Source organism: Trachypithecus francoisi, unplaced genomic scaffold (assembly GCF_009764315.1).
Source record: "Trachypithecus francoisi isolate TF-2019V2 unplaced genomic scaffold, Tfra_2.0 Lachesis_group12, whole genome shotgun sequence".
Taxonomy (NCBI): domain Eukaryota; kingdom Metazoa; phylum Chordata; class Mammalia; order Primates; family Cercopithecidae; genus Trachypithecus; species Trachypithecus francoisi.
In genome coordinates this window covers 1932175-1995323 of record NW_022681457.1, presented here as the reverse complement: position 1 = coordinate 1995323, position 63149 = coordinate 1932175, and the positions used below count along the sequence as shown (strand labels likewise).

Sequence of the window (63149 nt, the reverse complement as noted above, 5' to 3'; positions counted from 1 at the left end):
ACACGGGTGACTGTGACAGCCCTGCTTCTTGCCCTCTGTTTTCCAATTCACATACTACTGGCCTGCAGGACATATATAGCTTTGCAGATATATATAGATACATATATGGAGAGAGAGAGAGAGAGAGAGAGAGAGAGACAGAGGGACAGAGTCTCGCACTGTCACCCAGGCTGGAGTGCAGTGGCGCCATCTCGGTTCACTGCAACCTCTGCCTCCCAGGTTCAAGCAATTCTCCTGCCTCAGCCTCCCAAGTAGCTGGGATTACAGGCATGCACCACCACGCCCAGCGAATTTTTGTATTTTTAGTAGAGGTGGGGTTTCACCATGTTGGCCAGGCTGGTCTTGAACTCCTGACCTCAAGTGATCCGTTCGCCTCGGCCTCCCAAAGTGCTGGGATTACAAACACGAGACACCTGCCCAGCCACAGTTAAATTTTTCTGGCTTTACATGATGTTTAAAGATGTTCTTGACTTGGCTGCCAAATTGAAAAACAGATATTTGACATCAAAGTCCATATTTCTCTGGAATTGCAAAGTCTTCTCTGAAATTGTAAGGTCTGGTGACTCACAGGCTGTAAGACAGGGCCTGGGCTTTCCAGCTCACCCAAATCCCCACCATGCCCTATTGTCTCCTGGTCTAGGAAGCTGGGGACCAGTTGCCATTTAACCTGAAGCCTGTGTCGGGGGCTTCTTACAGAGGAATGAGAAATAAAATGGCTGGGCACGGCGGCTCGTGCCTGTAATCCCAGCACTTTGAGAGGCTGAGGTGGGCAAATCACTTGAGGTCAGGAGTTCAAGACTAGCCTGGCCAACATGGTGAAACCCCATCTCTACTAAGAAGACAAAACTTAGCTGGGCATGGTGGCACGAACCTGTAATCCCAGCTACTCGGGTGGCTGAGGCAGGAGAATTGCTTGAACCTGGGAGGTGGAGGTTGCAGTGAGCCAAGATCACACCACTGCACTCCAGCCTGGGCAACAGAGCAAGACTCCATTTCAAAAAGAAAAAAAGAAAAGAAAAGAAATATGAAACGTTCTGTGTTTCCATTGAAAATGGGGAGGGCCTGGCGCGGTGGCTCATGCCTGTAATCCCAGCACTTTGGGAGGCCGAGGCGGGCGGATCACGAGGTCAGGAGATCGAGACCATCCTGGCTAACACAGTGAAACACTGCCTCTACTAAAAATACAAAAAAAAATTAGCCAGACGTGGTGGTGGGCGCCTGTAGTCCCAGCTACTCAGGAGGCTGAGGCAGGAGAATGGCATGAACCTGCGAGGCGGAGCTTGCAGTGAGCCGAGATCACGCCACTGCACTCCAGCCTGGGCGACACAACAAGACTCCGTCTCAAAAAAAAAAAAAAAGAAAGAAAATGGGGAGAACGCAGGCTAGGGAAGCTGTGGGTTTGGCCAATTATTTTATCTGGCTGGCCCAAGGGCCTGAGGATCACTCCCTCTCCTCTCCCTCATCTCCTCTTATCTTGTCTAATACTCAGGCTCCCCAGCTTAGGGCTGGTGGAGGCTGGACCCTGGGTCTGGCGGGAGGTGGCTTGCTGGGCCTCCCCTCCACAGGGGGAATGTGCACAAGTCTGCTCCATTATTCACATTGGATTAGGGTCCCCCGGGTGCCTAGTCTGAGTCTCCTGTAGGATCCAGGCAGGAGCGTCTGTAATTACATCTCCCTCCTGCTTCCCACCGCTGAGCCTGCTTGGCTCGGGCCTGGTTGCATCATGTCTGTGGGAGCCCCGGGGGAGACGGGGGACAGAGAGTGAGCCAGAGATGAGCTAGGGTGTGGAGGAGGAGCGGGGAGAGAAGCTGGGCAAGAAGGAGCTAGAAGGATTCCAGAATTCACGGATCCTGCATCCTTACAGCTCAGAACCTGAAATGCAAAGGAATCTAGGATCCCAGGACCTCTGAGGACTGGAATTCCAGCATCTTTCAAGGGACCAAAATCCTGGGGTCCTGCGCCCTAGGATTCCAGAGCCCGGCATATCAGGAGAAGTGTAAGGAGTTCCTGAGCCTAGGCTCTTGGGAGCTAGATCCTTCGAGCCCTGGAATCTCGGAGCTGCGTAGTGCAAACCCTTCCTCCTTCACGTCCCTGGTCTTGGGGGACAGAAACTATGGAGATGGAAGCGATTGAATGGGACCTGGGTTGGGGGAAGGGAGGGCTGGCGGGAGTGGGGCACAGAGGGGACCAGCAGGAGGTGTCTTTCTGGAGGAGGAGGAGGATGGGGAACTGGGGCTGGGGGAAAGGAGAAGCCAGGAGTCACAATCCAGAAGGGACAGGGCAGGCCCCCGTGTGCCCAGCCTCCACGAGAACAGATCCAATTAATCTTATTAGATTTACCGCCTCGTAGCAGCACCAGCTTCTGGTCACCAGCTGCTGCTTCCTGCCACCCCTAGAGGTGAAGTCAGCTCTGGGGCCAGGCCCAGGCTGGGGTCAGAGACAGGCCAAGAGGTAGAGGTGGCTGCAGGGCGAGGTGCTTATTCCTCCAGACCCCAAGGGCTCTCAGCTGCCCTATTCCAGGCTGTCTTCCCTCTGCACCCCCATCGCAAACTGCACCTCAACCCAGGCGCTCAGAGTAGCACATGGCCTGGCTGAAGGGGTAGGGCAGGGGAGGGAAAGCTCAGAGCCAGCAGGAGCTGCAGTCTTGGCCATCACTTCCTAGGGGAACGGTTCAACAGTCCCATCTTGCTCAATGCTCACAATAGCCCTCAAGGTGACTCTGTTTATCCCCATTTTACAGACACAGAAAACAGGCCTGGGGCCTGGCGCAGTGGCTCATGCCTGTAATCCCAGCACTTAGGAAGGCCAAGGCAGGCAGATCATTTGAGGTCAGGAGTTCAAGACCAGCCTGGCCAACATGATGAAACCCTGTCTCTACTAAAAATACAAAAATTAGCTGGGCATGGTGGCACGCACCTGTAATCCCAGCTACTCGGGACAGTGAGGCCCGAGAATCGTTTGAACCCAGGAGGCAGAGGTTGCAGTGAGCCGAGATTGTGCCAGTGCACTCCATCCTGAGGACAGAGCAAGACTTCATCTCGAAAAGAAAGAAAGAAAAATAGGCATGGAGAGGTAACCAGCTGGGGTTTGAGACTGGAATGGGAGGATTGGATGGACCACTACTCTGGAGAGGCTCAGGGGTGACAAGGAGGCCTTGAAGACTGGGAAATGAGGGGATCCCCAGGTGAGGGGCATGGCCCATTCAGAGGCAGGAGACTGGGTTATGCCCCCTGGAGCAAGGTGAGATGCAGCCACAAGAAGGTAGGCCAGGGCCTGTTTTCGGTGGAGGGCAATGAGTGGTTAGAGAAAGGAGGCCTCTGGCTCTGGATGCTGGAACAAGTCAAGGCGAGACAGATCTGGGACACGCAGCAGTTTCTCAAAGCAGTGAGAGGGCACAGCAGGCCGATGGCAGGCCTGGCAGGCATGAGCAGCTGGTGGTGAGTGTGTGCAGAACATGAGATAAGGCCCGCCTCCTCCCAGGGCCAGTGCTAGGAAGACGGAAACCAGGGAGTCCGGAGAGGGTCAGGCCCAGGGCAAGCCAGGATCTTAAGTCTGTGGCACTTCCAGATGCAGGCCTGGGCTGGGTGTGGTGGGTCAAGCTTGTAATCCCAGCACTTTGTGAGGCTAAGGTGGGGGGATCACTTGAGGTCATGAGTTCGAGACCAGCATGGTCAACATGGCGAAACCCTGCCTCTACTAAAAATACAAAAATTAGTCAGGCATGGTGGCGGGCACCTGAAGTCTCAGCTACTCAGGAGGCTGAGGCAGGAGCACCGTTTGCGCCTGGGAGGTGGAGGCTGCAGCAAGCTGAGATCTCGCCACTGCACTCCAGCCTGGGTGACAGAGTAAAACCCTGTCTCAAAAAAATTAGGTCACACACAGTGGCTCATGCCTCTAATCCCAGAACTTTGGGAGGCTGAGGCAGGCAGATCACCTGAGATCAGAAGTTCGAGACCAGCCTGGCCAACATGGTGAAATCCCATCTCCACTAAAATGCAAAAATTAGCTGGGCATGGTGGCGAGTACCTGCAATCCCAGCTACTTGGGAGGCTGAGGCAGAAGAATCACTTGAACCCGGGAGGTGGAGGTTGTGGTGAGCCGAGATCACACCACTGCACTCCAGCCTGGGGAACAGAGTGAGACTCCGTCTCAGAAACAAAACAAAACTACAACATAGCTGTGTGCCCATGTGCACGCAGAGTCCCACGAGCTCACAATACACACATACACACAATACACACACAAACACAATCACAATGCTGAGAAAAATGCTCACTTAGGTCACGTGGGCCACACTAACCCTACACAGAGTCACAATTCGGTTACACACCCACAGTCCCCAGCACATTCGCCTCGATCTCTCTCCCCTCCCGGGTGCTGTGTGTCACTTGGTCCATCCCTAATCTCAGTGGTCTCTGAGCTGTCCTTCCTCTTTTTCCCTGCTGCCTCGGGGTCCTCCCCAGGGAGGCCTGGTTCTTTTCCTGGCCATGGGTGAAGAGAGGGCGAGGGGAGGGCTGCTGACTCCTTCCATAGCTCCGCCCACCCTGGAAGCCGCCCCTCGCACAGCGCAATGTGGATGATTCCTCACCCCAAGGCACCTGGCCGGGGAGCAGAACCCCCTTGTGGACACTGCTGTGGGCTTGGCCCGGCTAGCTGGGGCCATAGCCAAGCAGGAGGCTGGGTTTCAGGGGAAGGTGGCTGAGGCATGTCTGACGCCAGTAAGGACTCTGGGGAACTCAGTCCCCACATTAGGAGGGAGGCACAGTCACTGCCACCCCTACCTGCTCCTGATGCAGGAACACAGAACCGATGCTGGGGTTGCCGGGGCTCCTGGCTCCTAGTGGCATCAGTGGGGAAACTGAGGCCTGAGGCCAGGCGTGGTGGCCTATAATCCCAGCACTTTGGGAAGCCGAGGTAGGGAGATCACTTGAGTCCTGGAGTTTGAGACCAGCCTGGGTGACATAGTGAAACCCTGTCTTTACAAAAATACAAAAATTAGCTGGGCGTGGCAGTGGGTGCCTGTAGTCCCAGCTACTCAGGAGGCTGAGGTGGGAGGATTGCTTGAACCCCGGAGGTAGAGGTTGCAGTGAACTGAGATTGCAGCACTACACTCCAGCCTGGGTGACAGAGCAAGACCCCGTCTCAAAAACAAACAGCCAGGCGTGGTGGTTCACGCCTATAATCCCAGCACTATGGGAGGCCAAGGCAGGCCGATCACTTAAGGTCAGGAGTTCAAGACCAGCCTGGCCAACATGGTGAAACCCCGCCTCTACTAAAAATATAAAACTTGAGCGCAGAGGCACGTGCCTGTAATCTCAGCTACTCGGGAGGCTGAGGCACGAGAATCGCTTGAACCCGGGAGGTGGAGGTTGCAGTGAGCTGAGATCATGCCACTGTACTCCAGCCTAGGTGACAGAGCAAGACTCCATCTCAAATCAAAAACAAACAAACAAGCAAAAAGAAAAACAACAACAAAAAGAAACTGAGGCCTGGAAGGGACCGGGGGTTTGACCGCAGTCCCACTGGGCATGGGAGCAGAGGGGACTTCCCGAATGTTAACCGTCCTTGTAACAGGAAGCGAGAGAGAGGGAGGCTCCGAGAACCAGAGGCCACCCGGTTGACAAAGGCGCACGCCTGCCAGGCATCACCCTTCATTAATACGATATAACTTCCTGAGTTCCCTCTGGTCTGCCTGGGGACCAGACAGCCTGAGGCGGGACCACGTGGCAGGACCTGGAGCCCACATGCACAGGCACCCCCAGAGCAGGGCTGTGGGGTCCCTTAGGGAGCCACGGTAGGGCTGGAACTTGGGCGTTCATCCTGCTGGAAGCTGTGGGTGCCAGCTGGGCATGGGTGATAGGGAGATGGGGGGAAGGGGCAAAGGGGTTGTGGTCACACGCCAGGGTACAGAGAAGGCAAGACTGCAGCTGCCCGCAGTCCAGTCCTTGGGTTGAACACATCCCTCCTGGCCTTGGACATGAGACATCTGCACAGGCTCTCTCCTTGTTACAAAGACCGATCTGGGATGTGCTGCAGGCTGAGGGCAGCCACCAGGCCCTTGAGGCCCGTGTTACCTCACGCACAGAGGAGGAGGCTGAAGTCTACCAGCTCCCTCTCCTCACCTGGGTCCATCACGCAGCAAGGAAAAAGGTGGTCAGATGGAAAGAGGAAGTCAAGTCAAATGGATTTGAGACTGCCCCCCGGATAAACAGTGGGGCTCACAGAGGGCCTCCGAGGTTTTATCTGGCCCTTTTGGGCTGGGAGGCTGCCTGGGAAGCCACGGACTCCGTGGGAAGGGAGACTTGTGAACGCTGTGAGGGCAGTGGGAGCACGTGGGTCTGTCACACTGGCCCGAGGCTGCAGCGGCGGTGGCTTGGCTGTGTTTGGGGAGGGTGGGGGACACATGGCAGCAATGTTGGAGTTGTGGACAGCTTCCTGTGATCAAAATATGATTCCTGAAGGTCAAGGTCACCAGGGGCCTAGGGGTGCTGTGCGAGAAGTCAGAGGGTGGCCCAGTGCTACCCTTCCGTGATGGGCCGTGGAAGTCGCCCAGGCCTGTTCCTGACGACTGGACACCAAATATGCCCCTTCATGCTTCCTTCTCAGGTCTCTGCAGGGTGAGCTGGGTGCCCAAGGACAGGCTCCAGGGACTGGCATGTCTTTCTCTGGCCAAGCCTCCTTCCTCAGCTTTCTGGAAGGAGTGAATTTTGTCCAGGGACTAGAACTCTCAGTGGTGTCTGGAAAACACTACATCAGAGAGGAATTTCCTGGTCATTTCTCAATCCCTGGGCAATGTCCTAAGCCCCAGGGCCTGGAGCCCAGAATAGATCCCAGAGGCCACCCTGAGACAGCCCAGGCCAAGGCCACCCCATTGAAGCCCGGTCAACAGTGCCCTTCAGGTCCCTCCTAGAGGCCCCCTACTACCCCAGGAGGCTCCAAGCCTAAGTGATGGTGACTCAGGAATTTCCCACCCAGGCCAGAGAGGGAGACACTGGGGGAGGGAGGAGTCCTGTGTGTGGGGAGGTGGCAGGTGGCTCAGTGATGGGAACCAAGAGAGGATGTGGGGAGGAGAGTGGAGGCAGCGATGGGAGATGGATGTCCTGGGTTGGGCGGGTGGATGGGGAATGGGGAGTGTGCCAGGGGGGCCTCTGGAGAACAGTGAGGGAGGGCGGGGCAGAGAGAGGAAATGAAAAAGCTGGGGTGAGCAGGCAAGCTGAGGAGGGTGGGAGGGAGGGAGGGAAGGAGGGAGGAGGGAAGGAGAAGCTGACACACAGACCGACACAGGCAGCGAGAGACACACGGAGCAGAGCAAGTGGAGGGACAGACGCGCGGGACAGGAGAGCCTGGGCAAGACTGGAGAGGTGCGGTGAGGGGCTGGGGAAGCAGCAACACAGAGCAGGAGCGGGTAGAGGGTGTGGGGTTAGAGGGAGAAAGGTACGGGAAGGACAAGGACAAGGGAGGGGACGGAGACTGGGAGATAACAGCAAGAGACCGAGAGACAGAGAAGGAAAGAACTGGCGATGCCCGGATGTTCTCTGTCTCTTTAATGGCAGAAACAGAGCTAGAGAAGGAAAGAAATAGAAGGTGGGGGGGTGCCAGCCATGGTGGTTCACGCCTGTAATCTCAACACTTTGGGAAGCTGAGGTGGATAGATCACCTGAGGTCAGGAGTTCGAGACCAGCCTGATCAACATGGTGGAAGCCCATCTTTACTAAAAATACAAAAATTAGCTGGGCGTGGTAGTGGGTGCCTGTAATCTCATCTACTCCAGAGGCTGGGGCAGGAGAATCGCTTGAACTCAGGAGGTGGAGGTTGCAGTGAGCCAAGATCATGCCATTGCACTCCATCCTAGACAACAGAGTGAGACTCACTCTCAAAAGAAAAGAAAGAAAGAGAAATAGGAGGGCGGGGAGAGACAGAGAGAGAGAGAGAGAGATACTGGAGAAGCCAGAGGCGAGAGGACTACATACACATACACAGGAGAACTAGGGGTTGACTGGGAGGCCCCAGCTGCCAAAAGGACTGGCCAGTAGGGACATAAGAGTGGGCTGGGTGGTGGGGGAGCCTTGGCTCCCTCTGACCCCCCACCTTCCACCTTGGGAACCCTCCAGCCCAGACCTGGGATGGCGGATTCGTGCAGGAACCTCACCTACGTGCGGGGCTCGGTGGGGCCGGCCACCAGCACCTTGATGTTCGTGGCCGGCGTGGTGGGCAACGGGCTGGCCCTGGGCATCCTGAACGCGCGGCGACCGGCGCGGCCCTCGGCCTTCGCGGTGCTGGTCACCGGGCTGGCGGCCACCGACCTGCTGGGCACCAGCTTCCTGAGCCCGGCCGTGTTCGTGGCCTATGCGCGCAACAGCTCCCTGCTGGGCCTGGCCCGGGGCGGCCCGGCGCTGTGCGATGCCTTTGCCTTCGCCATGACCTTCTTCGGCCTGGCGTCCATGCTCATCCTCTTCGCCATGGCGGTGGAGCGCTGCCTGGCGCTGAGCCACCCCTACCTCTACGCGCAACTGGACGGGCCCCGCTGCGCCCGCCTGGCGCTGCCAGCCATCTACGCCTTCTGCGTCCTCTTCTGCGCACTGCCCCTGCTGGGCCTGGGCCAACACCAGCAGTACTGCCCCGGTAGCTGGTGCTTCCTCCGCATGCGCTGGGCCCACCCGGGCGGCGCCGCCTTCTCGCTGGCCTACGCCGGCCTGGTGGCCCTGCTGGTGGCTGCCATCTTCCTGTGCAACGGCTCGGTCACCCTCAGCCTCTGCCGCATGTACCGCCAGCAGAAGCGCCACCAAGGCTCGGTGGGTCCACGCCCGCGCACCGGAGAGGACGAGGTGGACCACCTGATCCTGCTGGCCCTCATGACGGGGGTCATGGCCGTGTGCTCCCTGCCTCTCACGGTGAGTCCCCTCCGGAGCTGGGGGGGAGTGGGGAGAGGAGGAGGGCAGCTCTGTGGGTTGTGCCCATGTCACAGATGGGGAGACTGAGGCTCAAAAGAAGTCAGACATCGTGGGCATGGTGGCTCACGCCTGTAATCCCAGCATTTAGAAAGGCCGAGGCAGGACCGGATGCGGTGGCTCACGCCTGTAATCCCAGCACTTTGGGAGGCCGAGTCGGGAGAATAACTTGAGATCAGGAGTTCGAGACCAGTCTGGCCAAAATGATGAAACCCTGTCTCTACTAAAAATACAACAAATACATAAATAAAAAGTAGCCGGGTGTAGTGGCACGTGCCTGAAGTCCCAGCTACTCGGGAGGCTGAGGCAGGAGAATCGCTTGAACCCAGGAGGCGGAGGTTGCAAGGAGCTGAGATCGTGCCACTGCACTCCAGCCTGGGTGACAGAGTGAGACTCCATCTCAAAAATAAATAAATAAATAAGAAAAAAAAAAAAAGAAAAAGAAAGGTGAGGCAGGAGGATCACTTGAGCTTAGAGGTTTGAGAACAGCCCGGGCAACATGGTGAAACCCCATCTCTATGAAATATTTAAAAATTAGCCTGGCATGATGGCCTGTGCCTATGGTCTCAGCTACTTGGGAGGCTGAGGTGGGAGGATTGCTCCAGCCTGGGAGGTCGAGGCTGCAGTGAGCTGTGATTACACCACTACATCCCAGCCTAGCTGACAGAGCAAGACCAAAACAAAAACAAAGAAAGCAAAAACAAATCAGACAGAGGCTTGGTCCCCAGTCAGACAGATCCTGGCTTTCTGGAGAAGTCTTTCTGCATCTGACTTCTGATACCTTATCTCCCAGCTTAGGCATCCTGAACCCCCCATAATAAGATGCATCCCCCATCCTTCCCTTACCCCTGTAATGAAAGCCCACCACTCATTGAGCGCTTCTCTATGCCTGCCTTGTACTTAGTGGCTTACAAATACTTCCTAAGATAATTTTCAAAATGGTCACAGCCACCCATTCCACAGCATTTGGCAGGAAACCAAGAGAACGTTCTCTCTCATCCCCGTTTTTACAGATGAGGGGCAGTGTCTCTCGCCCACAGTCACACAGAGCCTGGTCTCGGTCCTGGGTCCTTCGACTATAGAGCCTGATCTCCCACTCACCTGGCTCCCCTCTGCCTCAGAGCAGGCCCCACCCTTGCCTCCGCACCTCGGTTTTCTGCGGGGACTCCCGTCCTGCCCCTCCCCAATGGGAGTGGCACAGACCCCGGTACCTACTCAGTGTCTGTGACACCTGGTCGTGCCACCTTTCTTCTGAGCCTCAGTTTCTGTTTCTGTAAAATGCAAGAGGCCAGGCTGGATTGGGGGTCCTTTTTTTTTTTTTTTTTGAGGTGGAGTCTCGCTCTGTCGCCCGGACTGGAGTGCAGTGGCCAGATCTCAGCTCACTGCAAGCTCCGCCTCCCGGGTTTTCGCCATTCTCCTGCCTCAGCCTCCGGAGTAGCTGGGACTACAGGCGCCCGCCACCTCGCCCGGCTAGTTTTTGTATTTTTAGTAGAGACGGGGTTTCACCGTGTTAGCCAGGATGGTCTTGATCTCCTGACCTCGTGATCCGCCCGTCTCGGCCTCCCAAAGCGCTGGGATTACAGGCTTGAGCCACCGCGCCCGGCCTTGGGGGTCCTTAAATCTTTTTTGGGGGTTACCCTGACTCAAAGACTCAGATGCTGTGGACAGATACACACAGGCACCACCACAGCTCTGCAGCTGTTTCAGGGGGCCCAGCTGGGCAGCGTCGCCTTCTTGCAGGGATGTTATACTCAAAAATCTGTGGAGCCTGGGGGTCCTCCCAGCTTCTAAGGTTGGGGGGACCCATATACCTGGCCCCCATTCCTCTCTCCTTAGGCATCTCTGGCAATTTCCTGGGACTTTCTCTCCCTGTGTTCCCCAGATGCATTTGTTACTTAGTTTTTATCTTCTCTCCTTCCCCTCTAACATGCCACCCTTACCTCATCCCTGGTAAGCGAGTGGGAGGAGGGAGCCAGGCTGGGGAGGCTGGGGAGGCTGAGGACTCCTGGGTGCTTCTTGACGCCCTCACCCTGCCCTCAGATCCGCTGCTTCACCCAGGCCGTCGCCCCTGACAGCAGCAGTGAGATGGGGGACCTCCTTGCCTTCCGCTTCTACGCCTTCAACCCCATCCTGGACCCCTGGGTCTTCATCCTTTTCCGCAAGGCTGTTTTCCAGCGACTCAAGCTCTGGGTCTGCTGCCTGTGCCTCGGGCCTGCCCACGGCGACTCGCAGACACCCCTTTCCCACCTCACCTCAGGGAGGAGGGACCCAAGGGCCCCCTCTGCTCCTGTGGGAAAGGAGGGGAGCTGGGTGCCTTTGTCGGCTTGGGGCGAGGGGCAGGTGGCGCCCTTGCCTCTCACACAGCAGTCCGGCGGCAGCACGGTGGGAGCGTTGTCCAAAGCAGAAGCCAATGTTGCCTGTTCCCTCTGCTGACATTTGGAGCTGACCCTGTGATCCCTGTCTTCGAGGGACAGGAACCAGAAAATGAGGGACATGGCTGATGGCTGTGGATGCTGGAACCTCGGCCCCCAAATTCTGGGGCCGATTGGCTGCTGTTTCTCCTGCGCAGGGTAGTCGCTGCTGGCTCTGGGAAGAGAGTGCGGGACAGAGGAAACATTTATCCTGGAGCGCAGAAAGAATGGTACTCTCAAAATAGCCAGTGGCCTGGCCGACCTGCTCTGGCCCTGGATTCCCCATCCATCTCACTGTCTAAATATTTATCAGGCGGAGAAGTTCCCAGCAGCTTCTGTACACTCAGGTCTGCCCTGGTCTGGGTGCTGGCTCCAATCTGCGTCCACTCAGGGGGACCAGCTGCCCACCCCAAGTCCTCAGGGGACGGCCCTCCCCTCTACCAAGCCACTCCAAGAGCCAGCTCCTCTCTGCTCCACAAAAATCAGGGTTCTTGGAAAAGCTCCCTGCCTTCCCTTGCCGCTGGTCCCCCATCAGGCTTGGGAGCCCTGGCATCCCAAAGGGGTAACGGGAGGAAGGGGAGGCTGCTGCATCGTGGGTGACAACGCAGGACATGTGCTTGGTACCAAAAGGGCCTGAGACCTTCCACCTAGCTTGATGGGCTGTGAGATGAGAACTGTGAGGGTGCAGGTGGCGGGGAGACAGATGGAGAAGCTGGCAGATGAAGAGTAGGGGCTGGGGATCCCGGGGACTGCCCCAGAACAAAAACCTAAGTCCTGTGCCTGTCTCCAGGGTCCTGAATAAATAAATGCCTCCTTACAGAGCCTGACCTCATGTTATGTGTCCTTGGAGCCCTCACAAAGATTTCATTCATTCATTCATTCATTCATTCATTCAACGCATACTTGACTGGGCACCATAGCACATGCCTGTAATCCCAGCATTTTGGGAGGTTCAGGTGGAGGATCACTTGAGCCCAGGAGTTTGAGACCAGCCTGGGCAATATATAGAGAACTTGTCTTTACAAAAAAATTTTAAAAATTAGCTGGATGTGGTGGTGCACACCTGTAGTCCCAGCTCCCAGGGAGGTTGAGACAAGAGGATCACTTGAGCGTGGGAGGTTGAGGCTGCAGTGAGCTGAGATCGTGCCACTGGGTGACAGAGTGACACTCTGTCTCAAAAACAAAAACCAAAAAACCCTCAACCTCCCCCTGAAATTCAGCAGTGCTGATTGCCTGGTGTGAAGGACACGGACAAGCCTCTGCTCCACCCTGGGCCCTGCCGGGGTGATCTCCAGCCTGCCACCCCACTCGCTTCTCATAACCACTCCCTGCCCTCAGAGAGGCCCAGGATGGAGAGTGCTCAGGGGTGAGCTGACTAGCATGGAAGGAAGTGAGTAGGCGTTTAGGGTGGGGGAGGGTGAGTGGGAACTCCCCCCACCCAGCCCCACTGCACTGCCGGTCCCAGTTCCCCTTTCCCACTCTCCCTCTGTGTTAAAACAAAAAATCCACACTTGGAGAGGGGCACGGTAGGTGAGGCCTGAGCCTCCCATGAGGACAACAGCAGCCAACTCCTCCAGGGGTGAGCGGTGCTTCCTCTCACTCCATCCACAGGGCAACCTATTATAAATCCCTTCTTTCCTTTCTTCCTTCCTCCCTCCCTCCCTCCCTCCCTTCCTTTCTTCCTTCCTTCCTTCCCTCTTTCTCTTTCTTCACCTCCTCTCCCCTCCCCTCCCCTCCTCTCCTTTTTTGAGACGGAGTCTCACTCTGTCGCCCGAGCTGGAGTGCAGTGGCCAGATATCAGCTCACCGCAAGCTCCGCCTCCCTGGTTTACGCCATTCTCCTGCCTCAGCCTCCCAAGTAGCTGAGACTACAGGCGCCCGCCACCTCACCCAGCTAGTTTTTTGTACTTTTTAGTAGGAACGGGGTTTCACCGTGTTAGCCAGGATGGTCTTGATCTCCTGACCTCGTGATCCACCCGTCTCGGCCTCCCAAGTGCTGGGATTACAGGCTTGAGCCACCGCGCCCTTCCTCCCTCCCTCCCTCCCTCCTCCCTTCCTTTCTTCCTTCCTTCCTTCCCTCTTTCTCTTTCTTCACCTCCTCTCCCCTCCCCTCCCCTCCTCTCCTTTTTTGAGACGGAGTCTCACTCTGTCGCCCGAGCTGGAGTGCAGTGGCCAGATATCAGCTCACCGCAAGCTCCGCCTCCCTGGTTTACGCCATTCTCCTGCCTCAGCCTCCCAAGTAGCTGAGACTACAGGCCCCGCCACCTCACCCAGCTAGTTTTTTGTACTTTTTAGTAGGAACGGGGTTTCACCGTGTTAGCCAGGATGGTCTTGATCTCCTGACCTCGTGATCCACCCGTCTCGGCCTCCCAAAGTGCTGGGATTACAGGCTTGAGCCACCGCGCCCTTCCTCCCTCCCTCCCTCCCTCCCTCTCTCTCTCTTTCTTTTTTTCTTTCTTTCTTTCTCTCCTCTCTCTCTCTCTTTCTTTCCTTCTTTCTTTCTTTCTTCTTTCTTCTTTCTTTCTCTTTCTTTCTCTTTCTTTCTCTTTCTTTCTCTCTCTCTTTCTCCTTTCCTCTCCTTCCTCTCCTTTCCTCTCCTTTCCTCTCCTTTCCTTTCCTTTCCTTTCCTTTCCTTTCATTTTTTGAGATGGAATCTCACTCTGTTGCCCAGGCTGGAGTGCAATGGCACCATATTGGCCCACTGCAAACTCCGCCTCCTGAGTTCAAGCGATTCCCCTGCCCCAGCCTCCCGAGTAGCTGGGATTACAGGTGTGCACCACCACCCCTGGCTAATTTTTTTTTGTATTTTTAGTAGAGATGGGATTTTGCCACGTTGGCCAGGCTGGTCTCGAACTCCTGACCTCAAGTGATCCTCCCACCTTGGCCTCCCAAAATGCTTGGATTACAGGCGGGAGCCTCTGCGCCTGGCAATAAGTCCTTTCTACGGAGGTTGGAGTCCAGGTCCAGAGATGATAATCCACCTGTCCTGGCTCACACAGCGAGTGGGCGTGGGCGTGGAGCAGGCCCGTCTGTCCACTCGGGGACACCTTGGTTTCCTTTTGGTCATAATCTAGCAGTTAGTTTACACGGCGGCTTTGGGGATTAAGCAATTCCCTCCGAAAAGCAAGTTAGCTCAGGGCTTGGAATAAAGCCCATAAGAAATGTCACTATGATTGCCATTGCTGTAGCTGTTGCTATTGTTATTTGGGCAGATACAATTTAAAAACAGACCAGGCGCGGTGGCTCAAGCCTGTAATCGGGCGTATCACAAGGTCAGGAGATCGAGACCATCCTGGCTAACCCGGTGAAACCCCATCTCTACTAAAAAATACAAAAAACTAGCCAGGGGAGGTGGCGGGCGCCTGTGGTCCCAGCTACTCGGGAGGCTGAGGCAGGAGAATGGCGGGAACCCGGGAGGTGGAGCTTGCAGTGAACCGAGATCGAGCCACTGCACTCCAGCCTTGGGGACAGAGCGAGACTCCGTCTCAAAAAAAATAAATAAATAAAAGAAAATGTCCTGGAATTGGATAGTAGTGAGGGTTGCTCAACAGTGTGAATGCACTAAATGCCACTGAATTGTAACTTTGAATGGTTAAAATAGCAACTTTTATGTTATGTGTATCTTACTGCAAGTAAAAAAATTAAATAAGTAGGCAGGGCAAGGTGGTTCCCACCTGTAATCCCAGCATGTTGGGAGGCTGAGGCGGGAGGATCCCGTGAGTCCAGGAGTTCAAGACCAGCCTGGGCAACGTATCAAGACCCCGTTTCGACAAATAATAACAAACAAAATTAGCCAGGTGGTGGCCGGTCATGGTGGCTCACACCTGTAATCCCAACACTTTGGGAGGCCAAGGCAGGAGAATCACCTGAGGTCAGGAGTTTGAGACCAGCCTGGCCAACATGGTGAAACCTCATCTCTACTAAAAATACAAAAATTAGCCAGGCATGGTAGCGGGCACCAGTAATCCCAGCTATTTGGGAGGCTGAGCCATGAGAATTGCTTGAACCCAGGAGGTGGAGGTTGCAGTGAGCTGACAGCACCATTGAGCTCCAGCCTGGGTGACAGAACGAGACTGTCTCAAAGAAAAAACTAAATGTGGTACTGAAAAAAAAAAAAACAACAGTGAAGTATTTAGAACCTTTTATAGCAGTCTTTTTTTTTTTTTTAATTTTTTAATTTTTTGAGATGGAGTCTCGCTCTGTAGCCCAGGCTGTAGTGCAGTGGCCCGATCTTGGCTCACTGCAAGCTCTGCCTCCTGAATTCACACCATTCTCCTGCCTCAGCCTCCAGAGTAGCTGGGACTACAGGCGCCCGCCACCATGCCTGGCTAATTTTTTGTATTTTTAGTAGAGACAGGGTTTCACCGTGTTAGCCAGGATGATCTCAATCTCCTAACCTCGTGATCCACCCGCCTCAGCCTCCCAAAGTGCTGGGATTACAGGGGTGAGCCACCGCGCCCGGCCCCTATAGCAGCCTTGCAGAGTAATTATTATATTGGTTGAATTTAATAATAAAAAATGTTGGCCAGGCACGGTGGCTCATGCCTGTAATCCCCACACTTTGGGAGGTCAAGGTGGGTGGATCACCTGAGGTTAGGCATTCGAGACCAGCTGGGACAACATGGTGAAGCCTCATCTCTACTAAAAATACAAAAATTAACTGGGTGTGGTGGCACATGCGTGTAGTCCCAGCTACTCAGGAGGCTGAGACACAAGACTTTCTTGAACCTGGGAGGCGGAGGTTACAGTGAGCCGAGATGGTCACTCCAGTCTGGGCCACAGAGCAAGACTCTGTCTCAAAAAAAAAAAAAAAATCCACTTGTTAAAAACAAAACACAACAGGTTGACAAACATGATTGGGACCTGACTTTGTCACCAAGACTGGCCAAACCTTGGCCAATCCTCCTACCCCCAACAGAGGCTGGTGAGGAAGGGGTGGGGGGTTCTGGAGAAGGGCATTGAGGAGTGCTCACCTCCTCTCTCTGTGTCACCCCCAGAGGTGGGTCAGTTCCACCCATCTGACCTCTGAGGTCTCACTATATACCCGGCAGAGCTGAGCGTTGGAACCACAGCATCCTTGCCTGTGGTGGGCGCTGCTCTCATTTCCATTTTTCAGATGAGGATTAAAGGAAGGTAAGGATGCAATGTAGAGGCTGGGGTTCTGCAGGCTCTTACCCCCCACCAAGGCCTGACATATCATCACTGTTTACTGCAGACCCCTTCCCCTCACCCCACCTCTGACCTGGATGTCTACACTAACAGGCCAGAGGTTTTCAGACAATGCCCCCCATGGACCCTTTGCCCCTCGGGGGTGATTTGGAAACTCCTCCTAGCTGGGATCCTGGCCCCTGACTGCCCAAGTTCATCCGCTCTGCCAGCTGCCCGGGTCCTGTCCGTAGAGCTCTATATGGCAGTCACTGCCAGCTTTTGAAAGCTCCCAGGGCTCAGGCACCACCTGGAGGCTCCAGGCCAGCCCCCGCACTCCCACTCCCCTGCAGGCCTTGACTGAGGCCACATCAGATGACTGTGGTTTCCCTCAAGAGGCCATGACATTTTGGGTCCCCGCATCTTTGCTTATTGAGCTCACTCTTCCTGTAACTGTCTTTTTCCCTTTTCCATCCATCAAAGACACCCTTGCTCTTCAAATTCTTTCTTACATTTTTCTTCCTTAAAGACGCAACCAATCTCCCTCGAAGGCCCTCAGCACTTTTTCGGCTGCACGATGGCACTGGCCGCAGCCTGCCATGGCAAGGACATGTGTCTGCTCACCTGCTCCGCAGGGTCTTGTTGAAGGACTATTGTATGTCAGGGCTTGTCCCTGTGATGCTGGTGACATGGCAGTGACAGAGATAGACCTAGCCCTGCCCTACCGAAGCTCAGAGTTCGGTGGGGGAGACAACCCTGTCCTCAGAGTGGGCATGAAGCAGGATGGAGGGGTGTCTAGGCAGGAGGGTGTGGTGGCTTACACCTGTAATCCCAGAGCTTTGGGAGGCCAAGGCAGGTGGATCACCTGAGGTCAGGAGGAGGAGATGGCTGATCGGGGAACTGAGGTTTAGAAGAAAGTGAACCAAGTTAAATGTTTCTGGCCAGGCGCAGTGGCTCACGCCTGTAATCCCAGCACTTTGGGAGGCCAGTGCAGGCGAATCACAAAGTCAGGAGTTCAAGACCAACCTGGCCAATATGGTGAAATCCCATCTCTACTAAAAATACAAAAATTAGCTAGGTGTGGTGGCAGGTACCTGCATTCCCAGCTACTTGGGAGGCTGAGGCAGGAGAATCTCTTGAACCCGGGAGGCAGAGCTTGCAGTGAGCTGAGATCACGCCACTGCACTCCAGCCTGGGCGACAGAGCAAGACTCCGTCTCAAAAAAATAAAAAAAAAGCGTTTCTGTCGTGCTTACACCTCCAACTGGGGCATCTAATGCCTCCCTTCTTCAGCCTCCTGTGTATTCATTAACTCAACATACATTCCCTTAAGTTACTCTGGTCTGGACCCGAGGCTGCCTTGTGCCCACTGGGAATATAGTGCTGACTGACATAGCCTTGACCCTACCTCATTCATGATCCGCTTGGGTGACCGAATAATCACATAAAAATGTGTTACAAAGGTCGGGTGCAGTGGCTCATGCCTGTAATCCCAGCATTTTGGGAGGCTGAGGCAGGTGGATCTCTTGAGCTCAGGAGTTCAAGAGCAGGCTAGGCAATATGGTGAAACCTCTTCGCTACAGAAAATACAAAAATTAGCTAGGTGGGTGTGGTGGTGCGCGCTTATAGTCCCAGCGACTTGGGAGGTTGAGGTGGGAGGATTGCTTGGGTCCGGGAAGTCGATTCTACAGTGAGCTATGATCATGTCACTGTATTCCAGCCTGGGTGACAGAGCAAGACTCTGTTCTAAAAAACAAAATGTTTTATAATAAGCAGCTAAGATACAAAATTACGAGCTGTACTAAGGCGGCGCAGTGCAAGGATCTGTGGAAATATAGACAGTCGTCCCTCATTATCCTTGGGGGATTGGCTCCAGGACTTTCCTGGGATACCAAAATCTGCAGATGCTCAAGTTCCTTATATACAACGGTGTCATATTTGCATATAACTTACATACGTCCTTCTTTATACCTTAACTCATCTCTAGATTACCTATAACACCTAATTCAGTGCAAATGCTACGTAAATAATTGTACTGTATTGTTTTAAAATTTGTATATTTTATTGTGTTTTTTGTTTTGTTTTGTTTTGTTTTTTGAGACAGAGTCTTGCTGTGTCACCCAGGCATGCAGCGGCGCGATCTCAGCTCACTGCAACCTCCACCTCCCAGGTTCAAGCAATTCTTGGGCCTCAGCCTCTTGATTGGCTGGGATTACAGGAGCCCAGCACCACACCTGGCTAACTTTTTTTTGTGGCGGGGGTGGGGCGGACAGGGTCTCATTCTGCTGCCTAGACTGGAGTGCAGTGGCTCCATCTCAGCTTGCTGCAACCTCTGCCCTTCCGGGTTCAAGCGATTCTCCTGCCTTGGCCTCCTGAGTAGCTGGGACTACAGGTGCGCACCACTACCGCCCGGCTAATTTTTGTATTTTTAGTAGAGACGGGGTTTCATTATGTTGGCCAGGCTGGTCTCAAATTCCTGACCTCAGGTGATCCACCTACCTCAGCCTCCCAAAGTGCTGGGATTATAGGAGTGAGCCCCCGCACCCTGTATGTTTTGAACATTTTTTTTCTGCAGTTGGCTCAAACCAGCAGACACAGAGGGTGACTGGTCTAGGCGCCTGCCCTGGTCTGGAGTGGGGCTCAGGAAGTGATGTGTTGGGAACGGGGGACTCAAAGGGACTTGATTCATTTTACGATTTATTTCTTTTTATTCATTCCCTTCTTCCTAGCACCCGACCTGACCCACAAATGGGACTTAAACACGCACACACACACGCCGTGGGCTGGGCCTAGGAGTTGTAGCTCTTAAGGGTCTTCCGTGGTCATTGCCCCACCTGCTGGTCACACTGGGAGTGACACTCAGGAGTGGCCCCAGAGCCACTCTCTGGGAAGTGAGGGGATCCTTGGGAGCCCTCAGGCGGCCCTGGTTGGGTATGTCCCCTTGTCTGGTCACTTTCTCAGGACAGGTTTTGAACTGGTCTAGTAGACCTGCGAGGCTGAACTGGAAATGACTCCCGGTCCAGGCATTTCTCTGCTTTGGGCTGCAGCCGAGCCTCTCAGTGCTTGCCCAGGGGCCATTAGAAGCTGAGTGCGGTCTATGGGTCTTTGATTAATAAAAAATGGGAAGGGAAGTCATGATTATTTAATAATGTAGCCTGTCTGGGAGTAAAAGTCTTTCAAAACATAGGGCCCTAGGGGGAAACTACTGATAGGCAGCTGAGAAGCATGGGTACCGGGATGCGGTGGGAGAATACAAAAGAAATTAGTGGGGCGTGGTGACACGCGCCTGCGATCCCAGCTACTCAGGAGGCCGAGGCAGGAGAATTGCTTGAACCCCGGAGGCAGAGGTTGCAGTGAGCCGAGATGACGCCACTGCACTCCAGCCTGCGGGGGGAGGGGGGCGGTGCGGAAGAGAGAGAGAGTTTGGCATCCCAGCACTTTAGGAGGTTGAGGCAGACTGAGGTCATCTGAGGTCAGGAATTGGAGACCAGCCTGGCCAACATGGTGAAACCCTGTCTCTACCAAAAATACAAAAATTAGCTGAGTGTGGTAGCAGGCACCTGTAATCCCAGCTACTCGGGAGGCTGAGGCAGGAGAATCGCTTGAACCTGGGAGGTGGAGGTTGTAGTAAGCTGAGATTGCACCACTGATCTACAGCCTGGGCAACAAGAGCAAAACTCCATCTCAAAAAAAAAAAAAAAAAAAAATGCAGGCTGGGCATGGTGGCTCACACCTACAATCTCAGCACTTTGGGAGGCTGAGGCGGGCAGATGACGAGGTCAGGAGTTCGAGACCAGCCTGGCCAACATAGTGAAACCCAGTCTCTACTAAAAATACAAAAAATTAGCCAGGTGTGGTGGTGTGTGCCTGTAATCCCAGCTACTCAGGTGGCTGAAGCAGGAAAATCGTTTGAACCTGGGAGGCGGAGGTTGCAGTGAGCCGAGATCGCACCACTGCACTCCAGCCTGGACAACAGTATGAGACTCCGTCTCAATAAATAAACAAATAAATAAAATTAGAAATACAAAAAATAGGCCGGGCGCGGTGGCTCAAGCCTGTAATCCCAGCACTTTGGGAGGCCGAGGCGGGCGGATCACGAGGTCAGGAGATCGAGACCATCCTGGCAAACACGGTGAAACTCCATTTCTACCGAAAAATACAAAAAATTAGCTGGGCAAGGTGGTGGGCGCCTGTAGTCCCAGCTACTCGGGAGGCTGAGGCAGGAGAATGGCGTAAGTCCGGGAGGTGGAGCTTGCAGTGAGCTGAGATCCGGCCACTGCACTCCAGCCTGGGCGACAGAGCGAGACGCCGTCTCAAAAAAATAAATAAATAAAAATACAAAAATTAGCCAGGCATGGTGGTGGGCACCTGTTATCCCAGCTACTGGGTAGGCCGAGGCAGGAGAATCATTTGAACCTGGGAGGTGGAGGTTGCAGTGAGCTGAGATCCACTGCACTCCAGCCTGGGTGACAGAGTAAGACTCCGTCTCAAAAAAAAAAAAAAAAAAAAAAAAAGCCAGGCGTGGGGGCTTACACCTGTAATCCCAGAGCTTTGGGAGGCCAAGGCGGGTGGATCACTTGAGATCAGGAGTTTGAGACCAGCCTGGCCAACATGGTGAAACCCTGTCTCTACAAAAATTAGCCAGGCGTGGTGGTAGACACCTGTAATCCCACCTACTCAAGAGGCTGAGGCAAGAGAATCACTTGAACCTGGGAGGTGGAGGCTGCAGTGAGCCAAGATCACACCACTGCACTCCAGCCTGGGAGACAAGAGTGGGACTCCATCTCAAAAAAAAAAAAAATTAGCCAGGCGTGGTGGTGCATGCCTGTAATCCCAACCACTGGGGAGGTCAAGGCAGGAAGGCAAGAGAATAGCTTGAACCTGGGAGGCAGAGGTTGCAGTGAGCTGAGATCACGCTATTGCACTGCGGCCTGGGCAACAGAGTGAGACTCTGTCTTAAAAAAAAAAAAAGTTTGACACAACCCAAGCTGGTGGATATTTGTATCATCTTCCCTTACAGATTATCATTTGCCATTTTGCAGACTTGTAAATGCAGGCTGAGGGAAGTGAAATCGCTGCTCCAAGGTTATTGAAGTGGCAGTGGTGGCCCCTTGGGACTTAGTGAGCACAAAGGTTCATTCTTGTGAGTGAGTCTCAACCTGGAATTTGAGCCCAGTCCTGTGGGAAACCACAGCCCATCTTTGACTCAACTACTAGACCAGAATTTTCCCCGGGTACCCTGACTGCTAAAGGGGCAGCTCCCATTTCAGACCCCACCACTGGGACACCAGCCTCAGCCTGGCCTCTCCACTGGCTCTGGCTCTGGCCTGCCTGAAGGCTGTCTGTTTTTAAACTATCATTTACCCTAAGGCCCAGCTGTTGGGTGCTTGGACTCCTCAGGGTTAGATCTGGTTCAGATTCTGGTTCTGTTCCTACTTTATAACCTTGCAGTAGTGACTTCACTCCTCTGGGCCTCAGTTTCCTGGTCAGCAAAATGGGAATGAATGGCATCCAGCCCAAGTGGTTGCTTTAAGGCTCTGATGAGCTCATGGATGCAGAGATTCAAAGGCAGTCCGCGAAGCAGGAAGCACCCAGCCAATGGTGGCAGGTGCTCACCGAACACTTCCTGAGCACCGCACGCCCTCCTCCTTCCTGTAGGCTCACCCAATCCTCAGCTCAGCTCAGGAGGCCGGTACCATTATACCCCCATTTTGTGGACAGGGTCACTGAGGTCCAGAAACTCTAAGGCATCTCCCCAAGGCCTCAAGGCAGGTAAGTGCTGCAACTGGAAGGCTAAGGCGGGTGCTTGTGTCCAGACCCCAAGTTGTTATCCACTACACTCTACTGTCTTTACTGCACCACCAACTACCAAGCCACAACCACGTGGCAGGAAAAGGGGGCCCAGAAGCTGGAGCTCTGGAAAATGGCTTGCCACTCCCAACGTCTCCACCCATGCCGCTGGCTCTGGTGACTGGGATGCACCAGGAAAACCCAGCCAGGGACTGATCTCTCTGCCACAAGGAAGGCTGTGGGGTTGGGCCAGGCTTCCCCTGCCTTCTGAGGCCAAGTGCAGATGAGTGGAAGGACCTCTTTTCATTCCACTGACTTCTATCTCTGCTCCACCCTTGCCCAGCTTCTGTGGTTGTGTGAGAAGCTCAGAAGTTAAAGACAAGGCTTATTAACCTGTCATTCTCCATGCCCCCAAGGGATAATGAGAAAAGCCCCTGAGGATTCTGACCCATCCCTCCACTATAGCCCCACTGGACTGGGAGGGTCTTGCTATGTTGCCCAGGCTGGTCTTGAACTCTTGGGATCAAGTAATCCTCCTGCCTCAGCCTCCCAAAGGAGGAGGCTTACAGGCATGTGCCACCAGGTGCTGTTAAGGCAGCTTCTTCCTCACATCCCCACTTGCCATGAGGAAGTTGAGCTTCCTGTGGTTTGTAATTTGGCTGTGACCACATAGTGGTTTGTACTGTGCCTTGTGTGGTTTGCAATTGTTTTGGGCTTTTTGTTTCAAATCTTCAAACCAACACCAAGTCCCATGCCCTCCCTGTGAGCTCAGGAACATGCCTTTCTCACCATTGCAGATCCAAACTTGCAATGTTTTGGCTGCCTGTGAGGCTACAGCAGTGAATGCCATCCCTCTCCCCAAAGCATCAAGAGGCTCACCCACTGCAGGGCCCACCCTTGCCTTCCTCTCTTCGCCCAGCTGGGCTCCAAGCTGCTCGGGGATCTCACCCAGCCTCGTTGGATTTCCTTCAGTTCCTAGGTGTCCAGGCTCCTCTTGCCTCAGGACTTCTATACATGTTGTCCCCCTCAACTGGAACGCCCTTCCTTCCCCTACCCAGCTAGGGGACTGCCCATCTTTCAGGTAGGTCTCAGCACAGTCCTGCCACTGGACTGGGCTGACCCCTTCTCTGTGTGCATGATGGGGCTGCCTCAGACAGCCTTCTCTGTACTCCCCTTTCAGTCCATTTGCGCGACTATCTCCAGGACAGGACCCTGCCCTTGACCCTGTGGTCTAGCTGGGATCAGAACTGTGGTTCAGAGGCGTCCACTGGGCTGCACTGACCGGACACAGCTTCAGAGCCAGCTTGGAGGAGAGGCTCTTTCACATCTGGGCCAAAGGAATCAGCGTGGGGGTTGGCGGGGCGGGGGGGCGGGCCAGAAACTGAGACACGAGGGGAGGAACCAAGTCAGGTAGTCACTGTATTTTATTGGAAAACATTGATATATATTTTTCTTCACAGCTTGAACTGAACACAATATTGCCCGGTTTAAAAAAAAACAAAACCAAAACATTCCGAAAATGTCCACAGCCTCACGCCTACCTGCCCTTACCCTCAGCTCTTGGCTGGGTCTCCCACTATGCCCCGTCCCTCCTTCCCTCAGAGGCTGGGTGCCAGAGGGTGGATGAGAAGAGATTCTCAAAGCTGGGCAGGTCCCAGGAAAAGCCACTTGATCGACCTGGGCAGTGAGGGGAAGCAGGGGGCGGGGAGGGGTGGGGGTAGCCAGATGAAATGAACAGAAAGGGGAAAAAACCCAGACGACTGAACTGCCCACATTGACTTACTTGTCCCAGAGGCGAAAGTCAGAAGCAAGGGCACGGATCATGCTCTCCGCTGGGGTAGTATGGGGGCAGGCAGGTGGGCAAGGGGAGGCAGGGAAGAGGGCACGGAGCACAGATGTGAGGAAGCGGCACCAAGTCACCACAGAGAAGCGGGAGGTGCTGGCGGACCAGGACGCAGAGGCTGCCGTAGCTGCTGTCCCCTGGGCAGCTGGCCGACAAGACTGTTTTATTGCAGGTGCGTTCTCTTGAGAGCGTGGCGGGGCCCATCTTCCCTCTCCCCACCCTTTAGCTAGCCCAGCATGGTTCTGAACAAAATGAAAGTTTTAAGGGCCATAGAGGGGAAAGAAAAAAAAAAAGAGAACCAGCACATTACAAAGCGACCATCCCCACATCCATTCCTAGGACGGGCCCTCAGGGCGGTGGGTGCTTCGTGAGGAGGGAGCGGCATGGGATGTTAGCACCAGGTATTTACAGAACAGCTCGAGAGCGCTTCAGGAACGCGGGCAAGTCCAATTTGCAGAGTGGCCAAAATGAGCAGTCCCCACCCAGCCAAACCTCAGAAAGCCAATCGGATGGTTGCAGAACAGCAGCCAGTGGGATGCGAGTGTTGCCCACTGTCAGTCCCCTTCTGTGCGTCGGCCCCCTTGACCCCCTCCTGGGCCACATCCAGTCAACGCCGCAATTCCTCAATGCCCCTCAGTCCTTCTGGAATGCCTCTCTTGGCACCCCTGCCCCAACAGGCTGCTGGGATCTGCACATGGAATCACAGGGCTGGTTGCATGCAACGGCAAAGGGCATGCTCTTCTGCCTGGGGGGGGCCTCTTGTCCCTCCCAGCAGGTCCCGGGACAGGGCTGGCAGCCACCCCAGCACCCAAAATAAGATGACAAACAAGAGGAAACAAACCAAAATGGAGGAGAGCCACCCGGGCTGGAGGAGGGCAGAGGCTCCCCAAGGGGATGTGGGGAGGGCTTCATCTTATGAATGCATCAGGCCTTGGAAGACATGGATGGAAGAGGCGAGGGCAAAAGGAAGAGATGGGGGCATGGAGAGAGACTCAGGGAAGAAGGAGAAAGAGCAATCATGCAGCTTGGGACAAATCTTTTGTTGCTTTATCAGATTCTCAGTCAATCAATTGGTGTTTGCTAGAACCGGGGTACGCAGGGGAGTGTTGAAGAGAGAGTGCGCGCGCGAGAAGAGAGAGATCAAGAGAACGGGCATCGCCAGCTGCCCGGGGGGCCTTCACTTTGCAGTCATCATCTGTACAAACTCTGTGGAGTGAAGCAGAGAGAGAGGAGGTCAGGCGGGCAGGCTGAGTGGTGAGCGGCCCTCCCCAACATGAGGGATCTGGGGGCTTGTACCTGAAGCTGCGATTCTCTTCTTGTTCGGGAGATCAAGCCTGGCCTGGACTCACCTTCATAATTGACCTGGCCATCTCCATCGATGTCAGCCTCTCTGATCATCTCATCCACCTCCTCATCGGTCAGCTTCTCCCCCAGGTTCGTCATTACGTGACGCAGCTCTGCGGCGCTGATGTAGCCGTTCCCATCCTGGGGGTTGGGGATAAAGGCTTTCACTGGGCACTTCTCCCGGCGGGGAGAGAGGCAGTGAGAGGGGTGGCTGTCATCACCATTCCTCGGCAGTGAGCACAGTGAGGGAGGCTGCCTGAGGTGGCAGAGCAGGTTGGCAGTGAGGCTGGCACCGGGACCTGGGCCTCCTGGAAGTGGTAGCTCCGCAGATCCAGTTCTGTCTGTCTGCCTGAAGGCTGGGGTCAGTCTCAGAGCCGCCCCGGAGGGTTGCTTACCTTGTCAAAGACACGGAATGCCTCTCGGATCTCCTCCTCACTGTCTGTGTCCTTCATCTTTCTGGCCATCATGGTCAGGAACTCTGGGAAGTCAATGGTCCCATTCCCTGGAAGGTAGGGAAAGGATGGAGAATGCTCTCAGCTTGGGCCCTGGAAGATGACCCTGGGCCCTGATAGATACGGGCTCATCTATCACCCTGAGGGAGGCTCCCTGCAGTCACTCGGGGTGACCAGGAGCGGGGTTGCCCACACGCTCTGTGGGGCTCACCATCTGCATCCACCTCATTGATCATATCCTGCAGCTCTGCTTCAGTGGGGTTCTGTCCCAGGGATCTCATCACTGTCCCCAACTCCTTGGTGGTGATAGTGCCATCTCCATCCTTGTCAAAGAGGGAGAAGGCCTCCTTGAACTCTGGGGGAAGAAGGGGAAGGAGTCAGAAGTCACAAGGCCCACAGGAGAATCCTTACCTCTGGATGTTGGACGCCTTCCCTGGAGGAAGGCCAAGGGTGTCAGTCCCAACTAAAGAAACTGAGACAGACTTCAAGTCCCACGCAATCAGTTCGCTGTCCTCAGTGCTCAGGGCAAAGCCCTTCCAACCTTCATTCAACAGTTATTGAACGTCAACACTGTGCTAGGTAAAGCTGTTTTTCTGGCCAGCCAGTGAAGCCAGTGGGGAAGAACGGTCTGACAGCTGTCCTTAGATGATTCTACATGTCTGTTTGGTCCCTGGCTTTGGCTTCTCCCTCAAATGGTGAAATGGACCAAAGTCATGGAGTGAATGAGAGCCGAAAGGATTCTTCATCTGAGTGTATTAGCCAGGGCTGGTTGGCTGGGACGAGGAGGGGAGGCTGCAGAATGCCTCTGGCCAGCCTGAAGAGGAAACGCAGACATCCACTCCCTTCTGACTGCCAGCCCTGTTCCCTGCCGTGGGTGCTACCAGCTTCCAGAGGAGCTGAGCCACTGTGTGTGGTGAGCGTGGGGGTGGTCGGCAGCAGAACATGGCTGACGGACGGTGCGTGGGGTGAGTGGGGGGATGGAAAGTGAGGGGACCGCTGCCAAGCCAGGAGGATGAGGAGCTAGCGGTGCTGAGTGGGAAGGCCACAGCTGGGGCCGCATCAGGAGCAGGGAGAGAAGCACATGGCTCTTGCCCTCCTACTGGGCCCATTTTGGCACCTGGCGCTCCTCTACCCCCAAGCCCTCAAAGAACAGATGCCTGGCAGCCTATTCCCAGAGGGTGTGGGCTGGGGTGAGGCGGTGGACACTTTGTTAATGGGGACAGAATGAAAAGCAGACTGTTTATGTTGCACAAGGCCAGAGTTGGGAGATGGGTGGCAGGTACATTGGGAGGGACATGCACAGCTGGACAGCTGTGGTCCTGAGCCTCTGGCCCTGGGGACATGGCAAGAGTCTCCTTGGGGAGGCTGGCACCTCTCTGTGCTGAGGCCTTGTTGTTCTTGGGGAGGGCAGGGAGTGGGTCATGGGGGCACCCCGAGCTCATGATCACTAAACTGGGCCATCCTCTGGCTTTCCTCAGGGGTCTCCATTTTGACCTGGGACCAAAATTTTGAAGCTGCAAAGGTGATTCTGTGGTGGGGGTTGGGGGGAGAAAGGAGAGAAGGCAAGTCCATTCCTGTCTTCTCCCACTGCAGAAGCTGGGCCTTCAGTACTTGTCACACAGCTGGCTGAACCTGACAGCAGAGCTGGGGGCTGGGTAGCTGGTGGGGAGCAGACGCCCATTCTCTGGATCGCTCCTCTGGTCTACTGTGTGCTGGCCCCTGGCTATGGAGATAAACCAAGAGTTGTTCTTTGTCTGCGGGCAGCTCAGTATGGGCGGGTAGGCAGGCACGGATCCATAATTACACAATAGTTCCTGTAGCTGACCCTTCTGGGGTTTTGGAGGGGTTAGAAAAATGAATTAGATGGGATCCAGGGATTTCTTCCAGCTTGCTGAGAGAGAGATGATTGTTTAGCCAGCAAAAGTCTGCAGAGGACCTACTATGTTCTAGGCAGGCACTGAGGCTATAGCAGAGACCAACAAAACCAAGTCCCAAACTCAATGGAACTCACATCTAGTAACAGGACATACAGCAGGTGAAGACAAAAGAAAATAATTTCAGACAGCGAGAAAGGTTACAAAGAAAATAAAGTGATGTGAAGGACAGTAAAGGAAGGCTGTGTACTTGAGGTGGAGGTCAGGGAAGGCCTCCCCGAGGGGACATCTGAACTAAGGGATGGGAAGGAGCTGTCCACGCCAAGCGCTGGGGAGGCACTTCCGCCAGCAGAACAGGCAGGCGCAGGCACATGCGAAAGGAAGTGCAAAGCGCAGGCAAGTGCAGAGGTGGGAGTGACGAGCCAGCTCCTGGGTGGCTCCTAAAGTGGGACAGGAGCTCTGCAGGCCCCACATGGAGGCAGGGAGCTCACCTTCTAAGCCAACCTGGCTGAAGCTGGGAGAGAGAGTTGGGTTCGTCCTACAGCCACTGATTATCAAGCCCCTAGATGACCCAGGCTCAGGAGAAGAACACAGCCTTTGGTGTCTGGTAAAGGCCTGTCTCAGGGCCATGGGGCTTGGTGTCATGGGGACACTGGTGTGCTCTTACACACATTTATCAGCATTCTAGGCACAAGGCATAGTGTTAGGTGACACAAGGGATACAGAGGTTCACCCATCAGATGTCACTTCTCGGTGGCTAAGATTTGGCTGGGGATGTGGAGGCTTTCCTGAGCTAAGATGAGGGGGATAGCAGACTCACCTGCGATCTGCTCCTCAGTCAGCTGGTCAGCCTGGAAAAGCAGGAAGGGGAAAGTCAGTCACCAGGCCAGACAGCACGGACGCATCTTCGTCACTCAGCCCAGGCCCCCGGCCCCAGTGAGGCCAGCTCCACATGGCATTCCTGCCAAGCCAGGGAGGAGCATGCCAGAGTTAGGGTCTGAGGCCGAGCCAGCGCCTGATGATCAAGTCTGGTGATTCAGAAAGCTGGGTACCAGGGTTGGCTGGACACTCAGGCCTGCCGGACGCAGGGCCCGATGAAGCGGCCCAGACCCACGGGCTTCCAATCTCAACTCAGCATGTGGGAGCCACAGGGGCTGGAGAAATGCCTGCCCAAACCCCAAACCAGCGGTGCTGGCATGGCCGGCACAGGTTTGCATCTCATCAGTGGGAGCCCCAGAGGCTGAGTGAAGGGAGTGATTGCCCTGGAGGCCTCATCAAGAAGCTCTAGAAGGCTCCAAACTGAAGCAGGCCAGTCCTTGGGTAGGGCAGAGGGACGATGTCTGGGGCTATCTCTGCTAGTTTCTGTGTCACCTATTTGGAGGCGCTTGGCTCAGGCAGAGCTGACCCGAGTGGCAAAAATTCTCCTAACTGGCGGCCCCGAGTTGCTCAAGCGCCTAAAGAACTCTGGTCAGGCTGGAGGCAGGTGCCCCACCGCCTGCGCACAGTGAGGGCACAGTGAGGGCACAGTGAGGGCACAGTGAGGGCACAGTGAGGGCACAGGGCACCATTCTGTTGTGTTTCTTTTGGGCAGGAGGGACACACGTCAGGGAGAGAGCTGCGGCGGGCAGCAGCAGAGGACTGAAGTCAGCTTGCACTGCAGTTTTTAACCCTTTCCAGCTTGGGCACTCTGGGGACTGGCCAGTTGGTGGCAGGCAGCCCTTGCTGCATGCGGGGTTTGGGGGTGGGGAGGAGATGCAGGGACTGGCTTCTCCTGCACTGGTGTGCTGGGCATCAGCCAGGCATAGTGATCCTAAGGGGCAGGAGCTGGGCTCGGGGGTTGGGGAGGCTGAATCCCAACATTTAGCTTTAGCAGCCAAAAGACACATTTTCCTGGTTTTTGCTGATGCTGTTAAGAAGGCACCATCATCCCAGGACCACGGTGGGTCTGTTCCCCTTCCTTTCACAATCAGGGAAAGGGGCTCCAAGTCTACAGCAGGTTCTAGTCTTGAGTCTGAGAGCCTCAGAAATGGAAGCAAACTATTATTATGTGAATTTGCAGTATTCTACTGAGAGGTTCCAGAGGCTAGGAACAAACCACCGCCTGCCTCCCCATTCCCCACCCCCGTCCCAAATAGTAACAATCACTGATCTAAAAAAGTTAGAAAAAAACAAAACAAAACAAAAAAACCCCCAAAAAACTAAGGGAAGAGGAACTTGAGGCCAAGTTCCAAATAGGCAGAATGGGAGGGGTAATCAAAGTGATGATCGCAGAGGGGAGAGGGCTGAGGGAGGGAGAAAGAGGAAGGTAAAGAAGGAAAATGGCACACATGCACTTTCTGGAAAAGTCCAAAGTGTAAAGGGGAGGTGGGGAGGCCAAATGAAGATTCTTCTGCATTGCCTTCAAAAAAGACAGGGTGGTTGGGCTCCTAAATGCCAACCTGGCAGCCCCAGGCCTAAGAGCCCCTTGCTCCACCCACCCCCCACCTCCCACCATCAGCAAAAAAGCCTGGGGCCATCCCTTAGGTCCTGACACCTGAGGAAGAGGCTTGGGGAAAGTGAGAAGGGAGGACGAGCTTCTGGTTACCGAGGCCAGGCAATGCCTGGGGAGGGGCAGGGGAAGAACAGAGAGGAGGGCAGCAGTGTGGGGAGGCGGCTGCCATCCCATCTGCTTTTCATTCTTTCCCCTGGCCTAGAATGGAAAAAGCGAGCCCAGTCAGGGCCTTCCCACCCCACTGCTCCGCCCTGCAAGAAGTCCAACTCCCCCGACCTTTGGGCACCACTATAAGGGGCTGGGGGTGGGGGCGAGGAGGCTGTGACAGGCTGCAGACTGCCCCGAGCAGCTCTGAAGGCCAGCGTTTGCCAGTCTCCACCAAAAGACTGGAAGATGCAGACAAGGCACTGCCATGTTCAGTTGTCACAGGGTTGCTGCAAATAGGCGTGGCTCTGCATGGAGGGCCTGTCAGACGCTCTCTCTCCCATGTTGGAAACCCACTTCCCTGCTTGGTCAAGGAAAGGTACAGATCTCAAGCAAGGCTGCTGCCCAGAAAACCGACTGCCTAAGAAGAGATCATTGATCCTTGCTCAAGGTTTCTTCCCCTTCTAGACCTGAAGACTAAACTTTCAACAAAAACTGTTTCCAAAATAACTCAGCTGGTCTCCTGCTTCCTTATCCTTCATCTTAGGCTCCAGCAAGGGGCTGGACAAGAAAAAAAAACATGAGGTGGGGGAGGGAAGAGGGTATGATTTCTCTGCCTTGCCCCAGCCCCCAGCCAATGCCAGAGAGCAGTGTTAGATGAGATCAGAAACCAAGGCCAGGGCCCCTCACCCGGGCCAAGGAGGAGCCACAGAGCTCAGGCCAAAGTCCAAGGCCAGTTAACAGTGACTTGTCCCACCTCTACCTTGCTGATTACAAACGGAAAGAGAAACTAGTTGTGGCCAAAGCTTGGGTCCTATTCTGGAGGTAGGGGGCCTGCTAGTGCTTCAGGGACCCTTTAGCCAGGTTCCGCTGGGGGAAAATGGGGTAGTGGCAAGAGGAGCCATCAGGTCTGTGTCAGCAAGTATGAGATCTGATACACGGCAGCGGCTGCCTGTTCTCCCCAGCCTTGCCAGGGAGGATGGCTGCACACGGTTCCCAGGCTCAGCCTGGGGGGGGCTGTGGGTGTTGTGGGTGGCAGGGAGTAGGAAAGAACTAGTCTGCTGGTTTTCTCTCAAAGCCCTAACTGTGAATTAACAGACACGCTCAGTAAGGGTCCTGAATGGAACAAGTGGTCCTCAGGCCAATCAAGGGGTCTCCCCAGAGGCACTCTCTGATCAAGCTCTGCAGCCCCCACCTCGAGGGCACGGGAATAGGCATCTGATTGTCACCGACGCCACACTGTACTGCACTGTCATTTGGCACAAGTGAGGAGGTGCAGCATGGTGCGTGGGGCTGGGGATCATGAGAAAACCGGCGCTCCTGTTGGGAAAAGGCAGTGCTCTTGGCCTGAAAAAGGCAGCAACGGAGTGAGGCTTCTAGGCTTGAAAAAGCTGGCTCATTCGAGGCACCCCAAACTTTGATCTTCCATCCCCATTTCATGAGGCTTCAGTGCGCAATGGGGGCCCGAACAGCTCCGCCCACCTGCTCCCACTGCCCCGGTGCCTTCCGCCCAGCCACGTTCTTCCTGGGGAAGGAGGACGGTAGAAAAGCTTCCTCCGGTCCCTGCAGCCCACTCCCAATCCACACCGAGCTTTCTTTGTCCTGGCCTGTCCCTGGAGACTGGCAGGGTGCTACCCACATCCACCCCCAAACCTAGGCCCACCCTGACTGCCATTCATTTTCTCCCTCCACCTCACCTCCCAACCACCCAAGCTCCCCCACTCCTCTCCTTGGAAATCCATCTTCTCATGGACCCAAACACAACACTCTTACCCCACTTAAAAAATTCTGTCTTTCTAGAGCAACAGTCTTAACCCACTAGTAACCTCGGAACCTTTTCTAGCTACTTCCAAATTAACCCCAAGGGCCCCTGTCTCCCGACTACTGGCAAGCCCCACTCTCACCATCCCTTTTCACCACCTCCACGACCCCGATCCTTCTCCGTCCGGAAGCCTTCAAGAGCATCTTCTAATCTCCGCTGCCACCCACCCCAGGCTCTTCCTCCCGTAAGCTTGCACCTCATCCTCCTCCTCCTCTGCAGTGCTGGGCTTTGGAGACCACCCTCCCCCACCCTCGGGAGTCTCATCTGTAGAAGTGACCGCCCATCCCTGACCCTCTCCTCTGCCCCACAGGAGCCCAGGGGTCGCCCCTCCCCGCCCAGGCCCAGCTACCCTCCACCACCCCATCCAGGAGCAGCCCAGCCTCCCTTCGTCCCTCGTTCCCCGCATCCTCTCAGGACCAAAAGCCTTCATCAGGGCCTAAATAGCTCCCCTCCCCAGCCCATCTTTCTCATTTCGTCCCCTGGGGTCCAAACACCTCCATTCTGAGACTCAACGCCCCATCCTGGGTCCAAAATCCTTTTGAGCGGTCCCGATCCTCCCTCAGCGGGTCCACTGAGGGTCCCGATCCTCCATCCGGGGTTCAAATGTCCCATTTAAGGGCTCAGATAACCATTTGTGGGCTTAAACATCTCATTTGGTGCTAAAGTCGCTTCTGGAAACCTTTGGGGATCCAGACGTCCCGCTCTGGGTTCAACGGCCCCCAACAACGGGGGTAGAAAGCGGTCCCGAGGCTCTCGCCGGGCCCGGACGCCCCCCACTCTGGGCTCCGTCGCCCCCTCAGGGGTCCTGCCCCGCTAAGCCCGCCTCAGAGCCCGCAGCCTCGGCAGCCACCCAGCCTCACTCACCATGGCGAGGTCCGGGGTGTCCGGAGCACGGAGATCAAGGTTCCTCCGGCGGCGGCAGCAGCTGCAGCAGTTCCAGCTCCGCCGCGCGTCCGCGCCTCCACACTCACTGCCCGCAGCGCGCGCGCCGCCGCCGCCACCGCCCGCCCCAACGGTCCCTCAACGGCCGCCGCGCGCGCCCTGCCTCGCTCGGCCCCGCCCCACCCGGCCCGCGCGCCGCCGCACTGCGGCTCCCACGGATCCCTCCGCGCCCAGCTCCACACCAACGGGACCGCGAATCTCTCGTCCCCACCCTGCACAGGAACTGGATTTGCCACCGGGCGCGCGCGCGCGCGCTCCCGCCGCCGGACTACTTTTCCTCGCCGCGCGCCCCGCCTCCCGGGCCCACTCCACTTTCCCCCTCGGCGGAGGGGCACGGCGCGGCGGTGCGTGACGCGTCCCTCTGTGAGTCGCGTCACTATTGGGCCCGGCCCATGGCGGAAATGAGAGCGTGGCGCCCATTGGTCCGAGCTTCCCTGCAATGCGTCAAACTGGGGCGAGCCACTGCAAGGTGGTGGTGGGGAAGTCTGGACTCTGTGGCCGCGTGGGGTTTTGAGGAGTAACGAGGCGAAGGGGGAAACGGTGTGGCCTTTAGAGAGGCAAATACATCGTTACTGTGGCCAGGGAGTGGTAAAAAGCCTGGCGACAAATGCAGAAGGGCTTTCTCGGCTCTCCCCTTTAACCGCTGGAAGATGGTTCAATCCAAAATGCTAGGGTTTAGAAGCTCCGCCCCTAACTGGGCCCTTCGTGGTGGCGGGGTCTCCAAGGTGCCACCTAAGGCTCAAAAGTTCTGCCCTCCCTGGTCTTGTCTCTGCGTCCTAAGACCCACTCAGCCGGTGGGCGGGACCCCTGGGCCCGATTCATTCTTGATCCGCTGAGGGTCTGTGAAATTAGGACCATCCCAGGACAGCCTATGGGAACGGTATTCATTCAGCCATTCGTGCTATACGCGTTAATTAGGCGCCTGCTGTATGCAGGGACCTGAGCTTGGCTGGGCAGGGGAGACAATACTCCCCAGTCTCTGCAGACAGACAACCTCATTCCTTATTCCAGTGTTCCAGCCATAGGAGGAAAAAGAACTGAAACTTTGTTTATAGGAGCTCAGAAAATGATCACCTCCACCCCCTCCCCCGTTTAGGATAGGAACTGACAGTCTCCTGCGTTTCCCCTTCCCACCATGGTGATGGGTGAGAGATGGGCAAACGAGTCAGGCTGGACCAATCATTATGCTCCACCTGGAACAGAATGGAGACTGAACTAATGAGAGTCCTTCCCTGGGTTTTTGAATCTGCAGCCTGGGCACAAGAAGCCTTTTCTCTTTGGGTGGGTCCTTCCCACAGGTTCTGACTGTGGTCATTTTCCCACTCTGCCCCCTATCTTGAGGAAGAAAGTGTCTAGAGAAGAAGAGAATAATAAAACTGACACAGTGGAGAGGTAAAGAAGATGGAGCAAGAGGCCGGACGCGGTGGCTCATGCCTGTAATCCTAATATTTTGGGAAGCGGAGGTGGGCAGATTGTCAGAGCGCAGGAGTTCGAGACCAGCCTGGCCAACATGGCGAAACCCCGTCTCTACTAAAAATACAACAATTAGGACAGGAAGCGTTGGCTCAGGCCTGTAAATCCCAGCCCTTTGTGAGGCTGAGGTGGGTGGATCGCCTTGGGTCAGGAGTTGGAGATAAGTCTGGCCAACGTGGTGAAACCCCATCTCTACTAGAAATACAAAAATTAGCCGGGCATGGTGGGGTGCGCCTGAAGCCCCGGCTATTCGGGAGGCTGAAGTGGGAGAATCGCTTGAACCCAGGAGGTGGAGGTTGCAGTGAGCCGAGATTGTGCCACCACCACACTCCAGCCTGGGTGACAGAGAGAGACTCTGCCTCAAAAAAGGAAAAAACAAACGAAAAACCAAAAGGCCACAGATTTTAAATATTCACTTCAATAAGCTTTGATAATTGCATACACCCATGTAACCACCATCCTAGACAATATTATTGCTATAGAACAATTCCATCACCCCAGAAATCAGTTCTCCTGTGACCCTTAAAAAGTCAATTATTGCCCTCTTCAAGCAAGCACTGTTCTGACTTCTGTCATTTTTGATTAGTTTGCCTCTTCTAGAATTTTATAGAATGAAATCAAATAACATGTACTTTTTTGTGCCCAGCTTCTTTTGCTCAATATAATATTTTTGAGCAAAAATTGCATGGGGGTATACTTATGTACAAACTTTTCTTTTGTTATTTATCTGAAATTCAAATTCAGTTGAGCATTCTGTATTCCTATTTGCTAAATCTGGTAACCCCAGTCTGAAAGCTACTCTTTTCCAGGGTTGGGAAATTATGTTATGGACCTACCCAGGGTTTCCTGGGCTTCCAGGCTTCTAAATTGTCCTATACAGTTAGCCAAGAGTCTCAGTACCTTCTGAGCTTTAGGAATGACTGATAAACTAAGGCTGTACCCCACTGTAATCAGGGAAATGTAAACTAAAATCCCAATAACACACCAGTTTCTATCCATCAGCTGGACCAACACTAGGTCCGGCAATATTATTTGCTGTTGTACCCACACCACAATCTGATGACCCCGTTATTTTTTATTTTCTATTTTCATTTTTGAGATGGAGTCTCACTCTGTTGCTCAGGCTGGAGTGCAGTGGCGCAGTCTCGGCTCACTGCAACCTCCACCTCCCGGGTTCAAGCGATTCTCCTGCCTCAGCCTCCTGAGTAGGTGAGATTACAGGCACCTGCCACCACGCCCGGTTAATTTTTGTATTTTTAGTAGAAATGGGATTTCACCATGTTGGTCAGGCTGGTTTCAAACTCCTGACCTCGTGATCTGCCCACCTCGGCCTCCCAAAGTGCTGGGATTACAGGCGTGAGCCACCGCTCCCAGCCCAACCCCATTATTTTTTTTGACTCTACCTCCCTAAGCACACTCTGCCACCACTCACTCTGTGGAGTGCCATCGGCACTGGAACACTTCTGGCTGGTTTCTATTATTTCCCCTTCATCAAATGCTCTCCCCATAATCCCTATGCTGCTTATCCCCTCCTTAACATCAAGTCTTTGTTCAAATGACACATTCTCAATTGTGACTTACTATAATGATGCTATTACAAATTGCAATCCAGGAGGACTCCCAGTTCCAAAATGGTGGTAGAAGCAAGCTGGCTGATATGGTTTGAATATTAGTCCTCCTAAAATCCCATTTTTTTTTTCTCTTTTGAGATAGGGTCTGTGTCATCCAGATTGGAGTGCAGTGGCACTATCTTTTTTTTTTTTTTTAGACGGAGTCTTGCTCTGTCACCCCGGCTGGAGTCCAGTGGCGCGATCTCCGCTCACTGCAAGCTCCACCTCCCAGGTTCACGCCATTCTTCTGCCTCAGCCTCCCAAGTAGCTGGGACTACAGGCGCCCGCTAATTTTTTGCATTTTTAATAGAGACGGGGTTAGCCAGGATGGTCTAGATCTCCTGACCTCGTGATCCGCCCGGCTCGGCCTCCCAAAGTGCTGGGGTTTCAGGCGTGAGCCACCGCGCCCTGCCAGTGGCGCTCACTTGGCTCACTGCAGCCTCCATCTCCTAGGCTCCAGCAATCCTCCCACCTCAGCCTCCTGAGTAGCTAGAGTAGCTTGCTCCATCATGCCAGGCTAACTTTTAAAATTTTGTACAGATGGGGTTCTCACTATGTTACTCATTCTCAAATCTCATGTTAAAATATGATCACCAATGTTGGAGGTGGGGCCTGGTAGGAGGTGTTTGGGTCATAGGGGTAGATCTCTCATGAATGACTTGATGCTGTCCTCATGGTAACGAGTCAGTTCTTATTCTATTAGTTCACACAAGATCTGTATTTTTTTTTTGAGATGGAGTCTTGCTCTGTCACCTTGGCTAGAGTGCAGTGGCATGATCTTGGCTCACTGCAACCTCCGCCTCCTGGGTTTAAGCGATTCTCCTGCCTCAACCTCCCAAGTAGCTGGGACTACAGGCACCCACCACCACACTCGGCTAATTTTTGTATTTTTAGTAAAGACAGGGTTTCACCATGTTGGCCAGGCTGGTCTTGAACTCTTGACCTCAAGTGATCTGCCTGCCTTGGCCTCCCAAAGTGCTGTAATCAGGTGTAAGCCACTACACCTGGCCATGATCTGGTTGTTTAAGAGAGCTTGGCACCTCCTCCCTGTCTCTCTTGCTTCCTGTCTTTCTCTCTCTGTCCATAGAATGTGCCTGGTCCCCCTTCACCTTCCGCCATGATCAGAAGCTTCCTGAGGCCCTCACCAGAAGCAGATGTCAGCACCATGCTTCCTATAGAGCCTGCAGAACTATAAGCCACAATAAACCTCTTTTCTTTATAAATTACCCAGTATCAAGTATTCCTTTATAGTAATGCAAACAGATTAACACACTGACTTTCCTCCCCACACCCCCTCAGAAAACCAAAAACAAATACAGAGTGCCAAAATTATTGCCAGCAGTATCCCAATATCCCAGAACCCAAATATGAGGGTGAAACAGTTCCTGGGACCACAGAGAAAGGACAAAATCTTCTGAGCAGACAGCAAGAGAATAATTCTTCCATATCCATGACATTCCTCCTCCAATCTGCATGACACTAAGTGGGCAGGAAATTCCCCCTCCACTCATGGTTTCTACATGGGAAAAAGTGAGATCGAGGTGAATAACCAACTTCCCTACCATCTTGGGTTCCCTGGCAGGCAATCTGTCCCTGCCTCAACCTACAGGAAGCATCAGGAGTGCCTGAAGGGAGAAATATCCTCTAAGAATAGCCGCAGACAAAGTAGGGAGGTGGGACCACCATCCCGAGCCCTGGAAACTCTCTATACTCTGTAACTTGGCCAAAGGAGATGCCAAATCAGAGTGGCTGTTCATTAGCACCATGCTGTAGGAGGTTTCTTCCACAGCTGCCCTGGGAATGAACCCCTAGCCAGCCTTCGTAAGCTACTGGGATATCCCCTTTGGGACCTCCCCGATTCAAGATGGATGACACTCTGATCTTTAATAGAGCCAAGGCAAACCTGGGTTTAAGGTGCCACTGAGTGCTGAAAAGGAGGCAGCGACCTAGCAGAAAAAAAAGAAACCAACAGGTCAATTACGAAGAATCTGTAAGCAAACAGAGCCAGTAAAAGCCAAAACAATCCAGACAGAGAAGACTGGAGGAAGTGACTCATCCTTCAGTGCAAAGGCATAGATGTACATTAACAATAAGCAAAAGCAAACAGGGAACCATGAGCTCCTCAAATGGGCAAAGTAAGGGACCAGTGACTAAACCTAACAAGACAGTAATATGTGAGTTCTCCAATTAAGAATTCAAAATGGCCTTTTTAAGGAAACTCAGTGAATTCCAAGATGACGTAGAAAAGCAATTCAGAAATGTTTCAGTGAAATTTGACAAAGATATTGAAATAACAATAATAAAAAAAACCTAAACAAATCTTAGAACTGAGAAATACATTTGCTGAACTGAAAAGTTCATTAGAGGTTCTCAACAGCAGAGTGGATCAAGCAGAGGAAACAATCAGTGAACTTGGAGAAGGGCTGTTTGAAAATACGTAGACAAGAAAAAAGAAGGAAAGGAATGGAAATCACCTACGAAATATAGAAGACACAATCTAAGAATGATTGGTGTTCAAGAGGGAGCTGAGGAGGAGCAAAGGGGTAGAAAGGATATTCAAAGAAACAATAGAAGACATTCCAAATATCCAGGTACAGAAAGGCCAGAGAACACCAAATAGATTTGACCCAAATAAGATTACCCCAAGGCATATAATAATCAAACTCTCAAAGGTCAAGAACAAAGAGAGGATCCTAAAAACAGTTAGAGAAAAGAAGGAAATAACACTTAAAGGAGCTCTAATTTATCTGGCCACAGACTTCTCAATGGAAACCATATAGGCCATCCAAGAATACTGTATCAAGCAAAGCTATTATTCAAATATGAAGAACAGATAAAGTTTTTCCCAAATAAAAGCAGAGAGAATTCACCACTACCAGATCTGTCTTATAAGAAATGCTCCCTTGAAGAAAGAGAGTTCTAGAGAGTTCCTCAATCTGAACAAACAAACAAAAAACATGCAGAAAGAAAAAAAATTGTTTTTCAGACAGGGCCTTGCTCTATCACCCAGGATGGAGTGCAGTGGCCCAATCATAGCTTACTGAAGGCTCAAACTCCCAGGTTCAGGTGATCCTCCCACCTCAGCCTCCTGAGTAGCTGGGACTACAGGTGCACACCACCATGCCTGGCTAATTTTTGTATTTTCTTTCTGGTAGAGATGGTTTTGCCATGTTGCCCAGGCTGGTCTTGAATTCCTGGGCTCAAGTAATCTTCCCCGCTTGGCCTCCTAAAGTGTTGGGATTACAGGTGTGAGCCACCATTCCTGGCCAAAGAAAATATTTGAAGGTATAAAACCCATTGGTAAAATTAGGTACACAGAGAAACCCAGGACACTCCAATACTGTAATTGTGGTGTGCAATTCATTCTTACCTCTACCATAAAGCCCCAAAGACAAATCTATCAAAAACAATAATATTGAACTGGGTGTAGTCTTGGCTACTTGGGAGGCTGAGGCAGGAGGATCACTTGAACCTAGGAGTTTGAGGCCAGTCTGAGCAACATAGTAAGACCCCACCCATACTTAAAACAAAACAATAATAGCTATAGCAGCTGGTTAAGAGACAGGCAAAATAAAAATATGTAAATTGAGGAAACAAAAAGTCAAAATGTGGGAGAGAAGCAGATAAAGTGTAGAGTTTTTATTCATTGTTTCTATTTTTTTCTTTATGATCTAAGATGTTATTGCTTTAAAATAACTTGTTATAAGATTTTTCTATAAACCTCAAGGTAACCACAATGCAAAAACTTATCATAGATTCAATAAAAATAAAAAGTAACAAATTAAAACACACTACCAGAGAAAATCACTTAACCACAAAGGAAAACAGTAAGAAAGGAAAAAAGGGGGCAGGTGAGGTGACTCACACCTGTAATCCCCGCACTATGGGAGGCCAAGGGAGGCAGATCACTTGAAGTCAGGAGTTCGAGATCTGCTTGGCCAACATGGCAAAACCCCGTCTCTACTAAAAATACAAAAATTAGCTGAGTGTGGTGGTGGGTGCCTGTAGTTCCAGTTACTTGGGAGACTGAGGCAGGAGAATCGCTTGAACCTGGGAGGCAGAGGTTGCAGTGAGTTGAGATCGCACCACTGCAATCATGCCTGGGTGACACAGTAAGACTCTGTCTCAAAAAAAAAAAAAAAAAAAGAAGGAAGAAAACAACCAGAAAATAAGCAACAAAATGGCAGTAGCACGTCCTTACTTATCATAATCACACAGAATGTTAATGAAATAAATTATCCAATTAAAAGGCATAAAGTGGCTGAATGGATAAAGAATAAGACCCAGGCCGGGCATGGTGGCTCATGCCTATAATCCAAGCACTTTGGGAGGCCAAGGCAGGAAGATCGCTTGAGCTCAGGAGTTGGAGACCAGCCTGGGCAACATAGTGAATCTCGTCTCTACCAAAAAAAAAAAAAAAAAAAAAATTTGCTGGGCGTGGTGGCTGGCGTGCACTTGTATTCCTGACTACTCAGGAGGCTGATGCGGGAGGATCACTTGAGCCCAGGAGGCGAAGATAACTTGTCTCATCTTGTCTCGAAAGAAAAAAGAAAAAAGGCCCAACTCTATGCTGTCTACAAGAAACTCACTTCACCTGTAAAGACACACTTAGACTGAAAGTGAAGAGTTGGAGAAAGATATTCCATGCAACTAGAAACCAAAAAAAAAAAAAAAAAAGCAGGGGTAGCTATACTTGGTATCTATATATGGTATCAGATAAAAGAGACTACAATTCCAAGCTTGTGAAAAGAAACAAAGCAGGTCACCATACAATAATAAAGGGTTATATTCAGTGAAAGGATAACACAGTTGTTTTGTTTGTTTGTTTGTTTTGAGATAGAGTCTCGCTCTGTTGCCCACGCTGGAGTACAATGGTGCGATCTTGGCTCCCTGCAGCCTCTGCCTCCCAGGTTCAAGCGATTCTCCTGCCTCAGCCTCCCGAGTAGCTGGGACTATAGGTGCCTGCCACCATGCCCGGCTATTTTTGCATTTTTAGTAGAGATGGGGGTTCACCATGTTGACCAGGCTGGTCTTGAACTCCTGACCCCGAGTGATCCGCCCATCTCAGCCTCCCAAAGGGCTGGAATTACAGGCATGAGCCATTGCGCCCGGCCTGTTTAATTTTTGTATATGGTGAGAGCTAGGGCTCTAGTTTCATTCTTCTACACACAGTTATCTGTTTTTTTCAGCACCATTTATTGAAGAGACTGTTCTCCCCCCATTGTATGTTGTTGGTGCCTTTGCTGACAATGAGGTGGCTGTAAATGTGTGGATTTATATCTGGGTTCCCTATTCTGCTTCAATGGTCTACATATCTGTCTTTATGCCAGTATCATGCTGATTTGGTTACCACAGCTTTGTCGTCTATTTTGAAGTCACGTAGTGTGATGCCTTCAGTTTTGTTCTTTTTGTTCAGGATTGATTTGGCTATTTTGGGGTCTTTCGTGGTTCTATGTAAATTTTAGCATTGTTTTTTCTATTTCCGTGAAGAATGTCTCCTGTATTTTGATAGGGATTGCATTGAATCTGTAAATTGCTTTGGGCAGTATTGTCATTTTATCAGAATTAATTCTTCTAAACCATGAGCGTGAAATATCTTTCAATTTTTTTGCATGTCCTCTTCCGTTTCTTTCATTAGTGTTTTTATAGCTTTCCTTGTACAGATCTTTTACTTCTTTTGTCAAACTGATTCCTAGATCTTTTATATTCTTTGTGGCTATTAGAAGTGGGACTACTCTTTTGATTTCTTTTTCAGATTGTTTGCTGTTGGTGTATATAAATGCTACTGATTTGGGAGTTTTTTTGGTTTGAATTTGTTGTTGTTGTTGTTGTTGTTGTTGTTTTATTTTGAGACAGAGTTTTGCTCTTGTTGCCCAGGCTGGAATGCAATGGTGTGATCTCAGGGCTCACTGTAACCTCTGCCTCCCAGGTTCAAGTGATTCTCCTGCCTCAGCCTCTTAGGTAGCTGGGATTACAGGCGTCCCCCACCATACCTGGCTAATTTTTTGTATTTTTAGTAAAGACGGGGTTTCATCATGTTGGCAAGGCTGATATAGAACTCCTGACCTCAGGTGATCCACCCGCCCCAGCCTCCCAAATTGCTGATATTACAGGCGTGAGCCACCGCACCTGGCCAAATGCTACTGATTTTTGTATGTGGATTTTGTATTCTGCAAATTTACTAAATTTGTTTATCAGTTTTAACAGTTTTTTGGTGAAGTCGAGTACAAGATCCTATCAGGCCAGGCATGAGGTTTTGCCGTGTTGTCCAGGTGGCTCGTGCCTGTAATCTGAGCATTTTAGGAGGCCAAGGCAGGAGGATCACTTGAAGCAAGGAGTTCAAGACCAGACTGGACAACAGAGCAAGACCCAACCTCTACAACAAAATTTAAAAAGTAGCCGGGCATAGTGGGGTGCACCTGTAGTCCTAGCTACTCAGGAGACTAAAACTAGGAGATTGCTTGAGCCCAGGAGATCAAGGCTGCAGCGAGCTGTAATGGTGCTACTGCACTCCAGCCTGGACGATAGAGTGAGACCCTATCTCTAAAAAATAAAGTAATAAATAAAGCTATTGTAAAAAAAATCATGTCATCTGTGAACAAGGCTAATATGACTTCTTCCTTTCCAGTTGGGGTGCTCTAAATACACAAATTAGCTGCATGTGGTAGCATGCGCCTGTAGTCCCAGCTACTGGGGAGGCTGAGGCTGGAGGATGGCTCAAACCCAGGAGGCGGAGATTGCAGTGAGCTGAGATTGTGCCACTGCACTCTAGCCTAGGCAACAGAGGGAGAATCTGACTCAAAAAGATAAATAAATGAAGTACAAATAAATAAATAAATAAACAAAAATCTATTAAAGACTTAAATCCAAAACCTGAAACTATGAGATTACCAGAAGAAATCATTGGGGAATTGCTCCAGGACATTAATCTGGGCAAAGATTTTTTGTGTAAGGCTTCAAAAGCACAGGCAACAAAGTGAAAATAGACAAATGGGATTACATCAACCCAAAAAGCTTCTGCAAAGCAAAGGGAACAATAAACAAGGTGAAGAGGCACTCCACAGAATGGAAGAAAATATTTGCAAACTATCCATCTGACAGGGGATTAATAACCGGAATATACAAGGAGCTCAAACAACTCAACGGGGAAAAAAAAATCTAATTAAAAAGTGGGTGTGGGCCAGGTGCTGTGGCTCACACCTGTAATCCCAGCACTTTGGGAGGCCAAGGCGGGCTGATCACTTGAGGTCAGGGGTTCGAGACCAGTCTGGCCAACATGGTGAACCCTCATCTCTACTAAAACTACAAAAATTAATTGGGTGTGGTGGTGCATGCCTGTAATCTCAGCTATGCAGGAGGCTGAGCGGGGAGAACTGCTTGAACTCGGAAGGGAGAGGTTGCAGTGAGCCAAGATCACACCACTATACTCCAGCCTGGGCGACAGAGTGAGACTCCATCTCAAAACAAAAACAAAAACAAAAAACAAAACAAAACAAAAAACAGGTGTGATGGTTAATATTGAGTGTCAACTTAATTGGATTGAAGGATGCAAAGTATTGTTCCTGGGTGTGTCTGCGAGTGTGCTGCCAAAGGAGATTAACATTTGAGTCAGTGGACTGGGAGAGGCAGATTCACCTTCAGTCTGGGCGGGCACCATCTCATCAGCTGCCAGCATGGCAAGGATAAAGCAGGAAGAAGAAAATGGAATGAGCAGACTCGCTGAGACTTCCGGCCTTCATCTTTCTTCTGTGCTGGATGCTTCCTGCCCTCGAACATCAGACTCCAAATTCTTCAGCTTTTGGTCTCGTGGACTTACACCAGTGATTTGCTGGGGGCTCTCGGGCCTTTGGCCACAGACTGAAGGCTGCACTGTCAGCTTCCCTACTTTTTTTTTCTTTTTCTTTTTTTGTTTTGTTTTTTTGAGATGGAGTCTCACTCTATCACCCAGGCTGCAATGCAATGGTGCCGTCTCGGCTCACTGCAACCTCCGTTTCCCGGGTTCAAGCAATTCTCCTGCCTCAGCCTCCTGAGTAGGTGCGATTACAGGTGTGCACAACCACGCCCGATTAATTTTTGTCTTTTTAGTAGAGACGGGGTTTCACCATGTTGGCCAGGCTGGTCTTGAACTCCTGACCTCAGATGATCCACCTGCCTTGGCCTCCCAAAGTGCTGGGATTACAGACGTGAGCCACCGCACTCAGCCGGCTTCCCTACTTTTGAGATTTTTGGACTCAGACTGGCTTCTTGCTCCTCAGCTTGCAGATGGCCTGTTGTAGGACTTCACCTTGTGAGCATGTGACTCAATACTCCTCAATACACTCCCCTTCATATATACCAATACAGTGGGCCAAGGATTTGAATAGCTATTTCTTAAAAGAAGACATTCAAACGGCTTAGGGGTATATACAAAAATGTTCAACATTGCTAATTGTCAGAGAAATGCAAATCAAAACCACCATAAGCTATCACCTCGCCCCAGTTAAAACGGCCTTTATAAAAAGGTGGATGCTGGCGAAGACGTAGAGAAAGGGGAACCCTCGTACACTGTTAGTGGGAATGTAAATTAGTACAGCCACTGTGGAGAACAGTATGGAGGTTCCTCAAAAAATTATAAATAGAACCACCATATGATCCAGCAATCCCATGCTATGTATATATCCAAAAGGAAGGAAGTCAGTGTATCCAAGAATTAAACAAAAATCTATTAAAGACTCAAATCTAAGATCTGAAACTATGAAACTACCAGAGGAAAACACTGGGGAAATGCTCTTTGCACTCATGTGTTTATTGCAGCACTATTTGCACTAACCAAGATAATGGAGTCAATCTAAGTGTTCAACAATGAGTGAATGCATAAAGAAAATCTAGTATATGGCCCAGTAAGGTGGTTCACGCCTGTAATCTCAGCACTTTGGGAGGCCAGGACAGGTGGATAACTTGAGGTCAGTTAAAGACCAGCCTGGACAACATGGTGAAACCCCATCTCTACTAAAAATACAAAAATCACATAGTGGTGGCTCATGCCTGTAATTCCAGCTACTAGGGAGGCTGAGGCATGAGAATTGCTTGAATCCCACAGGCAGAGGTTACAGGGAGCTGAGATCGCACCACTGCACTCCAGCCTGGGTGACAGAGCGAGATTCTGTCTCAAAATAAAAAACAAAGAAAAAATGTGCTGTATGTACACAATGGAATATTATTCAGCCATAAAAAAGAATGAAATTCTGACATTTGCAGCATCATGTTAAGTGAAATAAGCCAAGCACAGAAAGAAAAATGTCATATGTCTTCATCCATGTGTGGGTGCTGAAAAAGTGGATCTCATGAAGATAGAGAGTAGATAGGTGATCCCTACCGGAAGCCAGGAAGGGTAGGGTGGAGGGGGGAATGAAGAGAAATTGACTAATGGGTTCAAATGTGTAGTTACATTTGGAAGAAATGTAAGATAGAAGAAATAAGATCTGGTGTTTGACAGATCAGTAGGGTGAGTATAGTTTACAATAATCTGTTGTACATTTCAAAAATAGGTAGAATAATAGAAGAATTCACGTTTTTAGCATAAAGATGAATATTTAAGGTGATGAATATCCTAATTACCCTGATTTGATCTTTTTTTTTTTTTTTTTTTTTTTTTTTAGATGGAGTCTTGCTCTGTCGCCCAGGCTGGAGTACAGTGGTGCAATCTTAGCTCACTGCAACCTCCGCCTCCCGGGTTCAAGCAATTTTATGACTCAGCCTCCTGAGTAGCTGGGATTACAGGCGCCCACCACCATGCCAGGCTAATTTTTGTATTTTTAGCAGAGACAGCGTTTCCTCATCGAGGCCAGGCTGGTCTTGAACTCCTGACCTTGTGATCCACCCGCCTCGGCTTTCCAAAGTGTTGGGATTATAGGCATGAGCCACCATGCCTGGCCCCCTGATTTGATCTTTACAAATTATATAAATGTATTAAGTTACCACATGTTCCCTGAAAATATGTACATCTGTCATGTATCAATACAGAAATAAAATTTAAAAAGAAAAAAAATTGCAACCCAATGCTCCCAATTCCTTTTACCTGGCTTTAATGTTTTTCACAGCAGTGACCACCTGCTAAAATACAATATTATCTTCTTTTTCGTTATATTTATTGTTTGATTCTTTCACTGGAATATAAGCCCCATGAGGTCATAATTTTCTGTCTATTTTGTTTGCTGTTGTATCTCCAGTGCCTGAAATAGACCCAGGAACATAGTAAGTGCTCAATAACTATGTTTTTTGAGTCAGTGTCTTGCTATGTTGCCCAGGCTGGAATGCAGTTGGTGCAATCTTGGCTCACTGCAACCTCTGCCTCCCAGGCCCAAGCAATCCTCCCACTTCAGCCTCCCAGGTAGCTAGAACTACAGGTGCATGCCACCATGCCCAGTTATCAATAACTTGGTTTTTTTTTTTTTTGAGATGGAGTCTTGCTCTATCTCCCAGGCTGGAGTGCAATGGCACAATCTGCCCACTGCAGCCTCCAGCTCCCAGGTTCATGGGATTCTCCTGCCTCAGCCTCCCGAGTAACTGAGATTAGGCGCCCGTCACCACACCTGGCTAATTTTTGTATTTTTAGTAGAGATGGATTTTCATCATGTTGGCCAGGTTGGTCTCGAACTCCTGACCTCAGGTGATCCAGCCACCTTGGCCTCCCAAAGTGCTGGGATTACAGGTGTGAGCCACCACGGCTGGCCAATAACTATTTTTTGAATAAGTAAATAAGTATGGAGAGATGGAAATTCTCATACAATGCTGATGGGAGTACTGAGACAATCATGCCAGCAAGTGCATAATTTAGGATAGACTAGGTCCCACTGCAGTAACAACTCCAAAAATCTCAGTTAGCACAATTAAAGTTTATCTCTCATTCACACAAAATCCACTGTAAATCCCAGATACTCTTCAGGCCAGCTCTACTCCATGTAACAACTCTGTAATCCAGATTCTTTCATCTCTCCTAAAGGCCTCTATGTTGCCAGAGTTGGGGAAGAGAGAGATGAGAAAATCTCTCAGGCCGGGTGCAGTGGCTCACGCCTGTAATGCCAGCACTTTGGGAGGCCAAGGTGGGCGGATCACAAGGTCAGGAGATCGAGACCATCCTGGCTAACACGGTGAAACCCAGTAGCTACTAAAAAAATACAAAAAAAAAAAAAAAAATTAGCCAGGCGTGGTTGCAGGTGCCTGTAGTCCCAGCTACTCGGGAGGCTGAGGCAGGAGAATGGCATGAACCTGGGAGGTGGCTTGCAGTGAGCCAAGATTGCACCACTGCAGTCCAGCCTGGGCGACAGAGCGAGACACCGTCTCAAAAAAAAAAAAAAAAACTCCCAAGTTTCCATTACCTCAGCCTAGGAGTGACATATGTCACTTTGGCTTATATTCCTTGTCCAGAACCAGTCATGTGGTCTCATCTCACTGCAAGCGGCTAGAGAAATATATTTTCTCATGTGCCTTTGAAGAACGAACTGGAAACAGAATTTGGTGAGTGTATACCATGGTCTCAGCCACAGACAACCATTTGATAATGTCTATTGGCAAGTTGAGCATGTAGGTTTGCTAAGACCTAGTGATTTTCCTCTTGTATACATCCTTAGTGGCTTGAAAACAGAAGGCAGTGCTGTGTATTAGAAAGTTTACTGGCTTGGGAGCCAGGAGACCTCACTTGTAGAAATGCAGTGTCCAACGTGGTACTTACTAGATACATGCGATCATATGAATTAAAATTCGTTAAGATTAATTGCATTAAAACTTTGAAGTCTCGGCCGGGCGTGGTGGCTCAGGCCTGTAATCCCAGCACTTTGGGAGGCTAAGGCGGGCGGATCACAAGGTTGGGAGATTGAGACCACGGTGAAATCCTATCTCTGCTAAAAATACAAAAAATTAGCTGGGCGCAGTGGCGGGCGCCTGTAGTCCCAGCTACTCAGGAGGCTGAGGCAGGAGAATGGCATGATCCCAGGAGACGGAGCTTGCAGTGAGCCGAGATCGCGCCACTGCGCTCCAGCCGGGGGACAGAGCGAGATGCCGTCTCAAAAAAAAAAAAATTGAAGTCTCAGTTGCACTAGCCACATTTTAGGTGCTCAGTACCCACATGTGGCTACTGTGTTGGAGAAGACAGAAGAGCATGTACATCATCTCAGAAGGTTCTTACTGGACAGCACTTTGTACAACTAGCTGCACCATTCACACAGTCTCTGTTGGCTCCAGCTTTCGCATGCATAGAAGGAAATGGTTACACCAGCTGCATCAGCATCAACTGTAAGCTTTTGAGAAAATCCAATTTCTGGGCCCCACCCCAGACTTACTAAATCAGAAACTCTGGGATTGGGCTCCAGAAATATGTTTTGACAAGCCCTCCAGATGACTTGGAAACATCCTAAAATTTGAGAATGTTGTTAGACTATCTTTAAGACCAATTCCTGCTAGCTTTAGACTTCTACAACTCAAAAATGTGGGATACTAGAGGCTGGGAAGCGATAGGGGGATACTTTTTTTTTTTTTTTTTGAGACGGAGTCTCACTCTGTCGCCCAGGCTGGAGTGCAGTGGCCGGATCTCAGCTCACTGCAAGCTCCGCCTCCCGGATTCACGCCATTCTCCTGCCTCAGCCTCCCGAGTACCTGGGACTACAGACTCCCGCCACCTCGCCCGGCTAGTTTTTTGTATTTTTTAGTAGAGACGGGGTTTCACCGTGTTAACTAGGATGGTCTCGATCTCCTGACCTTGTGATCCTCCAGTCTCAGCCTCCCAAAGTGCTGGGATTACAGGCTTGAGCCACCGCGCCCGGCCAGGGGAGACTTGTTAACGATGTGATCCAAAAGTATCCGAGACAGGTTGCAATCAATTTAGAAAGTTGATTTTGCCAAGGTTAAGGACACTCCTGTGACACAGCCTCAGGCGGTACTGATGACACGTGCCCAAGGTGGCTGGGGCACAGCTTCACTTTATACATTTTAGGGAGACATGAGACATCGATCAATATATGTAAGATGTATATTGGTTCTGTCTGGAAAGATGGGACACTTGATGCACCTACCAGGGTTGGGAGGTGGGGTGCTTCCAGGTCACAGTTAGATAAGAGACAGTTGCATTCTTTTGAGTCTCTGATAAGCCTTTCACTGAATACACAATTTACATGTGAGACGCCATAGAGCAGTAGTCACTTACGCCTGAATGTGGTTTAGTGAATCTGCAGTTTTACATAAACAACTGGGCAGAGGAAGCCATCAGATATGCATTTGTCTCAGGTGAGCAGAGGGATGACTTTGGGTTCTGTCTGTCCTTTGTCCCCCATCTGTGAACACAAGGTATCAGTTATCAATTTACATTGCCAGGGTGAAATTCAACAGAACTGTTTTAGGGTAAAGATCCTGAGGCTCACAAGAAGTTTCCTTTCTGACAAATTTTGAGGGAGCTGTGTAGCTTTGTAAATCTTTGTAGTTATTTTATTTGGTAATAAAATGGGAGGCATGTTTGCCTGATGGAGTTCCCAGCTTGCCTTTACCCTTTGGCTTAGTGATTTTGGGGTCCAGGAGATTTATTTTCCTTTCACAAAGGACATGAAATTACCCTGCTCTGATCATTATACATTTAAATTCCCATTTATTTATGTCTGTTAACATTTATTTTGATGTTGGTTTTGTGCATTATCATGTAAAATTCTTAAAGTCTTCTTAAGTTTATTCCTAAACCTTTTATTCTTTTTGATGCTATTACAAATGGAATTGTTTTCTTAATTTTATTTTCAGATTGTTAATTACTGGTGGACGCAGAAATACAACTGATTTTTAGATATTGATCTTGTATTCTAAAACATTGCTGAAATTGTTAACTCTAGTAGTTGTGTGTGTGTGTGTGTGTGTGTGTGTGTAGGTTCCTTAAGACTTTCCTATGTGTAAGATAGAGTTTTCTCTATTTCACCTGCAAATAGAGTTTTCTTTCTTCCTTTCTAGTCTGGATTTTTTTTTTTTTTTTTTTGAGACAGTGTCTTGCTCTATCGCCCAGGCTGGAGTGCATGTAGTGGCACAATCTCAGCTCATTACAACCTCCATCTCCCAGTTCAAGCAATTTTCCTGCCTCAGCCTCCCAAGTAGCTGGGACTACAAGCATGCACCATCATGCCCAGCTAATTTTTATATTTTTAGTAGAGACAGGGTTTTGCCATCTTGGCCAGGCTGGTCTCAAACTCATGACCTCAAGTGATCCGCCTGCTTCAGCCTCCCATTGTGCTGGGATTACAGGCATAAGCCACCACATCCGGCCTGGATGCCTTTTTTTTTTTTCCTTGCCTGACTGTCCTGGCTAGAACTCCCAGTACAATGCTAAATAGACACAATAAGAGTAGACATTTGTATCATGTGCCTGATCTTAGGGGAAAGGTTTCAGTCTTTCATAACTAAGTATAATGTCAGCTATAGGTTTTTCATAAATGCCCTTTATTAGGTTGAGGAAATTTCATTCTATTCCTAGTTTACTGAGTTTTAATTTTTTATCATAAAAGGGTGTTGGATTTTTTGTAAAATGCTTTTCTTTTCATCTACAGAGATGATCATGTACTTCTTGTTCTTTAGTTTGTTAATATGGTTTATTACACTGATGAATTTTCATGTCTTGCATTCCTAAAATAAATCGCACTTGGTCATGGCATATAATCCTTTTTCTATGTTTCTGGATTCAGTTTGATAGTATTTTGTTGAGAATTTTTCTTTCTTTTTTTTTTTTTTTGAGATGGTGTTTCTCTCTGTTGCCCAGGCTGGAGTGCAGTGGCATGATCTTGGCTCATGCAACTTCCACCTCCTGGGTTCAAGCGATTCTCTTGCTTCAGCCTCCCAAGTACCTGGGACTATAGGCATGCGCCACCATGCCTGGCTAATTTTTGTATTTTTAGTAGAGAAGGAGTTTTGCCATGTTGGCCAGGCTGGTCTTGAACTCCTGACCTCAGGTGATCGATCTGTCCACCTTGGCCTCCCAAAGTGCTGGGGTTACAAGTGTGATTCTCTGCACCCAGCGGAGAATGTTTTTATCTATATTTGTAAAGGATATTGGTCTCTTTTTGGTTTTCTTTTCTTACGATGTGTTTGATTTTGTTATCAGGGTAATTTTGACCTCATGGAATGAGGTAGGAAGTATTCTCTCTTGTTCTAGTTTCAAAAACATTTGTGAGAGATTTGTGTTAATTCTTCTTTGAATATTTAGTAGAATTCACCAGTGAAACCATCTGATTGTGGACTTTTCTTTGTGAAAACTTTAAAAATTACCAGTTCAATCTCCTTACTTATTATAGGTGCATTCAGATTTTCTATAATTTTCAGTCAGTTTTGATAGTTTGTGTCTTTCTAGGAATTTGTCCCTTTTACCTAGACTATCTAATATATGGCACACACTTATTCGTAGTATTCCCTTATAAGCCTTTGCATTTGTGTAAGGTCAGTAGTGATGTCTCCTCTTTCATTCTTGACTTTAATAATTTTAGTCTTTTCTTTTTCCCTTGGTTAGTCTAGTTAAAGATTTGTCAATTTTGCAGATCTTTTCAAAGAACCAAACTTGGTTTCGTCAATTTTCTCTTGTTTTTCTTTTCTCTATTTCATGTATTTCCTTTCTCATCTTTATTATTTCCTGCCTTCTGCTTGCTTTGGGTTTAGTTTGCACTTCTTTTTGTAGTTTCCTAAGATGGAAGTTTAGGTTATTGATTTGAGGCTCTTTTCCTCTTTCAATATAGGCAATTTTCAGCTGTGAATTTTCCTCCAAGCACTACTTTAGTGTATCCCATATGTTTTTGTATATCATGTGTTCATTTTCATTGATCCAATTTGTCTTTTACTTAAAAAACTTTTTTTTTTTAACTTTAAAAAAAAATTTTAGGGACAGGATCTTGTTCTGTTACCCAGGCTGGAGTGCAATGGTGCAATTGCAGCTCACTGCAGCTTGGAACTCCTGGCCTCAAGCAGTCCTCCCATCTTGGCCTCCCATAGTGCTGGGATTATGAGCATGAGCTACTGCACCTGGCCTTATTCTTAGATATTTCAATTTTTTTTTTTTTTTTGACAGAGTCTTGCTCTGTCACCCAGACTGGAGTACAATGGTGTGATCTCAGCTCACTGCAACCTCCGCCTCCTGGGTTCAAGCGATTCTCCTGCCTCAGCCTCCTGAGTAACTGAGACTACAGGTGTGTGCCACCATGCCCAGCTAATTTTTTTTTTTTTTTTTGAGATGGAGTCTTGCTTTGTTGCCCAGGATGGAGTGCAGAGACGCTATCTCAGCTCACTGAAAGCTCCGCCTCCCGGGTTCATGCCATTGTCCTGCCTCAGCTTCCCGAGTAGCTGGGACTACAGGCGCCCACCACCATGCCTAGCTAATTTTTTTTGTATTTTTAGTAGAGACAGGGTTTCACCATGCTAGGCAGGATGGTCTCGATCTCCTGACCTTGTGATCCACCCGCCTCGGCCTCCCAAAGTGCTGGGATTACAGGCGTGAGCCACTGCCCCCAGCAATTTTTGTATTTTTTGTAGGGACAGGGTTTTGCCATGTTGGCCAGGCTGGTGTCAGACTCCTGACCTCAGGTGATCTGCCTTCCTCAGCCTCTTAAAGTGCTGGGATTACAGGCATGAGCCACTGCGCCTGGCCGATATTTCAAAAACTTTTGTTGACAATGTCAATGGGATCCAATTTCCACAACTTTAAAGTTGCGGTTCTTTTTTTTTTTACATGGAGTCTCACTCTGTCACCCAGGCTGGAGTGCAGTGGCGTGATCTTGGCTCACTGCAACTTCCACCTCCTGAGTTCAAGCAATTCTCCTGCCTCAGCCTCCCAAGTACCTGGGAATTAGGATTACAGGCGTGTGCCACCATGCCCAGCTAAGTTTGGTATTTTTAGTAGAGACAGGGTTTCACCACGTTGCCCAGGCTGGTCTTGAACTCTTGACTTCAGGTGATCCACCTGCCTTGGCTTCCCAAAGTGTTGGGATTACAGGTGTGATCCCCACGCCCAGCCAAGATGTGGCTTTTTATAAGTGATCTTGAATTCAGCTAGAGTGACCCAGTTGGAACAGCTGGTGCCCCTACAGGGACAAGCACTGATGGCACGGGTGGAGGGAGATGCTGGCCACAGAGGGCCTGAGGCAACACCAGTAGTGGGTTTTACTCTAGATTCTGCTCTGGCTCATACACCACCAGGTCTCAGGCTTCACCTAACCTCTACTACATATTTTATTTTATTTATTTTATTTTATTTTATTTTATTTTTGAGACGGAGTCTCGCTCTGTCGCCCGGGCTGGAGTGCAGTGGCCGGATCTCAGCTCACTGCAAGCTCCGCCTCCCGGGTTCACGTCATTCTCCTGCCTCAGCCTCCTGAGTAGCTGGGACTACAGGCGCCCGCCACCTCGCCCGGCTAGTTTTTTGTATTTTTTAGTAGAGATGGGGTTTCACCATGTTAGCCAGGATGGTCTCGATCTCCTGACCTCGTGATCCGCCCGTCTCGGCCTCCCAAAGTGCTGGGATTGCACCTGGCCTACTACATATTATTTTTATACCAATTTTACAAATGAGGAAACTGAGGCTGCAACGGACAAGGAATACATAGATAGTGACCCAGGAAAACACAGATAGCTGGAGCTGGGACAGTGGCCTACCTGGCCCCAATATCTAGGATCTTGACCTTGGTGCTATTCTTCTTCCAGAGCTAGCCATGAGTTATCTAGAGGTCTTTAGTAGCTATTTAATAAAAGGCAGGTCCAGTCCATGAATCCTTAAATATCCCCCAGGGAGACACCTTCTCTCCAAGTGACACTCTTGTCCCTAAAACTATTCTTAGATTCTTGGATTCTTAGAGCTCCAAGGTCAAGACTTTGCTGAGTCTTCAGCCTCCCATCTTCTGCAGTAGAACTTCCCCCTTTTCCCAGAGAGTGGGCAACGAGAGACCAAGTGGGATATTCCACTCTACCCTACACTGCCTTTGAGAGTATGTCAGATTTTACTTTCTACAGATAGCAACAATAATATCTCCTATTCCACATGCTTCTAGAATCAAGAGGTAGAGTCTATGTCTCTTCCCTTGAGCTTGAGCAGTCCTTGGCGACTGCCTTGACTAATAAAGTGGAGGCGACGGTATGACTTCCAAAGCTGGATTATACAAATGCCATGCATAGGCCAGGCATGGTGACTCATGTCTGTAATTCCAGGACTTTGGGAGGCTGAGGTGGGCGGATTGAGTGAGCCCAGGAATTCAAGACTAGTCTGGGCAACAAAGCGAGACCCCGTCTCAAAAAAAAAAAAAAAAAAAAAAAGACATGCCTTGTTCTCTTAGGATGTTCCCTCTTGGAATCCAGCCACCATGTTGTGAGGAAGTTCAAGAAAGAGCCAGAGGAAAGGCCCATATGAAGAGGAATGAGGTCCCAAGCCCACACTTACCAGAAAATAGCTAGGAAAGTAGTTGTCTTCCTGAAAGCAGATTCTGATGCTATTCAGCTAACATCTTGTAGAGCAGAGAACTGTCCCTGACAAACCTTCTCCAAACTGCAGATTTGTGAGTAAAATAAATAATTGTTGTTCTTTTAAGTTGCCAGGTTTGGGGGTGACTTTTTATTCTCTTAGCACTTTTCAAGAGTAAAATACATTATTGAGTTTATAGTATAATTAGATAACTATAGAATAATTATAGTTGTAATTAACCATAGTGGCCATATTATACAATAGATCTCTTGAATGTATTCCTCCTATCTAATTAAAAATCTGTTCCCTTAGACCAACATCTCCCCAACTCCCCACCCCCCATAACCGTTATCTTTCTACTCTCTACTCACTTTAACTTTTTTTTACAATCCCCATATGAGTGAGATCATGTGGTATTTGTTTTTCTTTGGCTTAGTTGACTGGCTTATTTCTGGCTTATTTCACTTACAATATCCTCCAGGTTTGTCTATGTTGTTGCAAGGGACAAAATTTCCTTCTTTTTAAGGCAGAATAGTACTCCACTGTGTCTATGTACCACATTTTCTTTATCCATTCATCTGTTGATGGCCACTTAGGTTCATTCCATATCTTGGCTATTGTGAGTAGTGCTGTAATGAACAAGGGAGTGCAGAGATCTCTTTGATATACTGATTTCATTTCCTCTGGATGTATATTGAGTAGTGGGATTGCTGGATCTTGGGGTGATTTGCTATACAGCCATAAATAACTAAAACAAAAAATGAAACAGCAAATCGGAAAATGGCAGGGCACTTACTGCATTGAGTCAGGCCCACACCCATATCCAAAGCTGGTCTGTCTTTCTAAATAGTGTGCTGGAGAAGAGTAGAAGCTTTGGAGCCAGGCAAACACAAGTTTACAAACCTGGCTCCAATACTTTCTAGCTGTGTGACCCAGGGCAATTTAATGTGCCTCTCTGAACCTCAATCTTCTCTCCTGTGAAATGGGCACAATCATAATTTTTCTCCCAAAATTTGTCAGGAGGATTTAGTGGGATTATACGTCTAAAGTACTTAGCCCAGAACATAGCACGTAATGAGAGCTCAATAACTGTTAGCCATGAATTACCCTGATTATTAGATAGCTGGGTGTTGGATGCCTCTTGCTGACAATCAGTCCTGAAAAGTCTCTCTTGACAGTGGATTGGGAGCCTTTTGAGTCCTGCCACATTCCCTCTACATTGAAGTTCTCTGCCTACTGTCAGAGAGACCTGGGTTTGAATAACTCATAGCTCCTCCAGTGTCTGGCTGTGTGACCTTGGGCAGGAGACTAAACCTCTCTGGTTTTGGAATCCTTATCTGTAGGTAGGGCAGTCATAATTCCCCACTTAAGGGGTTGCAGTGAGCATGGAGAATGTAGAGGGGATAAAACAATGTCTGCTACACAATAGGAGACCGTGACTGGGGCTGAGAGCAGGAGGGGCCATCCTCCTACCCTTGGCAGAATATCCAGGGATCTGTCTCTAGTTCTGCCCCCCACTGCAAGCCTGGCTAGTTGGGGTGAACCCTCCAGAGAGGAAGGGAGGGAAGAGGGTCTCCTAGCTCGGCTAGCCCTGCTGTTCTCTCATTCCCCACCAGTGGGCGCTCTGATGAAGTTAAGATGACAGCCGACCCCAACCACGATGCCCACAGCTACCACCATTTATGCCTATCTGTGCATGGGGATGAGTGCTTTGATTCATTTAAATGAGACAGGACTCTCAATGTCTTTGTTTTTAAAAAAAACAATCTAGCAGAGTCACAGGCTTTTATTTCCATTATGTTTGTGGGAGAAAAGTGCCAACGATCCTCTTCTGGTTTAGAGAGAGAAAACCTACAGTATATTGCTCCCTTTTAATAATAGAGAGAGGATGGCTGTCACCATGGCAACAGATGATCAGGAAGACAACCAATCAGAATTGCAGGCTTCTCTGGGAGATTATTTTTCTCAAGATTGGCAACACTTTCTAGGAGAATCTCACAAGCCTCTTTTGTTCCAATTATTTTTCCAAGGACAGTCTTAAATGAACAGACCAGGTGGTGACAGGAACTCAGGGCTCCTGACTATACAGCAAAACAAGATAGGCGTTCTTGGGAATATTTTCAATTACGTTATCAGGACAGATTCTTTAGATGGTTTTATTATGCAAAACAGTATCTCTTTCCGTGTAGTTGCAGGGAAAAAATATTCACTTCTATTTTACATTTTAAAAATTATGTTCCTCAATTTTTTTTAAACCCATTTTTTCCATTACTTTTTGACACTCCCTTTGTTAATGGTTGGAGACTTGCATTTTATTTAATTTTTAAATTAATTTATTTATGTTTTTAAGGTAGGGTTTTCCTCTGTCACCTAGGTCGAACTGCAGTGGCATGTACATGGCTCACTGCAGCCTCGACCTCCTGGTCTCAAGCGATCCTCCTGCCTCAGCCTACCAAGTAGCTGGGACCAAAGGCATGCACCTCCATGCCTGGCTAATTTTTAAAAACTTTTTTTTTTTTTTTTTTTTGTAGAGACAAGGTCTCACTATGTTGCCCAGGCAGGTCTCAAACTTCTAGACTCAAGCAATCCTCCTGCCTCCTTAGCTGGGCTCGGTAGCCAATCCTTCTGCCTTTGCCTCTTGGAAGCAATCCTCCTCCCTTTGTCCCTCAAAGTGTTGGATTACAGGTGTGAGCACCATGCATGAATCCTAAGCTGTGTGACATCAGGCAAGTTACTTAACTTCCCTGTGCCTCAGTTTACTTGTCTGTGAAATGGGCATAAAATAGTACCGACTGTGGTAGTTTCAATAAGTGTCTACAAATTCTTTACATTCCTCTTTTACAAAGATGGATTCTGGCCAGGCATGGTGGTTCACACCTGTAATCCCAGCACTTTGGGAGGCTGAGATGGGAGCATTGTTTGAGCCCAGGAGACCAGCCTGGGCAACATAGCAAGACCCTGTCTCTATTAAAAATATATTTAAAAATTGAAAAAATAAAAACATGGATTCCAGTTCTTGTCCTCTAGAATATGGGCAGCCCCACTGACTTGCTTCTCATGAATAGATGCTAAGTGATATCTGAGGTTAGATCAAAAAAGGTGATGCAGCCACTGTCTGACTGCAAACCTATGAGAGACCTAGAGCTGCCACTCCCTAGCTGAGCTACTCCTGAATTCCTGACTCCTAGACCCTGCAAGAGATAATAAATGATGATGATAATGATGGTGATGATGATTTTTGAGATAGAGTCTCAGCTTGTCACCCAGGCTGGAGTGCAGTGGCATGATCTTGGCTCACTGCAATCTCTGCCTCTTGGGTTTAAGCGATTCTCCTGCCTCAGCCTCCCAAGTAGCTGGGATTCCAGGTGTGTGCCACCAAGCCTAGCTAACTTTTGTATTTTTAGTAGAGAAGGGGTTTCATCATGTTGGCCAGGCTGGTCTTGAACTCCTGACCTCAAGTGATCTGCCTGCCTCAGCCTCCCAAAGTGCTGGTATTACAAACATGAGCCACCACACCTGGCCCATTGTTGTTGTATACCAGTGTATTTGTCCATTTTCACACTGCTATAAATAACTGCCTAAGACTGGGTAATTTATAAAGAAAAGAAGTTTAATCGACTCACAGTTCTGCATGGCTAAGGAGGCCTCAGGAAACTTACAATAATGGCGGAAGGGGAAGTAGGTATGTCTTACATGGCAGGAAATGAGATAGCGTGTGAAGGAGGAACTGTCAAACACTTATAAAACCGTTCGATCTGCCGGGCGCGGTGGCTCAAGCCTGTAATCCCAGTACTTTGGGAGGCTGAGGCAGATGGATCATGATGTCAGGAGATCGAGACCATCCTGGCTATCACGGTGAAACCCTGTCTCTACTAAAAATACAAAAAAAAAAAATTAGCTGGGCGTGGTGGCAGGTGCCTGTACTCGGGAGGCTGAGGCAGGAGAATGGTGTGAACCTGGGAGGCAGAGCTTGCAGTGAGCCAAGATTGCACCACTGCACTCCAGCCTGGGTGACAGAGCGAGACTCCATCTCAAAAAAAAAAAAAAAAAACCAACCAAACGAAAAAACAATTATAAACATTAGATCTCACGAGGACTCACTATCATGAGAATAGTGTGGGGAACCATCCCCATGATCCAATTACCTCCTTCCCTTAATATGTGGGGATTACAATTTGAGAGGAGATTTGGGTGAGAACACAGAGCCAAACCGCGTCAACCAGTAAGTCTTGGCCTGATTTGTTGCACAGCGATAGATAACTTACTACATCAGGATCATGGTAAGTGAGATCATGTATATGAACATAATGTGCATGATCATGAATATCTGGCACAGAGACAATGAACTGAAAAAGAGAAATCGTATTATTCTTACCACTTTCTGCTTGCTTGAGTGTTGTAGACTGAATGTTTGTGTCCTCTCTGAATTCATATGTTGAAGCCATAACCACCAGCGTGATGTTATTTGGAGGCGGGGCATTTTGGAGGTAATTGGATTTAGATCAGATCAGGAGGCTGGGACCCCCATGATAGGATTAGTACCCTTATAAGAAGAGGAAGAGAGGCTGTGAGTGGTGGCTTACACTGTAATTCCAACATTTGGGAGTCTGAGGCAGGTGGATCACTTGAGCTCAGGAGTTTGAGACCATCCTGGCCAGCATGGTGAAAGCCCGTCTCTACTAAACACAAAAAATTAACCAGGCATGGTAGCGGGCGCCTGTAATCCCAGCTACCTTGGAGGCTGAGGCAGGAGAATCACTTGAACCCTGGAGGCAGAGGTTGCAGTGAGCCGAGATTGTGCCACTGCACTCCAGCCTGGGCGATGGAGTAAGACTCTGTCTCAAAAAGAAAAAAAACAAAAACAAAAACAAGAGGAAGAGAAACCAGAGCTCACATTCTCCATGTGCACACACTGAAGAAAGACCACGGGAAGGCACAGCAAAAAGGCGTCTGCTTGCAAGTCAGGAAGCAAGGCCTCGCCAAGAACTGAATCTGCTGGCGCCTTGATCTTGGACTCCCCAGCCTCCAGAACTGTGAAAAAATAAATGTCTGTTGTTTAAGCCACCCAATCTTTTTTTTTTTTTTTAAATTTTTTGTAGAGACAAGGTCCCACCTCGTGGTTCCGCCTCAGCCTTCCAACGTGTTGAAATTACCAGTGTGAGCCACTGCACCTGGCCGTTTTTTTTTTTTTTTTAAGGGTTGGGATCTTACTCTCACCCAGACTGTAGTGTGGTCCCAGGTCACTGCAGCCTCAAATTTCTGGGCTCAAGTCATCCTGCTGCTCAGCCTCCCAAGTAGCTGGGACTACAGGCCTGCACCACTTTGCATAGCTAATTTTTAAATTATTTTCAAAGAAAAAGGGTCTCATTTTGTTGCCAGAGTGGAGTGCAGTGGTGTGATCTTGGCTCACTCCAACCTCTGCTTCCTGGATTCAAGCAATTCTTGTACCCTCAGCCTCCCAAATAGTGGGGGTTACAGGTGCGTACCACCACACCCAACTAATTTTTTGAATTTTTAGTAGAGACAGGGTTTCGCCACGTTGGCCAGGCTGATCTCGAACTCCTGACCTCAGGTGATCCACCTGCCTCCGTCTCCCAAGGTGCTGGCATTACAGGCATGAGCCACTGTGCCTGGCCTCCCAATATCATACATATCACATATATATATTATATACATATATATATCTTTTTTTTTTTTGAGACGGAGTCTGGCTCCATCGCCCATGCTGGAGTGCAGTGGCACGATCTCGGCTCATTGCAACCTTACCTCCTGTGTTCAAGCAGGACTGCCTCAGCCTCCTGAATAACTGGGATTACAGGTGCCAGCCACCATGCCCGGCTAATTTTTGTATTTTAGTAGAGACAGGGTTTTACCATGTTGGCCAGGCTGGTGTTGAACTCCTGTCCTCAGGTGATCCACCCGCCTCGGCCTCCCAAAGTGCTGGGATTACAGGCGTGAGCCACCGCGCCTGGCTTCAGACAATATTTCTTGAGCACCTACTAGGTGCCAAGTCATCTTCTCGGTACTGGGAACACAGCAATGAACAAATCAGACAGCAGTCCCTGTCTTTGTGGAGTCTTCCTTCTCATGGGGGGGACTCAGGCAGCAATAATGTAGAGACATTAAATATGTGGTTTATTATGGGTTTAAAAAGAAGCTCAGGGCCAGGCACAGTGGCTCACACCTTTAATCCCAGCACTTTGGGAGGCCGAGGCGGACAGATCACGAGGTCAGGAGTTTGAGACCAGCATGGCCAATATGGTAAAACCTCGCCTCTACTAAAAATACAAAAATTAGCCAGGTGTGGTGGCAGGCGCCTGTAATCCCAGCTACTCGGGAGGCTGAGGCAGAAGAATCACTTGAACACAGGAGGTGGAGGTTGCAGTGAGCTGAGATGGTGCCACTGCATTCCAGCCTGGGCGACAGAGGGAGACTGTCTCAAAAGAAAAAAAAAAAAAAGGCTCAGTCCTCTTCCCCCACATTTTGCTGATCCTGCCTCCATGTCTCCCTCTCCAGGAGTTTGTCATCATTGTGTCCTCACCTCTAACCTGCTGGCTGGTTTTGGTACCATAGTCCCTAGCCTGGTTCCTCCACTCCTGAGCCCTGTGCTGCCCTGGAGGAAAGTGGCCACATTTAGCAACTAAAAAGATAGAATGCCAAATTAAATTTGAACTTCAGATAAACAATGAGGTGTTTTTCTTTAAACGTATAAGTATATCCCAAATGTTGCATGGATATACTCACACTAAAAAAGTATTTGTTGTTTATCTGAAATTCAAATTTAAGTGGGTGACATGTTTTTATAAAAAATTCTTTTTGAAAAAAAAATTTTTTTTGAGATGGAGTCTTGCTCTGTCGCCTGGGCTGGAGTGCAGTGGCGCGATCTTGAGTTCACTGCAAGCTCTGCCTCCCGGGTTCACGCCATTCTCCTGCCTCAGCCTCCCGAGTAGCTGGGACCACAGGCGCTTGTCACCACGCCCGGCTAATTTTTTGTATTTTTAGTAGGGATGGGGTTTCACTGTGTTAGCCAGGATAGTCTGGATCTCCTGACCTCGTGATCCGCCCGCCTCGGCCTCCCAAAGTGCTGGGATTACAGGCGTGAGCCACCGCGTCTGGCCTGAAATGTTTTTATGGGTACAGAGTAAGTGTATACATTTATAGGATACATGAGATATTTTGAAACAGGCCTGCAATGTGTAATTATCACATCAGGGTAAATGGGGTGTCTATCCCCTCAAGCATGTACAATTTCTTTGTATTATATACACCCCAAATATACTCTTTTAGTTATTTAAAATGTACAGTAAAGTATGGGTTTGTTTTTTTCTTTTTTTTTTTTTTTAGACAGAGTCTTGCTCTGTCACCCAGGCTGGAGTGCGGTGGTACAATCTCGGCTCACTGCAACCTCCGCCTCCTGGGTTTAAGTGATCCTCCTGCTTCAGCCTCCTGAGTAGCTGGGAATACAGGTGTGCACCACCACACCTGGCTAGGTTTTGTATTTTTAGTGGAGACGGGGTTTCACCATGTTGGCCAGGATGGTCTCGAACTCCTGACCTCACGAGACCACCGCCTTGGCCTCCCAGGCTCACACCTGGGATTACAGGTGTAAGCCACCACACCTGGCCCTAAAATGTATTGTTAACTGTAGTCACCCTGTTGTGCTATCAAATACTAGAACGTATTCATTCTATTTAACTATATTGTTTTTTTTTTTTTTTTGAGACGGAGTCTTGCTCTGCCACCCAGGCTGGAGTGCAGTGGCCGGCTCTCAGCTCACTGCAAGCTCCACCTCCCGGGTTCACGCCATTCTCCTGTCTCAGCCTCCCGAGTAGCTGGGACTACAGGCGCCCGCCTCGTCGCCCGGCTAGTTTTTTGTATTTTTTTAGTAGAGACGGGGTTTCACCGTATTAGCCAGGATGGTCTCGATCTCCTGACCTCGTGATCCGCCCGTCTCGGCCTCCCAAAGTGCTGGGATTACAGGCTTGAGCCACCGCGCCCGGCCTATTTAACTATATTGTTATAACTACTAACCATCCCCACTTCGCCATGCCCCACTACCCTTCCCAGCCCCTGGTAACAATTCTTCTACTCTCCATCTCCATGAACTCAATTGTTTTAATGTTTAGCTCCCACAAATGAGTGAGAACATGGGACTTTTTTTTTTTTTTCCGTGCCTGGCTGTTTTTTCACTTAACATAATGGTCTCTGGTTCCCTCCATGTTGTTGAAAATGACAGGATCTCAATCTTTGTTATGGTTGAAAAGTACCCCATTGTGGCTGGGCACGGTGGTTCACACCTGTAATCTGAGCATTTTGGGAGGTCGAGGCGGGAGGATCACCTGAGGTCAGGAGTTTGAGACCAGCTTGCCCCAACGTAGTGAAACCTCATCTCTACTAAAGATACAAGAAAAAATTACCTGGACGTG

General features: G+C 50.2%; 2 protein-coding genes across 2 annotated transcripts; one reads left to right on the top strand and one right to left on the bottom strand.

Moving 5' to 3' along the window:
- The first annotated feature begins 7238 nt into the window (after positions 1 to 7238).
- PTGIR (prostaglandin I2 receptor) lies at positions 7239 to 12186 on the top strand. The gene is made up of 3 exons (XM_033223767.1): positions 7239 to 7361; positions 8112 to 8891; positions 10989 to 12186. The coding sequence occupies exons 2-3, from the start codon at positions 8124 to 8126 to the stop codon at positions 11379 to 11381; spliced, it is 1161 nt and encodes a 386-aa protein (XP_033079658.1). The 5' UTR covers positions 7239 to 7361; positions 8112 to 8123; the 3' UTR covers positions 11382 to 12186.
- An 11512-nt stretch (positions 12187 to 23698) lies between these two features.
- Positions 23699 to 33322, bottom strand: CALM3 (calmodulin 3). Its single transcript, XM_033223765.1, has 6 exons — positions 33127 to 33322; positions 28626 to 28656; positions 26143 to 26286; positions 25875 to 25981; positions 25485 to 25620; positions 23699 to 25341 (listed from the first exon to the last, which is right to left on the bottom strand). The coding sequence occupies exons 1-6, from the start codon at positions 33127 to 33129 to the stop codon at positions 25313 to 25315; spliced, it is 450 nt and encodes a 149-aa protein (XP_033079656.1). The 5' UTR covers positions 33130 to 33322; the 3' UTR covers positions 23699 to 25312.
- Between the last annotated feature and the right edge of the window lie 29827 nt (positions 33323 to 63149).

Coding starts and splice junctions, on each gene's coding strand:
- CALM3 (XM_033223765.1), bottom strand. Junction 26,287..28,625: donor GACTGAGGAGCAGATCGCAG/GTGAGTCTGCTA, acceptor TTCTTCCCCCAG/AGTTCAAGGAGGCCTTCTCC. Junction 25,982..26,142: donor CAATGAGGTGGATGCAGATG/GTGAGCCCCACA, acceptor CCTACCTTCCAG/GGAATGGGACCATTGACTTC.
- PTGIR (XM_033223767.1), top strand. CDS start 8,124: ATGGCGGATTCGTGCAGGAACCTCACCTACGTGCGGGGCTCGGTGGGG. Junction 8,892..10,988: donor TGTGCTCCCTGCCTCTCACG/GTGAGTCCCCTC, acceptor CCCTGCCCTCAG/ATCCGCTGCTTCACCCAGGC.